Below are 72,089 nucleotides of genomic sequence, written 5' to 3' on the forward strand. Positions count from 1 at the left end.
GTATACTTTTGTATAGTGGATTGTATAGATACATGTTCTAATTTTTTTTGATGGACTTATTAAACAAGTTGAACTCGGATAGTTCTTTAATTTCAAATCTCACTTTTCAACTTGTTTAGTTAATTTCACCAAACTTTTGTAAAAATTGTGTTTTTACTTATCGTTACGTGTTTGTTAATACGTGTTGTTTACGTATTATTGTATATTCTCTTGTTTCGTAATGTTTTTTCGTGTGTGGTTAGGACACTTTCTTTAGGTTCGCGTTGGGGCGAAAGCATTGGCGTGTCATGGAGGAAGTTACTACCGTGCACAATAAAGGCGTCGAGCTTACGACGTAAAACAAGCGCTTGTTGGGAGGGACCCCAACGGTTTTGACTTTTGTAAATTCTGTTAGTTGTGTAAAATAAGATGTGTAGGTGTTAAGTGGAGGCTACACCGGTTGTGTAGTCTTCTGGACTGGTTTTTGCTTTTCTGGTGTAGCGCGCGTCACGCGCAAAGAGGGAGCGTCGCGCGGCCTGGGAGCTGAAAAGCTTGGTTTGGCAGAACATAGGGCGTGTCGCGCGGTCTTGAGGGCGCGTCGCGCGCCCTTTAATTTTTGGCCTGTGAATTCTTTTTAATGGTTCACTTGGCTAGCCTTTTTCCCACTTACACCAAGGCTTTATAGTATAGTATTTTATAGTTTTATTTTTTTAATTCTTTTGTTGTTGTTTAGACTCAAATTTTGGTCCGATTACTTGAAGTCGCATTGGTAATTCTCCAATTTTGATAGATTCAACATGCCGGTTGTGCGGTAATGATTGTTCAAATTTTTACATAGCAAGGTACTCGTTTATCGCATTCTATAGCATAGCATGTTTAGGAGACTTTTCATTTGTACAAATTTCATATTACTCATTCTTTTTGCATAACTTGGTCATGACTTGAATCACAATTAGTTTTCCCTTTTTACCATAAATGTTAGGTGGCTTTCCACTGTGTATATATGCGAGAGACCGACATTTCTTGTTTTAACTGGATATTATTATGTTTAATCTTTCATTTGTATTGATTTTGTGAATGCACGAAAGTGATCAAGGCACTTGTTTGATTTTGAGCACAACTACCATAGCCAAATGTCAATTTACCTTGTGAGTGTGTGACCATTCGTAACCCCTTTGAGCCTTTTTATCATTGTCCATTTTGTTTTTGAACTTGAGACATAGTTCACATTTTTGATGGATTTTGATTATCGTTTTTCTTGAACCTTTCACCTATGATGTCTGGTTGGATTTTTACCTTGCCTTAGAAAGTAGGGAGTATTCATTTGATAATATGGTTGAATTCAAGTTGGGGAGAGAATGTTTACTTACTTTTTGGTTGATTGATTATGAGGTTGTGAAAAGAAAAGAAAAAAATGTGAAAAAGAAAGAAAAGAAAAAGAAAAAGAGAGAAAAAGTTTGAAAAAGAAAATAACAAAAAAGAGTTGGAATAAGAATTGTGTTAATAAGTATTGTGCTTGGTGTGATATTTGTGATAAAGAAGAAGTTTGATCGAGATTTTGGTGCGTGAAACTTTGTGGAAGTAATTACTCCCATAGGTTTAGACAAGTTTTTGTTTCAATTAGCTTTAGGACTTATCACTTGTTTGTTAACCGAGCCACATTACAACCTTGAAAGCCCTTGTGATTTCTGCCGTTGCATTTTCAATACTATTTTTAGATTAACGCATAATTTTGTCTTTTGTTTGCAAGATTGTTGGATGAGTGTTCAAAGTCCTCACCTTTCGGTGTTTTTCATCTACCGATGAGTTTTTGCTAGGCGTGATTCGTGATAGAGCTTGTTTTGTTTTAGAATGTTTTGTATGATTTTTGTACTTAGGATTCGTTTCATTTTCATGTTCGTTGTAGGATTGTGGTAAGTATTTACTTTGTTCGTACGTTTTGTTTGAACCGTACAATTGTTTCGTTTTTCTAAACTTTGTTAATTCTTGATTCTATGGATTTTTACTTTTGCGATTTGAGTGCTTGGCCTTGTTTGAGGACAAACAAATTCAAGTTGGGGAGAGTAAGTTGGATAGTGACTTGGAGAATTATGGTGTGTTTGATGCAATGAGAAATTCCCTCTATTTACAGGACAAAATTAGGGTTTGTGGGTGAAGGAATCAAATCATTTGGAATTCTCATGCCTAAGTTGTGTCACTTTGCTTGTAGTGAAGAAAGGAGAAAGTTATGGTCTCCATGGTAATTCCCTTTGCTTTAAACATGGTGTAGGGTGATTCGTCGGAGTCCTAGAGTGTTTCTTGTTGCTTTTGGTGCAGAACAAACAATGAAGAGGCTCAAGGAGAGTGGAATTTGTGATTAAAGTAGCTTTACAAGAATGGAAGTGTTAACTTTGTACCACAAATGGTGTAATTCAATGGACAATGGTGAAAGCACTTGGTTCATAGCTCAAAAGCACTCAAAATCATTTTTTATGGTGTCTCCAACAAGTTATGGGAGGTGTAACTCGGTGAACTGACTTTTATTTTTTATAAGCAACAATGTTGCGGTGAGCATGAGTCGCCACCGACTTTTATTTTGTCCAATTTTAGGAAAGGTAAAAAGTACAGAAAAAGACCTTTAAAAGAAAACGGGCTCGGGGGGTAAGTTATGAAAAGGGAAGGTGCAAGCACCCTTTTCATCCGTAGTTATCTACGGGCTCTTAACTTGCTTAGCTCATGTTTGTTTGTTTTGAGTTGAAAAGAGGCATAAGGACTTTAGCGTGAATGCGTAGCCTTAGTTTTTCGAAAGAGTGTTGAAAAGATATTTTTGTTGAGCTAGGCAGATTAAGAACACTACCCTAAATAGCTGATCTTTTTCTATACTTTTTACGGTTCCTAGGATTATCCATACTATGTAGAAGTAGGAAATCCTTTATATTGGACGTACGGGTCATCGACGGGTCATCGAGGTCGTTTGAAGGCAACAAGTAGAGATGCCTTAGCATTTTAGCGGGACTATCATCATTTTTCGAGGGACAAGATCATTTACCGAAGGCAACCTTAAGGGACATCGAGGGGCTATGATCTTTTACGATGATTTTACTTGAGGGTCATCGTTTTGCTAAGGTAACTCTACATTCGAGGGACACGACCTTTATAATTATCCGTAAGGCAACCAAGAGGGGCGTACCCTAAGGGTGAGTGCGTGCAAGTGTGTTGGATTCGATTATAATTTATCTTATATTTTTAGTGAGCTAACGATTAATTAAGTTATCTTGCCATACAATCCTAACATACATCTAGCAGGTATATGGTACAGAAAAATAAAAATAGAAAGTAGAGTCCTACGCTATTACAGGGCTTTGGGGAAGATGCATAATAGGAGTGCGGAAAGTAAAACCTAATTAAAGCTATTACAAACCATGAGCAGTTACATTATTTAAGAAAAATGAGAAAATAAGACGGTAAATGTACGAAGATGAAATTTGCGAGCGTCCGTAATAGTCAAAATTCTCAAGTGTGGTACCTCACAAAAACAATAAAGTGTTAGTACGAATATATAAAATGATAATGAGAAATGATAAAATATAAATGTTTATTTAATTTTAAAAAAAAAAACTAAAATAGCTATATTAAATCCTAAAAAAAGAAATATTAAAATTAAAACAAATATTTTTGGTATTTTTTATATGAAAGAAAAAAATTCTAAATTCTAAATTTTTTTGTATATTTTATATCAAGCAAATATTAAAAAACTATATATATAAGAAAAGCAAACATAAATAAACTACAAGAGATAAAAATGGAGGTTCATATAGAAAATGGGGCGCTGGGCCTCTGAAGAAATAGCAGGCCCAAAAGTTGTCTAAAAGATTAAAACAAATCAAATTCTAAAAGTTAACCTAATTTACATTATGCATAAGAATTTAAAAAAAATGAATAGAGAAAACAAAAGAGAGAAAAAGTCAGTACGTGGGGGTGCCCCATTTATTTATCATTATATTTAGTAATTTTAAAAAATAAAAATTAAAAAAAAAAAAAAAAAAAAGTGGTAAGTTACTAGTAAACAAAATTTTGAGAAAAAAGTGGTAAGTTATTAACACACGGCATCAAAATAATAAAAATATAAAAAAATAAATGAGATTAAAATAAAATTGGTAAACCATGTCTTTCCTTTTTCACTTTTCCAGATTCAGTTCTCTCATACTAGTACCAATTTCTCAAACAAAAACAAACACAAAAAAAATAATAATAATACTCACAATGGTACGATCGATTGCGGATCGGAGCTGTCTAACGCCGCGTCGTAGTCGATGCGTGGTGATTTCTCCGGTCATCAGTATGGCTTTGCAGTGGAGCTATGGACGGTGGTTGGCGCTGTTGTCGGGAGCTGATACGCCGTCATTAGCGAATCCACTGAGGGGCTGCGGTGGCTCGTGTTCGAAGCTTCTCGTGGAGATCGTCGGAGGATATCGTGTGTTTCGACAGCGCTGCTGAAGTGGTGATGTTTTCATCGATTCGATTTCGACTTCTTTTTGTCTGATCTGTAACGTCAGAGATGCAATGGTCACGGAAGTGTATTGTCGCATCGATCGATTTCTTTCATCTTGATTTTCCTGTAAAAAAACAAAAAAAACATGTACAAGTTGTTATGAAATCGGTTAGAATTGTTTCAGGTTGGGTGGTGATGAGTTGTTGGAAGTGGGGGTCGGTGTTGTTTTGTGAAGCTTGGCAGGGGATGTGAAAGGAGGGTAATTGGTTTTCTGTGAGTTAAGTTTATTAAGGTTAATATGGTGTGATTAAAATTTGCAGGTTCTTTAACATGAGGTTAGTGGTAAAGAAAAAGTGTGGGAATTGTAAAGAAAATAAGGGTTAGAAAAAATAGGGTTGGTGAAATTGTTGTACCGTGAATGCTGTACAAAATAGGATTTGTTAGTTGTTCTCTAATGTTAAAAAATAGACCTACTTATACTATAAGATTAGGTTAACAAAATAAGGAAAAAATTAATTGGGATTCAAATAATTAATTAGAAAATAATCAAATAAATTGATTCTTTCTAAAAATAATTTATTTGTTCCCTAAGTTGTGAATCATGTTTAAAATGTAAATTAAAACCTTTTTTTTATTTTTTAATATTTTATAATTTTTAGTCATTTTTTGGGTTAAAAAGTACATAAAGTGAAAAAGTCAATTTTTAAAAAATGTCTAATTAAGAAATACGAAAATTAAAAAATTAAATGCTAAAAAGAGTAATTTTTTTGTGATTTTTAGTAACAAGTGAAAATAAAATTAAAACTAAAGTTAGAAAATAAGATAAAAAAAAATGTTAGAAGTAGGATTTGAACCCGTGACCTTGTATTTGCTATCCTTAGCTCCTTATCAATTGTGCTATATTATTTGTCCGAAATAAAAAGCCAACTGAAAGCATATGAAGTATCGGCCAACATTTTCTATTTATTAAAATATAAATAATTTAAGAGTAAACTATGATATTTTAAAATAGACTTTAAATCGAATATTTATAAAATTCAGGGTGCCAATGTAAATGAACCCAAGATTTTATAAAAATCCAATTTTTTGAAACAGTTTTGAAATTTCGAAAAGTGTGGGCAAATTTTGGGGTATGACAGCTGCCCCTGTTCAATCTTCTTAAACCTGAAGATGTAGATTGGCGTATTCGCCAGTCGGGATCTGAAGGTGGAAGAGGATTGAACACTAAAATACCCAAAAATTTGCACTTGCTAGTGCAGGGAATAATGCTATTGATGGTTTGAATGAGCTTAAAGATGCCATTAGTTGGATTGACAGAATGCTGTCAGAGGTGGGCTTAAAGATGCCACTGGTCTTTTGACGATATGAAAGTCAGAGTGTAGTCATACGTTAGACTACATCTGAAGATGATGAGTATATGAGAACATCAAAATGAACCGTTCATTAGGCTGTATCTAACTTGATTATCCTCAATTTCCTCTAAATTGTTTCTGAATTGAATTGTTGGCTCCATTGCCGAAGTATTAAAATTAGATCGTTGACTCCATGGTCTTGACCACCTCTTGTTACTGAGAATCAGGACTATATTGGTGGCTCCATTACCGGTGACTCCATTGTCGTGATCATATTGACTCCATTGTCATGATCAATTATGACTCTATTGTCAGTGGCTCTATTGCCGCGATCATTTTGACTCCATTGTCGTGATTGATTGATGACTCCATTGTCGGTGGCTCTATTGCCGCGATCATTCTGACTCCATTGTCGTGATCGATTGATGACTCCATTGTCGGTGACTCTATTGCCGCGATCATTTTGACTCCATTGTCATGATCAATTTGTGACTCCATTGTCGGTGGCTCTATTGCCGCGATCATTCTGACTTCATTGTCGTGATCGATTGATGACTCCATTGTCGGTGGCTCTATTGCCGTGATCATTTTGACTCCATTGTCATGATCAATTATGACTCCATTGTCAGAGGCTCTATTGCCGCGATCATTTTGACTCCATTGTCATGATCAATTTGTGACTCCATTGTCGGTGGCTCTATTGCCGCGATCATTTTGACTCCATTGTCGTGATCGATTGATGACTCCATTGTCTGAGGCTCCATTGCCATGAATGAGTGCCAGGATTAAGTCCTTGTCTTGATTGTCCCGGTACTATAAATGATATTCGACTGGGAAGTGACCATGATACACCATATGAGGCATGAAGGTAGATGCATGATGTATGGATATGTGTATGTAGATGCTTATTGATAGCCCTGTATGGTAGCTCTTTGTAGGGAAAACAAATCCTTATTTGTCGCTGGAGATGATAACAACACAGTTGTATTGTGGATTCCTGTCTTCTGTGCAAGAATATTCAGTTGGGGATTTTTGATTTATGCTTGGGGCTGAAATTAGCTTGAGTGATTTGATCCTAATGTGCCCTGATTGGGGATAAGAGAGATGGATAACTGACCAAGTTTCCACTGTGAGTGCCAACTTTACTGGGAATAATGAGTTTGAATAAACCATGTTGGAGAAGAAGATTGTATCGGAGAGCCTGTAGTATTGGGGAGCCAAGTCTCTGTTGGGAAGAGATTACGTGAAGGTAACTCCTCGAGGATTACTCTGTGGGGATATTGTTGTGAAAACAACTTTGTGGGTAAGATCCCTTGAGATTTCAATTTTCATTTCCCCCATGTCACTTGATGTTGGAAAACATTTTCTTAACCATATGTGGCCCTTTGCATGGGGAAGTCTATCTGCCCCTGGAGTCGGTAACCTGGTATACTTGATTCTTGAGATTACTGGAATTAAAACTTTGAAGGAGATAATGATCATGCTGCTAGTAGCTAAATAGCTTTTGCTGATATTTGTGACTAATGCAACATGCCCCAAGTGATAGGCTTGCCTCTCTGACTGTTTAGTGCCTTTGAGAGATTCTCTGAATCTTGACTTGACTGCCCCAGATGAATTGGACAATAACATGTCATGCCCCTTGTTCATATTGGCGTTTTAGCCAACTGAGTAAGTCGCGGAAATGTTTCTACTCTTCGGAGCACTTCTGAAGCATGCCTGTCGGTAGGGCTTCCTGAGATTTGTGCTGTTATAAGCAACTTGCCCCAGTATCATGAGTTTAGGAACAATGCTCCTGATTGGTCAACACGTATGAGGGAGTCTTAGAGTCTTGACCTGATTGCCCCAGATATATGAATTCTTACTCAAAAGGGTATTCAACTGTTTTTGTGCTCCCGAGGGTGATCAGTATTTGAGATATTCTCGCTCGAACTCAACGGAGTTCTGAAGACAACTTGTCCCTTGAGAGGATTAGACTTTTTATCTGCAGCTCATGATGGAGGCTTTCCTGGTGTCAAGTACTTGTTCATATGCAAGAATGTTTATTATGAGAAATATAATTGTAATGCAAAGTTCATGTTTGTCTTGAAGTTTAAAGAAGAAATTTTTTGAAAGGATGTCAAAAACATCGATTTTTTTTTTTGAAAGGTGGTGTGATACCAACTCAAGCGTTTTAGCAAAACTCCTAGGAGTCAGTTTACCGCATTCTCGTTAAAGTATGCTTTCGAATTAACCCTGCCTCAATTAGGACTTTTGAGGGTTGTAACGCGGCCAGTTTCACGGTTTTTTTAGAAAAAAAGATTTTTAGGCTCAAAATTTTATTGGTGCCCACCCCCTTCGTGATGTTCTCCAACCTAAGTTCAGTTAACTTGATGCGAGCATTCATCCTTCAAGCGGATTTTGAGACGTACGATTGAGGAATTGATGAGGTGTTTGGACATGGCAGTCACTTACCTTTTATTCATGGTGTCTGATCACACGATCTTGAACTTATAGACACGCAAATTTGCCCCTTTTGTTCAGGATTTTTTGTTTCCCTAACTTTTTTCTGGGCAAATTCTTTTGAATTCCGAGTTTGAAGTCCAGCGGCATGCCCTAACTTTTGCCTAAGTTATTTGTTTTCAAGTTATTGACTTAGCGGGCTTTCTTTTCTTTTCTTTTTTTTGATTTTTTTTAACAAGTCGTATGATCCTGAGACGTCTTCGATTTGTTGGAAAGATTGTGACTGCCTCATTTCTTGGTCGACGAGGGATAGTCGTTGTTGTATCGTCATATTTTAACCTCCTATTGCGAGAGATGACCATTGCGGTCTCGGCTTTCCTCAACCTTTTAAAGGATAACCATTATTGTATCCTCAGATGCGTGCCCCTGATGAATTTTGAATGCTCAATCAGGTTAACTGAACACTACCCTGCCCCTAGGTTAAATGTGAGGGTTTTTCGTGTAGAAAAGAAACTCCTACTTCAAGGCTCAAAGGGGTTGACAAGGGATTAACTTCCTTATATCTCCAGTGTTTGGGGATTTGAAACAATGCCTGTACATCATCAACAAGGTTTTACTCGAAAGCACACCATTTGAGATTATGGGTATTATATGTTCGTCATTCTCGCTTCAGAGTCATCATGCTTTATCACTGAGAGTTTGGTATCACAAGCAAATAAAAACATATTAGAGCGAGAGTGAATGAATTTTTTTCAAGACAAACATATCCAATGCATCATTATTATAGTTCAAAAACAAACAAGTATTGCATATAAACAGTATTGAACAAAAACAAGAAAGATCACACATGAAAATGCATGATAAATTACGAATTGCCAACATTGAGGAGATTTTCTCTGTATGGACTTATTGCTTCAGAAGGTCCATTGAGTCAAAGGAGAACTTCAAATATAACCTTCAGGTGTGAATGATGATAGCCTTTGCATCAATCAGGTTTTGAACATTGTTTCAAAATGGATGACAACCATCAATTGACTGATCAAGTGCCCCGGAGTGGAAAACAAGCCAAGCGTTCGTATTTGAACTGCAGATTACTTCTAGGGAGAAGGGTCCGACGAAGCCACACAGGAGTTGTAAGTATCCAGCTTTAGGGATTTGAGGAAGAAGATGAGAAACTCCTTGTCTAGTTCGCAACATTAGAACTGAATTTGGTTGTGGCTTTGTCTGAAGACCTTTGACTTTCGTCTTCGACCGTCCTTTTATATGAATCAAGCTCACCATATCAAGTGGGTCATAGCCTCTGATTCGGGATACTCGTACTTTTGAATTTGGAGACCTATGGCTAGAGGAAAATAAATCCTCTTGCCCCTTGATAGGAATTTTGTTCTTGATGATGGCACCTGGAATTGCACGCCCTAAATACTTGAGATCCTTGAAAAAGGTTAGTTAGGTGATGAGGACGAGTAAGTCCTACAAATAGTTCAAGTTGTTAGCGTACATACAAATCCTGCAAAGAAACTAAACGGTTAGGGTATAAACAAATGTTGTGAGGAAACCAAACAGTTAGGGTATAAACAAATCCTGCAAGGAAAAGCAAAGGGTTAGTGTATAAACAAAACCTGCAAGGAAACCAAACAGTTAGATAACAATCAAGTCACACAAGTGTCCTTAAGTTTAAAGGCTTGCATGAAGTTCAAAGGTAAGTACCCTCCCCACTGAAGTTTAGCTGGTTCAACCTGTCCTAGATAAAGATCGGGTTATAGAGAGCTCATATCATTGACCTTTCTCGAAGGCGCTTATCTCAGTTCGGCGATCGAATCACCAACCGAAAAGGTCCCGAAAGTCCAGTCCATATGAGTGTAGCTTCGAGTATCAACCAACTTCAGTCGGAACCAAAGCCAGCCATCTCGCTACTTTCTAAAAGGCCAAAGTTTAGTTTAACTAAGGTTCTAGGGGCAAATTAGTGCTTAATGACACCACGCAGTAGCCAAGCATTTCCTCAGGTCGGATCCCAAGGAACACCAGGACAAACCAATGTGTCACACTAACGATGGCCATCAGATCAACCACATCAGTATACGCTGTGCAGTCTCCTTGATCTCATGCCATTTACCTAAGGTACTCAGATCCGGGTGTAGGATCTTTCACACAATAACAAACCCAAGCATTTCCCTTAAAAATAAAGTACACAAACAAACAATTAAAAACATTTATAATGAACTAAGCCCTAAGGTAAACCCCTCTTAAAGACTCCCCAGCAGAGTCGCCAGTTCTGTAACTCGGTGAACTGACTTTTATTTTTTATAAGCAACAATGTTGCGGTGAGCATGAGTCGCCACCGACTTTTATTTTGTCCAATTTTAGGAAAGGTAAAAAGTACAGAAAAAGACCTTTAAAAGAAAACGGGCTCGGGGGGTAAGTTATGAAAAGGGAAGGTGCAAGCACTCTTTTCATCCGTAGTTATCTACGGGCTCTTAACTTGCTTAGCTCATGTTTGTTTGTTTTGAGTTGAAAAGAGGCATAAGGACTTTAGCGTGAATGCGTAGCCTTAGTTTTTCGAAAGAGTGTTGAAAAGATATTTTTGTTGAGCTAGGCAGATTAAGAACACTACCCTAAATAGCTGATCTTTTTCTATACTTTTTACGGTTCCTAGGATTATCCATACTATGTAGAAGTAGGAAATCCTTTATATTGGACGTACGGGTCATCGACGGGTCATCGAGGTCGTTTGAAGGCAACAAGTAGAGATGCCTTAGCATTTTAGCGGGACTATCATCATTTTTCGAGGGACAAGATCATTTACCGAAGGCAACCTTAAGGGACATCGAGGGGCTATGATCTTTTACGATGATTTTACTTGAGGGTCATCGTTTTGCTAAGGAACTCTACATTCGAGGGACACGACCTTTATAATTATCCGTAAGGCAACCAAGAGGGGCGTACCCTAAGGGTGAGTGCGTGCAAGTGTGTTGGATTCGATTATAATTTATCTTATATTTTTAGTGAGCTAACGATTAATTAAGTTATCTTGCCATACAATCCTAACATACATCTAGCAGGTATATGGTACAGAAAAATAAAAATAGAAAGTAGAGTCCTACGCTATTACAGGGCTTTGGGGAAGATACATAATAGGAGTGCGGAAAGTAAAACCTAATTAAAGCTATTACAAACCATGAGCAGTTACATTATTTAAGAAAAATGAGAAAATAAGACGGTAAATGTACGAAGATGAAATTTGCGAGCGTCCGTAATAGTCAAAATTCTCAAGTGTGGTACCTCACAAAAACAATAAAGTGTTAGTACGAATATATAAAATGATAATGAGAAATGATAAAATATAAATGTTTATTTAATTTTAAAAAAAAACTAAAATAGCTATATTAAATCCTAAAAAAAGAAATATTAAAATTAAAACAAATATTTTTGGTATTTTTTATATGAAAGAAAAAAAATCTAAATTCTAAATTTTTTTGTATATTTTATATCAAGCAAATATTAAAAAACTATATATATAAGAAAAGCAAACATAAATAAACTACAAGAGATAAAAATGGAGGTTCATATAGAAAATGGGGCGCTGGGCCTCTGAAGAAATAGCAGGCCCAAAAGTTGTCTAAAAGATTAAAACAAATCAAATTCTAAAAGTTAACCTAATTTACATTATGCATAAGAATTTAAAAAAATTGAATAGAGAAAACAAAAGAGAGAAAAAGTCAGTACGTGGGGGTGCCCCATTTATTTATCATTATATTTAGTAATTTTAAAAAAAAAAGAAAAAAAGAAAAAAAAAGTGGTAAGTTACTAGTAAACAAAATTTTGAGAAAAAAGTGGTAAGTTAGACTATGTATAATGGTTACATTATTCAACACCCTACTTTTTCATTTTTTATCTTCCACATCATCTTCTCTCTCTTCCACCTAATAATTCAACACCTATTCAATTTTTTTTCACTACAATGGTTTTGTTTAATAAAATTCAACACCCTACCCCACATCATATTCTTATTTTCTTTTAAAGTTTTGTTTTTATGATTATATATTAATATCTATTATCAATTAAAATTAAATTAAAATAATTAATATTTAAACTTTTATTTTTTAAATTTAATAATTTATTTATTTTTTCTAATTTTCTATTCTTAATTTTTTTTCTTGCAAGTAATAAATAAGAGATGTAAAAATAGTTATTTTTAAAAAAAATAAAATTATATAAAAACTTAAAAATGCAATAAATACACTAAACACACAACACACTAAAAAAGAAACACAGATCTAGCACGCACGTGATTCTCAAATGCAGGTAGCACCTCGGTCGAGAATGACTCCGGTGTACTAGACTCACTTGCCTCAGGATGTTAAAAGGGTTATTGTTGGGATTCATTTCACTACAAGGATGTTTAGAGCTACAAACAATGATTTTTTTTAAGGCTAAATAGAAAAAAAATTGAGAGAAAAAAGTGAATTTTTTTTTATGAGTCCAAATCAAATGAACCAAGTCTCTATTTATAGAGGAAAAAAAATAATGCATTTTGATAAAAATAAAAATAAATAAAAAATTTATTTACTATGAAATAATTAATTTTAAATGATTAAAAGAAAATAAAATCTAAATAATCACAACAACCAATAAAATTGTGTAAAGTGTTGCATGTGGCCCCACTTTTTTCTCATTCAACATGTTGAATCTTTTCAACACCAATTAATCCACATCACATTAAACACCTCATTCAACAAACCATTGTAGACATTCAACTATTGAATAATTTTTTCAACACCCCATTGTAAATGGTCTTATTAACACACGGCATCAAAATAATAAAAATATAAAAAAATAAATGAGATTAAAATAAAATTGGTAAACCATGTCTTTCCTTTTTCACTTTTCCAGATTCAGTTCTCTCATACTAGTACCAATTTCTCAAACAAAAACAAACACAAAAAAAAAATAATAATACTCACAATGGTACGATCGATTGCGGATCGGAGCTGTCTAACGCCGCCTCGTAGTCGATGCGTGGTGATTTCTCAGGTCATCAGTATGGCTTTGCAGCGGAGCTATGGACGGTGGTTGGCGCTGTTGTCGGGAGCTGATACGCCGTCATTAGCGAATCCACTGAGGGGTTGCGGTGGCTCGTGTTCGAAGCTTCTCGTGGAGATCGTCGGAGGATATCGTGTGTTTCGACAGCGCTGCTGAAGTGGTGATGTTTTCATCGATTCGATTTCGACTTCTTTTTGTCTGATCTGTAACGTCAGAGATGCAATGGTCACGGAAGTGTATTGTCGCATCGATCGATTTCTTTCATCTTGATTTTCCTGTAAAAAAACAAAAAAAAACATGTACAAGTTGTTATGAAATCGGTTAGAATTGTTTCAGGTTGGGTGGTGCTGAGTTGTTGGAAGTGGGGGTCGGTGTTGTTTTGTGAAGCTTGGCAGGGGATGTGAAAGGAGGGTAATTGGTTTTCTGTGAGTTAAGTTTATTAAGGTTAATATGGTGTGATTAAAATTTGCAGGTTCATTAACATGAGGTTAGTGGTAAAGAAAAAGTGTGGGAATTGTAAAGAAAATAAGGGTTAGAAAAAATAGGGTTGGTGAAATTGTTGTACCGTGAATGCTGTAGAAAATAGGATTTGTTAGTTGTCCTCTAATGTTAAAAAATAGACCTACTTATACTATAAGATTAGGTTAACAAAATAAGGAAAAAATTAATTGGGATTCAAATAATTAATTAGAAAATAATCAAATAAATTGATTCTTTCTAAAAATAATTTATTTGTTCCCTAAGTTGTGAATCATGTTTAAAATGTAAATTAAAACCTTTTTTTTATTTTTTAATATTTTATAATTTTTAGTCATTTTTTGGGTTAAAAAGTACATAAAGTGAAAAAGTCAATTTTTAAAAAATGTCTAATTAAGAAATACGAAAATTAAAAAATTAAATGCTAAAAAGAGTAATTTTTTTGTGATTTTTAGTAACAAGTGAAAATAAAATTAAAACTAAAGTTAGAAAATAAGATAAAAAAATGTTAGAAGTAGGATTCCAACCCGTGACCTTGTATTTGCTATCCTTAGCTCCTTATCAATTGTGCTATATTATTTGTCCGAAATAAAAAGCCAACTGAAAGCATATATGAAGTATCGGCCAACATTTTCTATTTATTAAAAGATAAATAATTTAAGAGTAAACTATTATATTTTAAAATAGACTTTAAATCGAATATTTATAAAATTCAGGGTGCCAATGTAAATGAACCCAAGATTTTATAAAAATCCAATTTTTTGAAACAGTTTTGAAATTTCGAAAAGTGTGGGCAAATTTTGGGGTATGACAGGAGGTATAAACAAGATTCTTGCAGATTTGAAGTGGATTTGGAGCTTTGTTCTTCATGTTCATGCTTGAAATTCAAGTGTTATGGTGTCTTGTTCACAAAATCATATCTCATGGCTCATTGATGAAATTTCATGCTAGTGGTTTCTTTGGAAAGCCCTTGCTACATACTTAAATCCACTTGTTAAAAGTTTTCTCAAACTTATTTTGGATCTTGGTGAAAAATGACCACAAAATTGGAAGAAATCTAGGTTAAAACACTTAAAATTTATTCTGTTTTTTGACAAACTTCTTGATTCAATATCTCTCAAATAAATCACTTTTTGAAGAAATGTTATAAGTTGCAAAGTTGTTTGTTTGATCAAGATCTATAACTTTCATGTCGGGAGATTTTTGAGTTTATAGGTGAATTTTGAAGTTCCCAAAATAAGGTCAAGAACACTTAAAATCCTAATTTTGACTTTTTGTTGACTTTTTTTTTCTTGATTAATTTTCTTGATTTTTCTTGATCAAATGACTCTAATAATCATATGTTGATGATTTTGATCTTTAAAAGTTCATAGTTGACCAAATTTCTCAAAAGTCAAAGGTTGATTTGTACAGTTGACTTTTTCCAAATGAATTGTAATCTTGTGGATTCCAATTGAATCATACTTGAATCATAGTTTGAGCCATGGAGCCATGTCCTGATTAAAAGTCAACTTCCTAGATGAATTAGGTCAAAAACCCTAATTTGTGCACCAGTTGAATTTGGAAGTTGTTGATTTTGAATTGAGCCATTCTTGGAATTTGATTTTGATGGGGTAATCACTTGAGGATAGGAAAATTCTTAAACTCCTTTGTGGGTCTCAAAACCCCAATCTTGATTGAACTTAATCACCTGCCTTTGGAAACAAGCAACAAGCAAAACACAATCTCTTTTTGTATATTTTTGCTAGTAAATGGAATATAAATAATAATGATGATGATGACCATGCTATGCACAAAATGGTGTGGGATCTTAGGGTAAAAATTTGTGGTACAACACGAGGGAAGAACTTTTCTACAGGAATTTTCTTTAGTTGATTATCAAAATGATAATTAACTATCGTATCTTCAGCCTCTTTCAAAATACCAGTTCCATTCTTCATCATTATCAAGTAAATTGTCAATTTGTCAAGCTTGGAATTTAAGAGAGTTGCCTCACTTTGTAGATGAGAAATAATACATAGGAGATCCTTCTTCTCACTCTCCAATTCACTATGATATTCCTCTGTCTTAAAAATTTATTTATTCATCTGCCCATCTGCCAGAGAGATTCATCACAAGTTTGGCAGTCTCAATGTTAGATTCATCTTATGACTTATCATCATCATACCAAGACAAATTGTAACCCTTTTGTTGTTTCTTGAAGAATGTGGGATATTCTGGTCTAATATGACCATATCCTTCACACTCATAACATTGAATTCCATTTCCTTGACTTGAATTCTCTTCAGTTCTTGTTTTCTTCCTAGGATCAAGATTATTAGTGATGTCATATGAGATGTTCTTGACATGTGGTCTCCCTTTCCTATCTAATTTCTTGACATTGTGATTCCCAAGAAGCATAGTGGTATTAGAGAATCCCTCATCAGTATTCAGTTCAGCTTGACCTTCTTAATCTTCAGCATTAGATACAAAAGCTATGCTCTTGTTCTTTTTCTCATACTTGTCACTATTAGTCAATTCAAAAGTTTGAAGTGACCCAACAAGCTTATCAACTCTCATGTTGTTGATGTCCTACGCATCTTCAATAGTTATATCAAATTTTCTAGGTGACGGCCTAAAAAATATTTCTAACAAGCTTTGCTTCTGACATCTTTTCTCCCAAGGAACTTGATGCATTTGAAATTTCAAGAACCTTCATCAAATATTCCTGGATGGTTTCATCATCATTCATCCTTAAATTATCAAATTTAGCAGCGAGAAGCTGAAGTCTTAACTCCTTCATTTTGGATGTACCTTCATGAGTTATCCTGAGAATTTCCCAAGCATCCTTGGCTACAGTACATGTATTAATTAACCTTGGAATTTCAAAAACATTCTTGTCCACTTCATTGAATAGAGCACTCAAATCCTTGGAATTACTAATAGTTAATTTATCATCCTCATCAGACCAATCTTCCTCTGGATTCAAAGACATTTTCCCATCTTTGTCCTTCACAACCAGATGATCCCCTCCTTTTAAAATAGTCTTCCAAGCTTTGCTGTCCATGGATTTCAGAAAAGCCATCATTATGACCTTCCACCGGTCTTAATTTGAACCATCTAATAGAGGTGATCTATTGTTGTATCCTCCTTCCTTATCCATAGTATTAGAAAATATTCTCTCTAGAGCTCACCCAATAAATAGAACAGGGTGCCTGCTCTGATGCCAATTTAAATTCTAGTACTTATAATACAAATGTCAAGACTGATGTCCCAACACCAACACAATATCAAGACAGATGTTATGACATCATTTGCTAACAGAAAACACTTCCCAAAACAAGAGATTGTGCATAAGGAAAATTGTAGAAAAAAACAACACAATCAATGGTTAACCTAGTTTGGTGTAACGTCACCTACTCTGGGGGCTACCAAGCCAGGAATGAAATCCACTATGATAATATAAGTTCAAAGCCTAAACAATCCCAATTTACAACTTCTCTCCTAGTTACTAACTTGTGCAACTTCTACCTAGAATCCTATATATATATAAGCTCGTTTTCAGCTAAAATAGATATTTGATATCTTCCCGTGGTACAGGTCATAATTTGGGCTACGGGATGCCGTATTACGCATTCTAATAAGTGTTGGAAAGCTGAGAAGATAAGCTACAAATTTTATGTTGAAGCCAAATTCCAATTCGGAGTGAAAAAAGGTCGAATAATTCAGTTTATTTCTAGACTTAAGAAAATACTTGGTTTTTGGGCAGGTTTTTGTAATTTTCGGGTCGGTTTTCATTAGGGCCCGAATTCCCTTGTAATACTTAAACCAAAAAAGAAGCTTATTTCATTATTTATGAATTTTCACGCAAAACCTACAACTTTGTACGTATTTTAGGGAGAACTAATTCCAAAGGTTGATCTATTGATTCTTGTCCACCGATTCTTTGAGGTTTTATAAATTCCAATCCAATCTCTTTTCCCTTTCAATATTCATTCTATATATCTTGTATGCTTAATTAAATTTATATAGAATGCATGTTGATTTATTTTGATTACTTGACATTCCTTGATCTTTATCGTGTTTTAGCATAGCTTTATTATTAACTTGCATATGTTAAAATCATGTTTTCTTAATTCGTGATTGCTTTAATCTGTTTGCTTTATTTGGAAAATAGGAGTGTTACCACATAGTGTCAATTTCACTTGTTAATTGATGATGTGAACGAAAAGGTAATAGAATTTGCTTAGGATTTTTGGATTTATAATTACGGATGATAAGTTAGGAACCCGAACAGTAGATTAACTTGTTTATCTTAATCATAATCAAATTTTGATTTATCGTTATCTTAATCGAAAACATAAACTCCCCTATTGGTCTTGCAAAGTGCTTGTGTGGAGATGGTCCTTTGTTGGGAAAATTAAACATCTCAATTACAACTTCTATGAGTTTTGCAACAACCCATTGTATTACTTAAGTTAGTTTCAATTTGGTGTTTAATTTTTGTCTTCGGCGTTTTCTTTCGCCTTTTGTAACCGAGTTTGTAGAACTTTTGTTCTCTTTTATATAACTTGCTTACAAAAAAAAAATAAACTCCCCTATTGTTCCAATCAGTTGGTTAATTTAAATCAAGAGTCATTGTGATACGATTCGAGTGTCACCTCCCTAACTATATTTTTAATTACTCACTTTGACACGTGTGCGACAGTGTATCATATATATATATATATATATATATATATATATATATATATATATATATATATATATATATATATATATATATATATATATATATATATATATATATATAACTACGGTTGATAATAAGAACCGTGATGAAATGTTAACACCTTATACCACAATTGATGATATGAATAGTGATGAAATATTATCGACAAACCCTTTTTGTAACGAATAAATAGAAAATTATTGGTGCTGAGATTCGAACCCTTACACTTTAGGTACATTTTACTACGGTTGTTAATATTGACTGTAGTAAAAAAAAATAGTAAATAGAAAAAAAACCTAAAAAATGAGTTATTATTACAGTTAAAAAAAGGATTGTAATAATATAATGATTCAAATGATATATTTTATAGTAGTGATAAAAATAAAGAGAAATATTGATAAATGAGCAAATATAAGAGGTAAGCTAGTCTCTTTTGCTATTCTCTATTAACACAAATCACAAATAAAATTAGAGGTAATCACATTATTAGCTTTAGGTTAATAACTTGTGCACATGACATATCAAGTTCATGACATATGATCTCTAAGTGTGTTGGACATATTACTACTTCATTGGTTTATATCAACATTTTAAATTAAATATATTAAATGGTAAACGGACTAGTTGATTAAAATGGCTTAATTTGACAAGTTTGGAACTAAATTTCTTGAAAGAGTTTTTTATTTTTTGACCTGAAATTCCATAAAGAGATACTGAGTCATGTTTGAACATCACTATTTCAACACCTTATTAAACACGGTATACAATTAGAATGCAAACTTAATTTTGCACAGATGTTCAAATAAGGTGTTGAAGGTCTTGATTTCAGTAAAAGTCTTGAAAATTTATTGGCATGATTATAATAAAAGTCTTGAATAGATGTTCACACAGATGTGATAATAATAGGGCACACATGTCTTTTTTTAAAATTGTTTTACGTAGCTTATTTGCATGAGATGGGTTAAAACAAATAACCATGCTGGTTTACCAAAACGAAGTAGACGTCAGTTATCAATTGAAAATTATTATTACGTCTGGAAAAGAAAGAGCCTCTAATACCTTTCATTCAATCCAACAAGTCATGCACGTGTTACTAACCCATGCACCTAACACTGTTGCCCCTTAAATCCAAATGTTACGTGCCCATCACTCGTCACATATCCAAAACTTCTCTCCCTCTTTGTATGTATAGAAATGATAACCATATACTAGCAATTTTCATTAATCATCACAACATGACTTTTCATTGTGGTGACGAATGTCCGTTACGCAAAAGTTCAAAAAAAATATCTGAAAATAAGATAGAGTAGGACGGACTTAGTTAAAGGTACGGATTCAAAATTTTAGTTTGTCTCAGAAAAAAAGTAAGGATGGAGCAGAGAATGTCTAAAAATATAAAATTTCATATAAATGTTTGTACCCGTCAAAGCTCGAAAATAGGGAACAGGACAAGACATACATATTAGAGGTTGCGATTCTAAAACTTTAACCTATCATACAGAAAAATGTGAGCAAAACGGACATGCGCAACATATCAAACTCGTTTTGTCACCCTTACTTTAGATGTGTTTCTCTGTATGTAAGTAAAAAAAGAACCTAAATAAAAAAATATAATTAAAAATTAAAAATATCGCATTAAAAGTATAATCACATATTAAAAAAATTAATTTAATTATAGTTGATTTGGCTTTTAATTAATTCATATATATATATATATATATATATATATATATATATATATATATATATATATATATATATATATATATATATTTATTTATCATATATTTTTAAAATATAATATTTTTTATGTTTATTAAGATTTTTTTTTTGAAACAACTAAAATTTATGGCTGTGTGTTGTCGAAATTCTTACTCTTGCACATAACCGAGTATGACATAACCCTAAAAAATTTAGACAATTTCTCAATACACCACATAGATCTCTTAGCCACCGGAACAAAATTTCAATTTAACCCTCTGTTTTTGTAGATGGACATCCGAAAGCATTTTTTTTTTCAAAAAAATTGTTTTTTCTTTAGATGCATCTACGGAATCGTTAAAACTCTTTTTAACTCATTCCGTAGATATATCTACGGAAGATTTTCATCAATTTACTATGTTTTACGACTTTCGTAAATGTATGTACGGAAGAAAAAAATTTACTTCTTGAGATGTATCTACGGAAGCACGAGGACATTTTTATCAATTCGGTAATACGTGAGAGACCTATGAAATCTATTGAGAAATCATCAAAATTTAAGTAGACCTTGACTATTATTATTATGCTAGATATCTTTTAAATAGACGAATATAAGAATCAAACTTAAATATTTATTTGTTTGGAAAAAAAATCATATTGTCAACTTTTACTTAAATATTTATCTGTTTGAAAAAAAAGGCTTAAATACACTTTTCGTCCCCGTAAGTTAGCGTGTTTTTGATTTTCGTCCCTGTAAGTTTTTTTTTTGGGTTTTAGTCCCTATATCTTACTTTTTGCTTGAGGTTTAGTCCCTAAAGCCAAAATCCGCAGGAAAATCTGCAGGTTACCTGCGGATTTTCTTGTGAAATTTCCTGCGGATTTTGTTTTTAGGGACTAAAACGAACGCAAAACTGAAATATAGGGACTAAAACCCAAAAAAAAAACTTACAGGGACGAAAACCACAAACACGCTAACTTACAGGGACGAAAAGTGTATTTAAGCCAAAAAAAAAAATCATATTGTGAACTTTTCAAAACGATGTTGGTAGACAATTAAGGTTTTAGCATGTCAAACATACAAATTGAAAAACTAAACTGTCTTGATTTTCTTCCAACGGCATCTATTTATAGGCACAGGAGATAATATGACTTCAAATATACAACTTGAGAAACTAAGAGCTCGTTTAAATCAATTTTGCTTTTTACTTTTTAAATTATATTTTATAAAATTGTTTTTGAATTGTGTTTTTAAGGAGAGAGCTACTAAAAAATTTCTTTCGTAACATGGCCTTTCAAAAATATTTTAAAAATAAGAAAATAAAAATAGTCATTTGGTAAATTTTCTAAAAACTGTTTTAAAGATGAGAAAATAAAAGCTTGTTGAAATTATTTTTTAACTAATATAAAATATTTAAGATTTTTATTAATTAATAATTAAATTTTAATAATTTATATTTAAATATACAATTGTTAGATTTTATTACTAAATAAGTCGAGATAGAAACTTCTTATAATTAAATATAAATTTGATTCTTTTTTAGAATTGAATTAATAACTTGTTGACACAAAATATTTTTTATTATCAAAGTACGTACTATAGCATATATCAATATCCAAAGCATAAATATCAAACCAAACAAACATAAGTACAGATATGTGTATGGCAGCATGAGACGCGTATGGTAAGCAGGTAGGCATGAGACTAGGCCTGTTCAAAAAATCCATAAAACTGTACTTGAACTGTATAACCGAACCGTTCTCTATGATTTCTAAAACAAATCACAATTTATCAAACAATTTAATAAGTGAACCGAATCGTTAGCTGAACCAAACATACCGTAATGAACCACAATTTGAAGGAGTGAAAAAAACTTAGAAGGGGGGATTGAATAAGGGTTGTTTCTTTTTGGCAAATAAAAATAATGAACACAATTATTTTTATCCTGGTTCGTTTGAACTCAAACTACCTCCAGTCCACCCTCACAGGTGATTTACCTCCACTGAGGATTTAATCCACTAATCAAAAACTGATTACAATGGTTCTCCACTTAGATCAACCTCTAAGTCTTCTTGAGTCAACAGATCACAACTTGATCACTCAAGATATTTCTTTTACAAAGATATAATCAACAATACAGAGATAATAATGCTTCTAAAAAGCTGTAATCACTAAGTGATTTTTCTCTTAAGTTTATGATCTAAAACTCACTAAATATACAAAAGTATGTGAGCTTGAAGATGAAGATTGCTTGCTTTGCTCAAGAGCTTTTGCGTGAGGAAAATTCAGAGTATGTTGTAAGTTGTAACGTAAGCTCTAGCATTTTTCTTGGGCTGACAAGTTCCTTTTATAGGCGTGAGAATGTGACCGTTGAACAGTTCTGCATTTAATGCTTTGCTCGTACAGTACATGCTGCATTTAATGTTACATGCTTTTGTCAACTACCTCGAGCCTTGCTTCAACTTCTTTTTCTGACTTTGCCTTTTGCAGCCATGCTTCTAACGTTCCTTTTGTCAGACACACAGACTAGCCTTTATAGCTTTTCATCATTTGCTTTCTTCTGGAATCAGAGTTTGTGATTTGCTTTGTTCATCAGAGTTTCCAGCGTTTGGTGCAAGTTAGAACTTCAATAATTCAGACTATGGAAGTTCCTTAGAGCGTGATACCTTTAGAGCTTCAGAGCTTGCTTCTAATAGTCATGATCTGATAACTTCAAGACCATGTTCTGATGTCTTAAAGATCATGTTCTGATGTAGCCATCCAGAAAATCTGGGTCAGAGCATCTGAAAGATAAGATATTGCATACTCTTTTACACTTTTCTTGAAATGGAAAAAGTAACTTATTAGAGTACCACATTGTCTTATACAAAATTCATTTCTAATGTTATCATCAAAACTAGAAAATATGATCAGAACATTTCATGTTCTAACAATCTCACCCTTTTTGATGATGACAAAAACATATAGAATTGATATGAATTTGTATCCATAATAAAGATGAAAGTGACAGCAAACAGATATAGCAATGCAAACTAATCAGAATGTATAGAATAATCTCCCCCTGAGATTAACACTCTCCCCCTGAAATTAATACCAGATGAATTTAATATAAAAGGACTTCCCTGAGTATTTTCCATTTCAGAAGAGACTTTAAAGTTGAGCTTTATCTGAAGATGATTCGGAGCTTTCTTTCAAAGCTTCCTTTGGACATCATCAAGGCTTTGAATTTTCTTTAGAGAGCTAGCGTATCAGAGCATCAAATTTTGTTTGCTTCAGATCTTTGAAATTTCATTCATAGATTTTAAGATCTTCAGAGCATCAAAATACGTTTCTCACTTAAGCAAAATAAAATATGTTTCTCCTCTAATTGAGATCTTCAGAGCATTACATTCCTGCAAAAAACTTTCAAATGCAGAACTTTGCAATTTTTGTTAGAACAAAAATGTTTGAGACTTAAGCCTGACAATTGATATAATAAAATCAATTCAGTAATACGTTTCTCCCCCTTTTTGTCAGACATCAAAAAGAATAATAAAGATTCAGATGAAAACAAATAATGAAAGGGAAAGAAGAAATATTTCATTAATGATCAGAGAGAAAAAGAACAAAACATATGCAGAAACAACAAAATCCTAAAAACATAAAGACTAGGAAAGCTTGGAGGCTAAGAGGGATAGCATTTGCTTGATCTCAGATGTATCTTCGGCTTGCTTCTTAGAAGTCTCTTTAGACTTCTACATCCAAGTTCTGATCTCTTGATTGGTGTTTTCTTGTTTTGCCAGACGATCAAACACAACTTCCTGATTCCTCTGGAGTTCCTTCAGAGTATTCCACACTTCAGAACTTGAAGGAACTTCAGGTGATGAATGGGCTGAGGCTGATAGAGCAGCTGGTGGAGCAACAGGATTAGACTCAAACCAAGATAAGAGAGTTTCCATGTCTCCTGTCAAAAGAACAAAATCCTTAGGAGCAAAAGGATATTGTTTTGGTCTCCACACCACCATAGGCAGAGGCTGATCAATCTCCATCTCATCAGATTCAAAATTCATCTCATCAGCTTCAGAGGATTCTGCCTGCACAGGCTTCCAATTCCAAACATTCTGAAGTTCCTTCAAATTTCCAAAGTCTAGAGCCAGGCCAGCAGGAGCAGGAGCTTCAGAAACACAGACATTTTGAAGATCCAGAATATCAGCTTGCAGATCCTTGGAGAAAGCGTTCCAGAGCTTTCCAGCAGCCACATGATCTAGCTTATGATCATAGGCAGCCTTCAGATTTTCCAACCAATTCCGTACCCTGTAGTTAAGCAACTGAAAACCTGAATCAACAGAGGGTGGGGTTGAGTTGGGTTTGATGATGGTAATGGGGTATTGGGGGTTAGAAATAAGGTAAGGTGCAGAAGGTCTGTCAGGAAGGAGAAGTGGAGTGGGTGAGATGGGAGAAGATTCTTCTTCATGATCAGAGTCTAATACAATGTCTGTTGGATCATATGAAGGTGTTGGGTTGCGAGGGTTGTGAAAGAGAGAATCAGAGGATGATGGAGAGGATGGGTCAGAAAAATCACAGAAGACAGGAATGTCTACTGCTGGTTGGGTTTCAGGTGTTTGAGATATTGGTTGCGGTTGGGGTGCAGAAGATTGAGGTTCAGAGGATGGAGGTTGTGTAGTGGAGAAAATGTTTTCAGAGAGTAAGGTTGGGAATATGATAGTTAGAGGTGGAGGGTTGAGAATGATGGGTTCAGAAGGTTGAGCATAATGTTTTCCTTTGGAAGAGGTGGAGGTAAATGATGGAAATTTAGAAGATTGTTTTTGTTTTGGGGGAAGTTCTAGTTCAAGTTCATATTCTAGAATAGAGTCATTTATTGAATCTATATCATCTATCAGTTTCCTAATGGATTGAGATGACCTAGGTAGTTTCAGGGTGTCGCACCCTAATTTTTGACCTACGCATTTCATCCATTCTTGGTCGTGTCGCATCTGTATTTCATTTAATTTAGTTTTAGCATATTTTGCATATTTTTCAAATGAAATAGACTTTTAATAAAGTCAACAAAAATAGTTTTCGTTTTGCTTTTTTTTCATCTTTGCATATTCTTATCCTAGTTACCATTTATCTGGGTTTTTACGACTTTTGTTTCTTTTATTATTATTATTATTATTATTATTATCTTGATTATTATTATTAGATTCTTTTTTAGAAAAAGTATATAACACAAAAAATGATTTTTACAATTTAGGCCCAATTTATAAAAGCCCCATTTCTTTTTTTGATTTCTTTAACTTTAGTACAAGTCAAACAAAAAGATATAAACAAAAAAAGATTTGTCTTTCACGTTTGTTCTCTGCACATCACCATGTTACTTCACTATCCCAAGCCAGCTAGCTACCCATAACCAAACAAAAAGCCTGCATTTTCTGAACATAAAACGCCAACATTTGCACCAATTTGTTCAACACAAGACCTGCACAGAAAAGAAGCAAATTCAGCTTCCATAAAAGTTCAAATCTCATCCCAATTTTCCCCCCAAAACCATTCCAATCCTTCTATATAACAGAGACGAAAAAAGAGAACAAGGAAGAAAAATGACAAAAAAAACTCTGCATTCTGCGTTGAAATTCATACTCTTCCTCCAAACACAACAAAAGCACCATAACATACCACAACTTCATCATATAATACCTCCAATCTTCCACTTTCATACCTCACCACGATCTGCATAACCTGCAGACTCATCACAAACAGATCACACAATACAAAGACAAATCCCATGAACATCATCTTCATTGTCGCAACTGTATTACAATTTAACACCATCCTCAACACTTCACCACACACATCTCTATCATAGCTTTAGCGAGTTTTCGATTCCACTTGTAATCAAGACACGGTTCAACTCAACACACTTCACCCACACCGCAACTGTATTCCACAAATCACGTAACCACCAGTTCCGCGCACAACAACAACTGCAGAACCAAATCACAAAGGAATCGCACCTTCATAGTCGAGCAGCACGCAGCGAACAACAGCTTCATCTCCGACGGAAACTCTTTGATCGAAGGAAGAGAAAGTTGCGCGCCTGAGTACGCCGGATTCGTCATCGGAAAATCTCCTCCGATTTGGTATGGTTCTGAACCTTTCATTTTCATTTACCTTGTGTTGTTGTTGAAGCGTGAGCAGAGAAGAGATGTTGTTGTTGTTTCGTGTGAGAGAAGAGAGTGGGGCCGAGTAAAAGAAAAATAACATGGGCGGCCGTTTTCTTTTTTTCTTTTTAGAATTATTAGGGTTTGTTGTTGTTTGAGGTGGCCGAGTGGGCCAAACCATGAGGCCCAACTATGACTTTGAACATCCTCCGATCCAGTGCACCTCCTAGGGGTTTGTTTCAGATTATTTTTGGGCCTCCCTTTTGAGCCCAATACCTTCTCTAGTTAATTGCACCTCTTTGTTAATTTTATTGTTACTTTTAAATTACTCTAAAATTTTTTTAGTCTTTTCTCATTCATATAAAAAAAATACAAAAAAATATATTTTATGTTTAGATTTTATTATTATAATTAAAAATCCAAAAATATAGTTTATTTCTAGATTTTAGTATTATTATTAAAATACCAAAAATATTTTCCTATATTAGGTTAATCTTAATCCAAAAGTTAATAAATCTTGGTTCAACGCCAAGTCGTCTCAATAATTTTTTGGTCCAACGCCGAGTAGATTTAAGTAATTTCTCGATCCAACGTCGAGTTCCTTCTTTTAAACTTTCTTTAAATCAAACCGAAAGATCTTGTGACAAGAAGTGCACACCTCTTGAATACCTTGATCTCTCGAATCAAAATACCATAATCAAACCGAAAGACCTTGTGACAAGAAGTGCACACCTCTTGAATACCTTGATCTTTTAAACTAAAACACATTAATAAAATCAAAGTGATTAAGTGACAAGGGGTGAACACCTCTTGAATACCTTCGATCCTTGGAATCAAACAATAAAATGCTTTCTTAAATAAATCGAGAAATCAAGTGACAAGAAGTGCACACCTCTTGAATACCTTGATTTTCTTGAACCAAAACTCTTTAATTAATCAAAGTGATCCTGTGACAAGAAGTGCACACCTCTTGAATACCTTGATCCTTTGAATCAAAATACATTAATCAAACCGAAAGATCCTGTGACAAGGGGTGAACACCTCTTGAATACCTTGATCTTTCGAATCTTTTTTAATCAAATCAAAATGATTAAGTGACAAGGGGTGCACACCTCTTGAATACCTTGATCTTTTGAAACTAAAACACATTAATCAAACCGAAAGATCTTGTGACAAGAAGTGCACACCTCTTGAATACCTTGATCTCTCGAATCAAAATACCATAATCAAACCGAAAGACCTTGTGACAAGAAGTGCACACCTCTTGAATACCTTGATCTTTTGAATTAAAATACATTAATTTTCAAGGACAACAAGTGACAATGGGGCTCGCTCCTGTTCAATACCTTGGGTAAAGACGCGCTAGGTGAACACCTATGCTCAATCCTTTGCTAAATGTCCCCTTTAAAAACACAACCTCAATTTCATTCAACCTTTTTGCCTTATGGCTTTTAAAACTCTTCTCATAAACGAGACACTTATTCAATTTCAATACGAACATGCTTCCACATGTGAAGATCGAACATCTTCCACTCGAATGCGATGATGGCCAAAATCATGTCTTATCTTGATTTAGTCATCCATTCTTGTAGTGATATCATATCCATGTACGCGTAGTATTTCCATTTGAAAGCGATCGAGTACCTCTCGCTAAAATCAACCAACAAACTTTTCATGGTTCCTCGCCCGAACTACGATTGCTCTGACTTTCCCATTGCACTAGGGAATATGTAGGCACAAGATACAAACGTCTTGGCGAGCATAATAATAAAAAATCTTTTCTTTTTTCTTTATAATAATAAAAACGCTAAAAAACATTTCTTTCATCTTTTCTCGATTAATAAGCTAAAGAACACAAACATCATGTAAACACTCAAACACGAAACTAACTAAATGGGTCCCATCGAATACGATGGAAGTGAGGGGTGCTAATACCTTCCCCTTGCTTAACCGACTCCCGAACCCTAATTTGGTTACGAACGACCATCTTATCTGTTTCTTTTTATTTCGTGGGTTTTATCGATATTTTCCCTTTCCTTCTTGGAATAAATAAAGTTCGGTGGCGACTCTGTTGACACTTCGAGCGCGCGATTCCGCTCGAGTCACATTTTTACCGCTACACAGGGGGTCTGGGTTATCTGTTGCTACAGCTTCAGAAATATTAACAGGTACAGAATTAGAAATAGAAATACCTGAAGTTTTCTTCTTCTTCTTAGTCTTTGTGGAAGGACCTTCTCCTATTGTCTTTCTCTTCTTATGAGCTTTCTGAACATCCAGAGAAGGAAGATTTCTGCTATGCAACCATGCTGGATCAAACTCTGTATCATCCTTCAAGCAAGACTCCAGATAATAGAGAATGAATTTAGGATGCTCTTCCTTGAAAAGCATCTGGAAGTCATCAACAGGAATTCTTCTATTCATAATTTCATTTACCACTCTGGGCTGAGAGGTAACACTGGTAATCAACTTCATCTTCTTCAGAGTGTGAGCAGTCAGAGTACTCCCACACGTAGCTGCCAGATCCTGAACTGCTCCAGCTTCTCTCAGAGAATCTATCAACGCAGATTCTGTCAGAATATCTGAGATGAGCCTTCCCAGAGGGATGATGTTCCTCTTGATCTTCTGATTTTTCAACTTTACTTGTTCTCGAGAATCCTTCACATGATTCCGCATATACATGAACAGAAGATAAGGTAGATCAATCCTCTGGCCCTTGCCTATGCAGTACAGAAGGTACTGTTGATCCTGGTTGATGTAGGTGGGAGAAACTGTAGCCTTTCTGTGATGAATACACCCCAGAAGAATCTTATCCCAGATTCTGTAGGGGGCCTTCAGATCCTTAGTGTTGTTTGAACCTTGCCCTGTTGTAAACACTTCAGAGTAAACTGCATCCCAGTCAGTTCTACCAGCAACTGCTCCTGTAGCACCACTCAAACCTTCAAGATTGAGTAACTTCCTTATAAGGTTTTCAGTAATGGAGACTTCTTGACCTAGAACTAAATAGATGATTTCTCTAGGTGTAAGAGTTGCGTGAATCCAGAATTCCTTCACCAAATCTGGGTAGACTGGCCCAATGAGACGATCAAAGAAGACCTCCCAACCTTGAATCAGCATGTTTGATTTCAAATTAAACTCATGTTCCCGGAGATGATCAAAATCCACCATGAGTTCACATAGAACTTCCAGTTCTGCAGTAGGGATGGGACATGTTCTTGCAGGAGGAGTGAACTTGAGTGGTTGTTATCACTACAACATTTTAACCCTATGGCAACGCCTGATTTTAGGATGGTAAAAATGTCGTTCTCGTAGAGAGTAATAGGCAACAAATTTTATACTTCCGTTGTGGTAAGATATTTATTTCTTTTAAATTTTATGCAACGGCTTGAAAACGTTCTAGTAGACCATAAAGAGAACGGTCTTAGCTAAAAACGGGTTGAAACCGTGTACTACTATAGTTTTATAGTATTTAATAAAATATTTATTATATGCAAAATGTGGAATCGAACAGAGGTCTTTAATCTTACTGAAAGCTAAAAGCAAAGTAGAGCGCGAAAACAAAATTCCAGCCGTTCCTTTTCCAAAAATTGAGCGCTAAAAACAAAATCATCCCTCCCCGGTTCCTAACCCTTTCGCGACTATTCTACTTCTTGATAACAATCATTCCTAATCAAAACTGTCACAAACCCTTTTCTCCTTCAAGCTAAACAAACAAAGCAATCTCCCACAAACCCTAACCCTTTTTTTCTTTAAGCAAATCAATCAGAACACATGATTCCCTCTCGTTTGTGCTTACCAATTGGATCTCCTGTGTATGCGAAGGTTAACGAAGAAAGAAGGTTAACGAAGAACACTACGCTCACTCGCGAACGAGGGTTTTCGAAGCTCACACAATTAACTCACTCTTGGTTCTTCTCATACCAGAGTCCCTCTCGCCAGTCTCTCTCAAGTCGGTCTCGTCACTTGTTAGTTCAACCTGTTTATCTTTCCTTATCCAGGTAATCTTTAATTTGTACCCTTTTCTCATCTCTCTTGCCTGATTTCTTGCTAGGGTTTAACTAATAAAATGATTGGTGGAATCACTTCATAAATCGAAACTATGTTATTTTGAATTGTTGATTTTTTAGGGTTTAAGATTTTTAGAAATTGGTGTTGTGGGAGTCACAGTTGGGCTTTTGACTCAACTTTAGGGTTTGTTGTTTAACATAGCGAGATGCATGAAATATGAATCACAAATACATTATTATTTGTGTAAATCATGAAGGAAATATATCTTTTCTTATTATCTTATGAGAACTCGGGATAACAGGGGCAGCTTTTTTTTCTTCTAATTGAATGATCACTGTTATAAGTCACCTACTGGCATACTGTGACTGTTTTTTAGAAAATGGTAAATGTTCAACTCAGGGAACTAGTTCAAATACTAAAAGAGATCATGTAGGAAAGGTTTCCTAGTGGAAATGGTTACAAAAATCAACTCTGAATGAAGTTATAATATAATTTTCTGCATGTATCAGGCATTTTACTCCTACTGATTTTCATAGGTATCTTTAACTTTAATCTATGGCACAATGGAGTTATGTGTACATTTTAATTATGAAATTTGAGTTTTGTTAATGCAAAATGTTCTTTGGGCATCGATCAATGGATGTTGGCTGATTTACTTAGTGAAGCATGATTTGTATTCATTAATAAGTTAATTTGGGTGGAAATTAATAAGAGTTGTGTGCTGATGGGTTGTTCGGAGTTTTTGCTAATCGAAAATTTCTTTGCTGGTTTGCTTGTTTGAGCTGTTATAATGCTGCCAGGCAGCTGTCTTTTGTTTACTTTGTCTGGTTTTTTTTGGTATAGTTTCTATAATTGCATATTTTTTATTTTGTTATTTATTATGTTGTCTGATTTTTATGTTATAGTTTCTATATCATTGTGATTTTAGCAGTAGTTTGGCTTCTTGTTTTGCAGCACGGTAAGAAAAGAAACTTGAAGCTACACCTGACGGGGCTGAGTTTCAAGAAAAGCTAACTCGTGTTGCCGCAATAAGTACCCACAAAATTTTCTCATAAGCTCCGGTTTGCTTTACAATTTTAGTAGGTATTATTTAACTGTATTTAATACTTCATTTGAGTAACCAATCACCACTGTCCTCAATGAGCTTAAAAATTCTTCTGTTTGCTCAGTTTCCAATTAGGATATACTTGGAACAATTTATTCGTGCGGTAAACCATCCTCCAGTGCAGGAACATATCAAAGAAATGCAATAAAGATACAAAGGAAGAAAGGTATATCTATTGCTTCTTAGTAAAGTGTTTAAATCATATAAGTTATTCTACTCCTTGGTCATATTTATTTTGAAATATATCCTGATAACATAACTGGACAGAATAACATAATGATAAAAAATACCAATACAAAGCTTAGTGTGAAAGCTAACTATGAACATATTCTACTAAGTGTCTTCTTTGGTATCATGGGCCAAAAAATTCAAAAGAAAAGATGGTTTATTGTTCATTATAGCAATGTCTTTATAGGCTAACTACTATACTAATACTAACATCTTTGTGGGTATCGAAGGTCTCATGAATGTATTGTGGAATTTGAAAGCGTGTAGAACATTACTGAGGACTAGTGTAGAACACGGTGAAGGTACCATTTCGAGCCTAGATGGCATAGGACAAAGAACTGCTTTACAAAACTCTGGTGGAGCTAAGATGTTTGAAATTGATGGAGAGCCTCTATTTGAGACTAAATCACTGCACGACATGATTCAGTTGTTTCACATAGCTCAGGTATGACTTGATAGGAACTAGGTACAATTCCTTAAAATTAAGCAGACATTTATTGTTTGTTATTTGCTTTTGAGCCTCTTGAAACAACCTCTTTATTTGACGAGCATAGCCCATCTTAAACAGGTGATGATTTGGTTTTATTGGTATCTTTATTGAAGTGGAGGGACGTGTAAATACAAATTCTGTTATGGATTTATTTGGGCTATTTTAGATGTTCAGGAATGCTATTTACATTGTAGTTTAAATTAAATATATAAAACTACACGTTCTAACAGTGTCTGTTGACATGTTTGCCAAAGTATTGATGAGAATAATAGTGGAACAGTAAACAAGACATGGACACATACTAAATCTATGAGCTCTTTGTTTTGCAAGCACCAAAAATAACTTATGGATTCATTTTATGTTTATATGCTGTCATTGATGCCCATATCTAACACTAAGGTGAAACTGTACCTCTATTGTTACTCTGGTTGGTGATTTATTGTTAGACAAATGTAAATATTTCTAATTGCGTACAATTACATCTTATAAACTAGGTAGTTTTTTTTAGTGTACATGTATTATCTTGAAAGTGCAGGCAAAATCGAGCATGTTGATTGTGCTATTAGAGTTTGAACTCATGTTAGGTGTGAAAGAGATGTGTTCATTTTTAAAATGTTGAATAATTGTTTATTTTTTTGTTGAACCTGTTGAGGTAAGCATTTATAAGTTTATAATTATAGTAAAGCGATATATAATTCACAGCCACTGGTAAAATATGTGGTTGATAATTGATACTTTTGACTTAAACTTTTGCTTTCTATTACCATTCGACATGTAATTTCTTTGGTCTGGTCCATGTTGGTATGAGGAATACTAGAGTCATCTCTTTATGCTAGTGGAAGATGTGTATTCTACAAGGAGTCTCTCTGCTGCTTCTGGTATGATCAAGAATTATTACGAGCTGTAGGGAAGATTCTGTTCATGAATGAAATTGATAATTCTCAATCATATTAGTCATTTTGGTTAAGTCAATTGACCTTGAGAAATGATCTCAAAATGAGTAACAAGCTTGAGAATTTTCATATTCAGAAATCATTTTGGAATTTTATTAGATTTAGGGACCAATGGCAATGGAAACGATCATTTCTAAATTACAAGATTTTCAAATATAGGGACCAATGGCAATGATAGTGTTACTTTGACGAGAATTTTCACATTCAACTAATTAACCTTAAATCATTAGCTAATATATATTTTCTTAATTTCAAGTTATTACTTTAGTCTAATGTTGATGATTATTTTGCCTTTTTTGTCACACAGATGAGGAGCAGTTTTGTGCTAGAATCAAGATTTGTAGTTCATTGTTGGATTTGTAGTTCTTGGACTTTTATTAATCATTCAGTAGGTTTCAATAGCAATGATGCTACAATCTTGTCAACTTAATAGCGTTGGAATTGATTGAGCTTTGCAATGTAGAGACTTGACTTGTAATGTTCCTAACACATGTAAGGATTTGACTTGTAATTTCTTTTTATTTGAAGATGAAGAGACTTAAATGAGATGTAGATGTTTAAGTTTTTTATTTTAATAGATGTTAATGGTCTTTTTAAAGATGTTAATTTGATTATGGATAATGTTGACATAAGGATATATATATATATATACATATATATATATATATATATATATTATGTTATGTTATTTTTAAAATTTATATCTTGTTAAAACTATTGTTATTTAAGTCTAACAATAATTATTTATGAAGTTAATAAAAAAATTGATTTTTTAATTTTGTAAAATTGAAAGAATTTCATTCATTGCAACGGGGATAAACTGCTGTTGTAGCTCCCAAAACTGTCGCTATAGGGGCTGAAGAAGTGATGGATATATATCCTCTTGGAACGGCTTGAAAACTAGCAACGTTTATTAACCGTTGTGCTGGTTTCTAGCGAAAAATTTATGTAAAATATACCAATAGCAACGGTTGTAACATGAGAACGAAAAGAAACCGTTGCTTTTGAAAACCGTTCTAAAAAGATATAAAAAACAACGGTATCTACATGGCGTTGCGGTTGGTGCAAAAAACCGTTCCCAAAAGCTAAGACAACGCCTCAGTTCGGCACGGCCTAGAAACCGTTCTCGTAGACTATGGCAACGGTTTATTAAGGTTTCGCAACAGTTTTCAGCCGTTTTCGTAGGATCAAAATGTTGTAGTGTATTGCTCTTGCTGAGAAGAAGGTTGCTTTGATGATGAGGAAGCCATTGAAGAGGAAGAACTGAGATGTCTTTTAGGTTTAAGGTTTTGGTAGAGACGAAAGAGAGAAGAAAAATGCATAAACGGAGAAGGAGAGAAAAGAGGGAAAATGAAATTGAAACGAAAATATAAAGAGACGGATTTGAAAGAAAATTCAATAGAATTCTGAATGAGGGACAGTTACAGAATATGAATCAATTTCATTAATGATGAATGAAATTAATGGGGAGTAACATAAGATTTGAAAAGATTTTGCACAGTTACCTAGGGCGGTGTCTCATCAACTGCACGCATGCTTGTCCCTTCAGATTAGATGAACACGTGGTCATCATCTTGGGGTAATTGGTGACACCTGTTTTGCTTTAACAGAAGTTTTGAGTCATACTAGGCACAATAAACGTTAGTGATAATAATTTCAGAGTGTCCTTATGAACAAACACAATCAGAACATCTGATAAGAAGAAAAAATAAATAAGAACATATTCTTCAAACTGAAAACATATCAGAGCTTCACAAGCACTTCATTCTGGGCAAAAATCCATGCCAATATTCTTCAGAATGAATTTAAATCTATCTTCAGCAATGGGTTTTGTAAATATATCATCCCATTGATGGTATGTATCTATAAAGTTTAAAGAGAGAACACCCTTCTGAATATAGTCCCTAATAAAATGATGCTTAATCTCTACATGCTTAGCTTTAGAATGTAAAATAGGATTTTTAGAAAGACAGATAGCAGAAGTATTATCACAGAATATAGGAATGCTACTCTCATATATTTGATAGTCTTCTAGCTGACTTTTCATCCAGAGCATTTGTGTACTACATCTAGCAGCAGCTACATATTCTGCTTTAGTTGTAGACAATGCAATTGTGGCTTGTTTCTTGCTGTACCAGGAGATTAGATTTCTTCCCAGAAACTGACAGCTTCCAGAAGTACTTTTCCTTTCAACTCTATCTCCAGCGTAGTCAGCATCACAATAACCTACTAAGTCGAATTCTTCAGATCTTCTGTAAGACAAACCAACGTTAGTAGTACCTTTCAGATACCTAAGAATTCTCTTAACAGCAGTTAAGTGAGATTCTATGGGATCTGATTGGAATCTAGCACACAAACAGACACTAAATAAGATGTCAGGCCTAGAAGCAGTCAGATAGAGAAGAGATCCTATCATACCTTTGTAGGTCTTCTGATCTACTTTCTTACTTACCTCATCCTTACCTAAATTTCTAGTTGGATGCATTGGAGTTTTAGCTTCCTTACAGTTTGATAATTTAAACTTCTTCAGAAGTTCCTTGACATACTTCTTCTGATGTATGTAAGACCCTTCAGAGGTTTGGTTTATTTGAATGCCTAGAAAGTATTTTAGCTCTCCCATCATGCTCATTTCAAATTCTGCCTGCATAGACTTAGCGAAATTCTTTCCAAGAGAGGCATTAGATGTACCAAAAATAATATCATCAACATAAATTTGAAAAATTAAAATATCCTTTTTAAATGTTTTACATAAGAGAGTTGTGTCTACTTTTCCTCTTGTGAAACCATTATCTAGAAGGAAAGAACTTAATCTTTCATACCAAGCTCTGGGAGCTTGCTTCAGACCATATAATGATTTTTTAAGTTTGAAAACATGTTATGGAGACTTAGAGTCTCCAAAACCAGGAGGTTGGTGAACATAAATTTCTTCATCTATATAAGCATTTAAAAATGCACTCTTAACATCCATCTGATAAAGAGTGATGTTATTTTGAGTGGAAAATGAAATTAATAATCTTATAGACTCTAACCTGGAAACTGGTGCAAAGGTTTCATTATAATCAATACCTTCTTGTTGACTATAACCTTGAGCAACCAGTCTGGCTTTGTTTCTGATTACTTCACCTTTTTCATTTAGCTTGTTTCTGAAAACTTACTTTGTTCCAATAATGTTAAATCCTTTAGGTCTTGGAACCAGATCCCACACATCATTTCTTGTAAACTGATTTAACTCTTCTTGCATTGCAATAATCCAATCAGCATCTTCCAGAGCTTCATCAACAGATGTTGGCTCAATCAAAGACACTAATCCAAACAGAGACTATGTGTTGTTCTTTAGAAATGATCTTGTTCTGATGGGATCATCTTTCTTTCCAATAATGACATCCTCTGGATGAGCTGAGTTGATTCTTGAAGATCTTCTAACTGCTGGTTCTTCAAATATTCTTAGATTCTCTAAAGAAGCAGCAACTTGATCTTCTGAATCATTCTTTCCTCTGGGCTCTTCATGATCTGGATCAAATATGTCTATATCTGCAAAGCTTACCATCAAATCTGACATTGATTGATTCCTCAACTATCAGAGTTTCAGTATTGTATACTCTGTAGCCCTTAGAGCGTTCAGAATATCCAAGAAGAAAACACTTCTGAGCTTTGGAATCAAACTTGTTCAGATGATCCTTAGTATTCAGAATATAACAAATACATCCAAAAGGATGGAAATATGAAATGTTGGGTTTTTTGTTCTTCCACAATTCATAAGGAGTCTTATTTAGAAAAGGTCTTATGGAGATTCTATTCTGAATATAACATGCTGTGTTAATTGCTTCTGCCCATAAATGTTTAGCCATATTAGTCTCATTCATCATGGTTCTGGCCATTTCTTAAAGAGTCCAATTCTTTTGTTCTACAACTCCATTTTGTTGTGGAGTTCTAGGACAAGAGAAATCATGGGAAATACCATTTTCTTCGAAATAAATTTCAAAGAATCTGTTCTCAAATTCGCCACCATGATCACTTCTGACTTTTATGATTTTACACTCTTTTTCAGATTGAATCTGTTTGCAGAAATCAAAGAACACAGAATGTGACTCATCCTTATGTTTTAAGAACTTTACCCATGTCCATCTACTGTAATCATCTACAATGACCAATCCATATTTTTTGCCTCTGATTGATGCTGTTTTGATTGGACCAAACAGATCAATATACAGAAGTTCTAAAGGCCTTGAAGAAGAAACAACATTTTTAGATTTAAAAGCAGATTTTGAAAACTTCCCTTTCTGACATGCTTCACAAAGAGCATCTGATTTATATTTCTGATTAGGGAGACCTCTGATCAGATTGAGTTTGTTAATCTGAGAAATTTTTCTCATGCTAACATGACCCAATCTTCTATGCCAGACCCACTGCTCTCCGTTAACAGAAAGAAGGCAAGTAACCTGCTGGTTTTTAAGATCTGAAAGATCAATCTTATAAATGTTGTTCTTTCTTTTTCCTGTAAATAGGATTGAACCATCCTTTTAACTAACAGCTCTACAGGACTCTTGATTAAAGATTATGTCATAACCATTGTCACTTAATTTATTTATGGACAATAAATTATGAGCTAATCCATCAACTAGCAAAACATTAGTTATAAAGGGAGAATTACCAATACCAATGGTTCCAGAGCCTATGATCTTTCCCTTCTGGTTCCCTCCAAACTTTACGTCTCCTCCAGATCTAACTTCCAGACTTTGGAACATAGACCTTTTTCCTGTCATGTGTCGTGAGCATCCAGAGTCCAGGTACCATGACATGTTTGTCCTTTGTGCTGTTAAGGAGATCTGCAAAATGAATTATTTTATCCTTAGGTACCCACATTCTCTTGGGTCCTTTGGGGTTAGTTTTTCTCACGTTCTGATTGAACTGAGGTTTTGCATAAGAAGTATCATAATGTGCAACAGAATATTTCCTAGTGTGCGTGACATGGAAATTCCTAGGATGTGATGTGTATTTAATATCATGTGAATGTCCATACTGAAATTGTTAATACAACGGTTTGTATTCAATAACCATCTTGTCAACAGGTTCCAGTTTATGTGGAACATTGCCCTCATATTCTATACCTATTCTTTTATTTCCACTAACACCATATATCATAGAGGCCATCTGACTTCTATCTATACTTCTAGATAGAAATTCCCTGAAACTCAAATCATATTCTTTAAGAATATTGTCAGTGCTTGGAATAGAAGTATCTGGACTAGAAGATGTTTTTAGAGTTTCAACATCTTTTGTTAGTTTTAAAACTTTTTCGTTGAGTCCAGAATTTTCTATCTCAAGTTTCTTAGTTTCAGATGCAAAAGCCTTTTTGAGACTTTTGTATTTGATACTAAGTTTACTTTTCATTTCAAGAAGTTCTGAAAGACTAGAAACAAGTTCTTCTCTAGTTAGATCAGAAAATACCTCTTCAGAATCTGAGTCAGAGGCAGATTCTTCTTCACCATCTACAGTTGCCATGAATGCTATATTTGCTTGATCATCTTCAGAGTCAGACTCTTGATCAGAGGAATCTGAGTCATCCCAAGTAGCCATCATACCTTTCTTCTTCTCAAATCTTTTTCTGGGTTTTTCTCTTTGAAGCTTAGGACATTCATTCTTGAAGTGTCCTGGTTCTTTGCATTCATAACATACTATGCTTTTCTTTCCATATCTTTTGTGTCCAGAAGATTCTCCCTTTTCAGGTTTCTTGAAGCTTTTAAATCTTCTTTGCTTGTTTTTCCAGAGTTGATTTACTCTTTTAGAAAGAAGAGATAACTCATCTTCTTCTTCAGACTCTGAGTCGTCAGATCTTTCTTCTTTAGCCTGAAAAGCGTTAGTACAATTTTTATTGTTAGATTTTAAAGCAATAGATTTACCTTTCCTTTGAGGTTCATTTGCGTCAAGTTCAATTTCATGACTCCTTAGAGCGCTTATTAGCTCTTCAAGGGATACTTTGTTCAGATTCTTAGCTATCTTGAAAGCTGTAACCATTGGTCCCCATCTTCTGGGCAAACTTCTGATTATCTTCTTGACATGATCAGCTTTAGTGTATCCGTTGTCTAGAACTCTCAGTCCAGCTATCAGATTATGGAATCTAGAAAACATTGCTTCAATATTTTCATCATCTTCCATCTTGAAAGCCTCATATTTCTAGATGAGAGCCAGAGCAGTTTCTCTTGGGCTGACAAGTTCCTTTCATAGGCGCGAGAATGTGACCATTGAACAGCTCTGCATTTAATGCTTTGCGTGTACAGTACATGTTGCATTTAATGTTACATGCTTTTGTCAACTACCTTGAGCCTTGCTTCAACTTTTTTTTCTGACTTTGCCTTTTGTAGCCATGCTTGTAACATTCCTTTTGTCAGACACACAGACTAGCCTGTCTAGCTTTTCATCATTTTCTTTCTTCTGGAATCAGACTTTGTGATTTGCTTTGTTCATCAGAGTTTCCAGCGATTGGTGCAAGTTATAACTTCAGCGCTTCAGACTATGGAAGTTCCTTAGAGCGTGATAATTTTAGAGCTTCAGAGCTTGCTTCTAATAATCATGATCTGATAACTTCAAGACCATGTTCTGATGTCTTCAAGACCATGTTCTGATGTAGCCATCCAGAACATCTGGGTCAGAGCATCTGAGAGATAAGATATTGCATACTCTTTTACACTTTTCCTGAAATGGAAAAAGTAACTTATTAGAGTACCACATTGTCTTATACAAAATTCATTTCTAATGTTATCATCAAAACTAGAAAATATGATCAGAACATTTCATGTTCTAACACTATTAGCTAACCATATTTATTTTTGTGTAAGCAAGATATTATATAAGGGAGAACTAAGGGTTCTCCAACCTGTTTACACGAGGAACGGGCAAAACCCGACAAAAAAGAAAATTACCATCCAATTAAAACTACGAGTGAAATAATAATGGATCTTTACTAAACTCGTAAAAGGAATAATTAGAATGAGTAATTTTCCCGCAAAAAAGAAATAATAGCTAATCATATTTATGATGTGGTATTCCTTGGTTATGGTTGAATTTTAATTCAAAGATTTTTTTCAAAATTGACTTTTTAATATTAAAAGTTAATTTTTTTAAAAAATAATTTTTTGAGACTAATAATATTTAATATTAATTTTTTTTATGTGTGATAAGTTTGGTAAAATATAAATTGATCGTAAAAAAAATTACTTTTAACGTGAATATTATTGTTGAATAAATCATCATGTTATCAAAATTACTTTTTAACGTGAATATTACTGTCGAATAGATCATCATGTTATGTTTAGAAAAACATCACAACGATTTGTTTTTATAATCATTAAAAATAATAAAACAAAAGGAGTACTTTAGCAAGTTTGCCAAGTGTCACTCCCTTATGCTTTCTAACAATTTCTTTCCATTCTATTTATAGTAACTTCTAATTACTTCTTTATATTTTAAATTTTTATTTTTTATATTATTTAGTTATATTTATTTGTATGATTATTCTGTTTTGGGAATCTAAACTTTAGTTATTATGATACACGAGAAGTATTTACTGCTTGGACAATTGGGAAGCTCAAACGTCAGTTTCATCTCCCCTTCACCCAGAAAACAAACTTTCTGTTGGAATCTTTTGTTTCTTTTTATACACAAAATTAATTCAGACCTTTGTTTCTTTTTATACACAAAATTAATGTAATTGCTACTCAAGTATATTACCAAGGCTACTACTATCATTAATAATTTACCATCAACTTTTCATATTCTAAAATCTACAAATAGTGTGAAACCTCTAAATCAAAACTAATCTCCCATCGATCTCCAAGCGACTCTCTCTCTCTCTCTCTCTCTCTCTCTCACTCTTTCATTTCCTTTTTCTCTGCTTCACTTTTGCAACAAAAAAAAAACAAAACAAAAAACAGAACCATCGATCTCCCATCCCTCTCTCTCAATTTAGTTTTTCAAAGACACATTAACACAATCAAACACCAACAAACACACATACAAAACCAATACCCTCACCCCCACAAACCCAATAATCCCCCATTTCTCATTGTTTTTCAGAGGCTTTACAGAGTACAAGATTTCGAAATGGAAATTGTGAAATATTTGATTACTACATCACCAATGCGAGACGAAATAAGCCTAGGTATGTTTACTTCTGATTCTGCTTCTTCCTCTTCTTATGATCTTCTGCGTTGTAGGTCAGTTGTGTTTTGTGTTGGTGTATGCGTGAGATGTAGGATTCAAATGGCGTGGTTGTATGAATCTGTGCGGTAGTGAGGGTGAAATGTGAGGGGCTTCGTAAAATATGTTGGCTTGAAGTTGTCTTGTGGTTTGTGAGATTTTGTTTTTTTTTTTTTATTTTTCACCCGAGGTTTGTATGTATATAAGTATGATAATGCGAGAGGCTTTGAATTGTACGGTGGCTACAAGTTATTTTATGGTTTGTGAGATTTTCATTTTTGTATTTTTCACCTGAAATTTGTATATATTTATTAGTTACAGATTCAAATTTAGCTTCTTTTATTTGGAGTTGTTACTCTTTTATATGATTGAGTTGAATTCACATCGTGTAGCATACGGAGATTTAATTGAAATGCTATTAGGACATAAAGTAACTCATTTGGCTTTGAGAGCACTTGGAATCAATCAAGTGGTTTAATCTATTTTGCTTGAAGATGACTTGATCTATAATATTTATTTATGAATTTTTTTTCCAGCACAAAAGTATGTACAATGTGATGGCTATTAATGTGGTTTGTATTGATTTAGTTGTATTTATTTTATTGATTGAGTTTAAGTGGTTGATTGGTTAAGAAAGGAAGCTTATTGTGTTTAGTTGGTTTATTAAAGATTTGATTTTTCTTAGAAAAATCAAGAATTGTAATGTTTATGGCTGATTGTCTCGATGGATTTCATATAATGGATTCCAAAACAAATGTCTTTGTTGTAATTTATTTTTTTCTCATGCCATATCATATAATTCAATTCATTAAATTTAATCAATTATTATCAATTTTAGTTTTGTTCTTAAATCATTTACATTTAATGTAATTATAGTATGTTATATTTTCTAATTTTTGTTAATAAATTAAACAATTAATTTTAATTTCAATATTATATGATTTTTGTAAATTTATTAATTTTACAAAACTGTGATTTTAATAATTGTCACCTTAACAATTCTTATTTAGAAGTGATTATTTAATTGAAATATTAGGTATACAATTATTTTTTTTGTATTTATAACAAATGTTTTGTTTTAAATTTTAAATTTAGATCAATTCTAATTTTTTTATAACTCATTACAATACATCATATATCTAAGTCATATATTTTTTTAATTTCAACATAAAGAAAAACCCAAAGACACGTGCATACATATCAAAATTTATTAACATTTTACAAAAGAAAATATTAACATTAAAACAAAAAAATAATAACAAAAATATAATTTTTCAAGATCTTGCAAAGAAAATTTATTAATTTTAAAAACTATTGTGTATTTCTCATTTTAATTATGGTGTATTTCATGTTGTCTGAATTAGAAGAACTCAAATATTTCAAATATGTTGTTTGTGTTGTTTTTTATTTTCTCTTTTTTCTGATTTTTTCTATTAAATCCTCTTGGAATAAGAGGAAATAATTTAAATAAATGAATTAGAAAGTATTTTTTTAACATACAAAATTTTAACTCGTGCCACGCACGGGTATACACACTAGTGCTATCATACAATAGAAAAAGTAAGATGAGTACTTTGGCAAGTTTGCCACTTGGCATTCTCTCATGCTTTCTTCTATATTTTATTATTTTTATAAAAGGAAAGTTTGAATTAATTAAATATTATTATTTAATTAATTATTTTACTATTTTGTTAATACTAATAATAACCAGATTCACCTAGGACAATTCAATAGTCATATTTGAGAGATTTTTATATCGAGAAGCAAATTAACTTGGGAGAAGCAAATAAAAACCGAATAATTAACGTGGGAGAAGCAAATAAATGGTTCAGTTTTTTTTTGTTATCTATACAATTACAATGGATCAAGACCATTCATGCTTCAGACCATTCATTTCTTCATGCCTCTTCTCTCTTATTTCTTCAGACCACACAATTTTAGAACTCTTTATCTTCCTTAAAACCCTTTCATAATAAGATTTGTGTATTTTGATTACTCGATCTCGCTAGGGAATATGGTGATTTTTTACCTTCTTCTTCCCCCTCCACCAACAACCGCGACACTCCTTCCGCTGTCGTAGAAGTAAAGTAGATGACAAAAGGGTTTCTACACCGGTGAGATTGTTTCCCGCAGATTCCGAGAAAATCATTTGCAATCTAACATCGTGATGACATTCAATGGTTTCTGATCTAAAATGATTTTCGGCAATATCTCTTTTTTATTTAATTTTTTTTCAGATTATGATGTAATTGAATATAATACTGAATGGAAAAAACTTGACAGGTAAAAAATTTCTCCTAATTTGTTTGTTTAAACGTCAAACAATGGTTTTATATTTTGTAATTTTGTTTCTCTGGTATTTGAGATTTAGGGCCTTTGTATACACGATCCGGTTTCAGTTTTGGATTTTTACTCTTACGAGTTCCAATAGCCAAGGAATACAACTTTCCTCTTTGTTAATCAAATCAAATTCATCCTCCTCGTTGATCCTTGAGTTGTCATTTACTATTTTTTTATAGGAGTTTTTAGAATGCTTTTGAAAATATACTTGGTGAAATAACTAATGTATATTTTGTGATAAGCTGCAGATGGTGTGCGTGTAGGATTCAAGGCAATTGGTATATGATGTGTGGTTGTCTACTGTAAATAGTAATTTCTTATATCCTTAACAATTTCTATCCTGTTTTGAAATGTTTTTGTCTATTTTTAATGTTGCAAATTTCACATATGGTTGTAGTTCGTATGATTGCTGTTGCAGTTGTTGCATTACAACCATTGCGGTTACAGCATTATAAGCATTGTGGTTACGACATTAGAATTGTGATTGCTTATGTTGCAGTGTTTCAATTGGCTCATTTCACTTCTGCAGTAACATCAAAAGCAATTCTATTTGTACATCATAGTTTATTTGATGTTATTTGTACAAATTCGGTTTCATTCTCACTTCATGTTATGCCTAATATTATGTTTTGTTTTTATCATTTTTTTTGTCAACATATAGACTATAGTTCTTAACTGCTTAATATGATCTCTTTGTACGGGTGTTTTTTTCTTCGAATAATATTTGATCTCTTTGTACAGGTGCTTTTTTGAATGCACATCCAAAGTCACGCAACCTATAAATTTCAAAGATGATGAATTGCGCCTAGATCTCTATAGCGGGTTGTCATTAGTGTCGATTACGCAAGTTTGGTGAATTAATCGGTTTGGGTTGTTGTGGAGTTTCACCATCAACTGCTGTAATTTTGTTACTGGTTATATGTTTCAACCGCTATTTGTTTCAAGGATGTTTGTCAAATATATATGATGCAATACTGCTACTGAGAGTAATCGATGGGTTTTGCAAGTCCGATAAGGTCGGTAAAGCATACAAACTCTTAGAGGAAATGAAGACAAAGAGTCTACAACCCACTGTTGTAAATTATGGTTCTATTGTTGTTGGACTAGCTAAAATTGAAAGGTTGAGGAAGAATACATGTTGTTTGAAGAAGCAAGATTAATAGGTGTTGATTTAATTGTAGTTCTCTACACTAGTCTTATTAATGGAAAATTTAGACAATTACAACAAATAAAATGTTTGTGTCATAAATTTGCTTCTACATCCCTAGAATATGGTCTTTGTCCATAGCAAATATAGTTCAAGCAATACATAAAGCAATAAAGTTGTGATATGCTTTCTAATTTTGACAAATGAATTGTTTGTGCAAGGCTGGTTATGTATATATGTATATATATATATATATATATATATATATATATATATATATATATATATATATATATATATATATATGGGGACGACTCAAGTGAGAACACTTGGTTATTATGAGAAATGAGAACAATGAATCACAACCATTAAATTTAGATTTGTTGATTTTAATGGACATGATTTGTTTCTCTTTCTATGATTCTTATTATTTATTTTAAATCAACATAGAAAGAGAAACGTATCATGTCCATTAAAATCAACAAATCTAAATCTAATGGTTGTGATTCATTGTTCTCATTTCTCATAATAACCAAGTGTTCTCACTTGAGTCGTCCCCTATATATATATATATATATATATATATATATATATATATATATATATATATATATATATATATATATATATATATATATATATATATATGGGGACAAGGACTTAACAGAGAAAAGGTATTGATTTTTCATTTTATAAGCAATTTGCAGGTAATTAAATGACCTCTTTCTTATCATCTTTTTGGTCCAGCAAACCATTTTTACTTCCTTGATTTTGTAAATGATACTATAAAAATTATATTGATATTTTTATAATTTTTGACTTTGTGTTTGTTTGGTAGTATTAATTTAAGTTTTGTAGATGTCAGATAATGAATGTATAACAAATAATAAACATTGTGAAGAATAACTCTGGGGAAACATAAAACTTTTATTTTGGTGTTCATGCACTTAACATGTGTGTCTTACAAATTCTACAGCAAGTAAGTGGGATTTTCAGCAGAAATAAATTGACTCATACTCTTCGTGCCAACATAGAATCATTCTAATTATAATGTTCTTACAAACTACTCCTATTAGCAATGTTTGTTTTCATTCCACATTGTATAAATATTATATTTTAAAGATTCATTTGCATAACTTTGTATTCAATACATTTTATTATGTATTAAAGATATATAAATATGAGCTTGAAACTTGAAACTCTAAAAGTGAGTCAAATATTAAAACTTGAAACTTTAAAGTTAATTTTAAAATTTCTCTTTTTTATCTGAACCACTTATTCTCTTTCTCTTTTCAATAAATGATTTCATTATTAATTATAATTATAAATTATAATTAATGGTGAACCATTCTCAAGGAATCATTTTATATTCCCTTCTTTATCTCAACCACTTATACTCTTTTTCTTTTAAATAAATGTGATTTAATATATTTTTTGAAATATTTTTTCAACTCAATCAATATTTGTTTTCTTTAACCCACATTCACTTTTTCCTTGGTTGCCTAAAAAATTGGCATATCAATTCATTATTATTTAATTGATTAATTGATTAGTAAATAAATTATAAATCTCATTAAATTATAAAAATATATTTAATCAATTTAATTTATCTATTTATCATATTATTATTTTTTATTATTCCCTTTTGAGATTAATTACTATGCACTGTCAGTGTAAAATTCTTTACACAGTCAGTGCATCATAACTATTCATAAATATTATTTTATAAATAATTAAAATAAAGTTTAAATTTCAATAAATATTTAACAGCCATGATTCACTGACGGTGTAAAACTGTTTTACACTGTAAGTGCATACCAATTAAATTCTTCCCTTTTTTATCACAACCACTTATACTCTTTCTCTTTCCAAAAAATATGATTTAATTATTATTTTTTAAATATTTTTTCAACTCAATCAATTTTTTTCTTCTTTAACCCATGTTCAAATCAAGAGTGGTTTTCCTTTGTTGTCTAAAAAATTGTTACTAATTCATTATTATTAACTGGTTATTAAAAAAATTATTCATCCAATTAAATTATAACAATTAAAATTCTATTTCATCAATTTAATTTATATATTTATTGTATTATTATTGATTGTGTATCTATTATCATTATTTTAATGATTCCACGCGAAATTAAGATATTCTATAATTTTATAATTATATTGTGTTTCTTTTTATTTTATAAACTATATGATTATATGAAATTATAATATATGGGGATTGTTGTACCCCAAATTTTGACCACTGAGATCCCACAATATTCCCAAATTGTAGGATCATTATCATTGTCATCATGCATACATCATTTGCTAATCAAATAATACAAAAAAATTGTTGTTTGTTGCTTGTGTCCTAAGACAGGAGACTGATCAAGAGGAGACTGAACAAATTAGGGTTTTGAAGCCCACAAAGAAGTTCAAACATTCTCCAATGTTCAAAGGGTTCTCTCATCAAAATCGAAGCCCAAGGATGGCCTAATTCAAAATCAACAACTTTCAAACTCACCTGATGCCCAAATTAGGATTTTGACCTCATTCATCTAGAGGGTTGACTTTTAATCAGGACATGGTTCCATGGCTCAACCTATGATTCAAGGGCCTCCAAATCAACATTACAATCCATTAATATCATTCATTTGAAGAGGATAGCTTGATTCATGTAGAATCCACAAAATTGTAGTTCAGTTGGAAAAAGTCAACTGTGTGAGTCAACCTTTGACTTTTGAGAAAATTAGTCAACCATGAAAATTTGAGGATCAAAATCATCAACATATTATTAATGAATTCATTTTACCAAAGAAAATAAAAAAAATTCATCAAGTATCAAAAAGTCAACAAAAGTCAAAATTAGGGTTTTTAAGTGATTTGAGCTTATTTTGGTAAATTTAAATTTCACCTACAAACTCAAAAATCTCCCAACATGAAAGTTGTAGATCTTAATAAAATAAACAACTTTGTCACTTATAACATTTCATCAAAAAATGATTAATTTGAGAGATATTGAATTAAGAAGTTTATGTACAAACAACAGAGAAATTTTAAGTGTTTTCACTTGAATTTCTTCTAACTTTGTGGCCATTTTTCACGATGATCCAACAAGACTTTGAGAAAACTTTTAACAAGAGGATTTAATTATGCAGCAAGGGATTTCTAAAGAGACTATTAGCATGGAATTTCATTACTTGAGCTAGGAGATATGATTTTGAAATGAGAGCTCCATGGCACTTGAAATTGAAGTATGGACATGAAGAACAAGGTTTGAATTTGATTCAAATATGAAGGAATCTTCAAAAAACAAGCCCTATAACTTGTTCAAAACACCAAACTCAGTTGATTTCACTAACTTTTGAGCTATGATCCAATTGATTTAAGCATTGTTCGAGTTAGAATTCCATTAATGGCACAATGTGTCATACCCCAAAATTTGCCCTATCATTTTAGACATTTGATTATTCTAGTTAAAGCATGTTACGGCTTTTTCTATTTTATTATTATTGTTTTATTACAATTTCTTTTTAATGCGTAGTGGGGTCGTACTAAAAAGGGGTGTTTGGAAAATAAACATATGAGCTTAACATACAAATTGTTTAGCCCATTCTTAAAAACCCCATTAATTCATAAGTGGGGGTGTACCTTCCTTTAGAAAATCATGTTGGGTTCAATTAAACTATGGCCCATTAAAAACCTTAAAGCTTTGTCTATTAGAAATAGTTAGAAATTTTATAGTCTAATTAAAATTATTTAGTTGGTTAAAATTTTAATTGGTTAGTACATTTATGTGTAATATATATTTGAGTTATATTTAACTAATTTTTTATTTCATTGGTGTCTCTATTTCCTTGTTAATTGTTATTAAAAATACATAAATATCTAAAAAAATAGGGAAAGTTGAGAGAATAAAGGGGCAACCCTCATGCTAGCTTTTTAAATTGGTCTATTAATCATAAAATTATAGTAGGATAATATTGTTAGTTTTAATTAATAATATTGTCTAATTAGGATAGTGTTTTAATTTTTATGTTTTTATATCATCTTAGTTTATTCAGTTTTTTTTTTTATGTAAAAAAACCAAACACATGTTCCATTTATTTAATTAGCTTAGTTATTATAAAAAATATATATTTTATTTAATTAGCCTATTTATTTAATATAATATATATTTTTTGTTTTATCACGTTTTTTTGTTACATATATGTTTCTACTAAAGAAAAACAGAATATATATTTTACATGAAAATGCTAGATACACCCCCAAATACCAAATACAATAGGATGCCCATTGCACAAGGACCAAAACCGGCCCACCTGCATTTGGCATTGGCCGCGCCCGCGGTGACGCAACGGTCACCCAACGGCTAGCTGCTCGAAAATCCCCCCATTTATCACCTTTTTCAACCTTCAACCACATTTTCTTCCATTCTTAACCCCCATAACTCCCATTACAATCCATAACTCACCCACTACATTAATTCTCACCATTAATACTCATCAACCACTGAAACAACTGTTTTGAAATCATCAAGATGAAATCAATGAAGTCGCCATCGATTGTTTATTTATCCTGAAAATGGGAATGGAAAACATCGAGTAAAATCCTAAAGGGAAACAAGCAAAGGTCTTAAGACCTAGAGAAATAGGTAAGGGTGTCGGTTACGCAAGGAGAAGGGGTTAGCACTCCTCACGTCCGTCGTACTCGACGGGACCCGCTCTTGTTAGTCTAAATCTAAGGGTGTTATCTAAAAACTAAACCTAAAAGCTAAAGGAAAACGCACGAAGAAAGAAGGGAAAAGAAACACAGGGAAAAGAAAGAAAATATATACAATATTGTGCTCGTTCAGGCTGTCATACCCCAAAATTTGCTCGCCTTTAAATTCTTTCTAATTATGGTTTTATAAGTTTTTATTCAATTTTACTAATATTTTAACAGTAATTTTTATTTATATATATATATATATATATATATATATATATATATATATATATATATATATTCTAAATAAATATTCTTTAACACCTCACATATTTTCAAATGCATATTATGTTGAATAAATTAAATAGTATAATTGGCAAGAGAGTATGTTTAAGGATTTACTAGTGTCCAAGGTCTTGAGTTCAAACCCCACTGTTGACATTTTCTTTTATTAAGTGTTTTTGTTTTCCTTTTTTTACTTACAATATTAAAAAAAAAAATCACAAAATTACTTTTTTAATAATTTAATATTAATTTTTTGTATTTTAATTTAATCATTTATTAAAAAATATTATTATTTTCATTTTTCACATTTTTATTCAAAAAAATAACCCAAAAAAAAAACATAAAAAATTATTATGGTAAGTTTTCATTCTTGCTTTGCCTATAAGTTACTTTTATGATATTATTTTGATTGGATTTCTCTATTTTTAATTAAAAAAAATCAAAACAAATTAATATCTAATTTTAATCATGTTAATGACCATAATATCAAATTACTTATTTCTATATATGTTAACCTAATGTTTCTAATATAAATAGATAGTATTTTCTAATACTGCGGAGGCAATTTTTACGAACACGGTAAATACATTCACTTTGAGTCTGTTTTACAGATAAAGGAAAGAAGAAGAGCAAGAACGGAAAATCAACACCCAGCAGTACCGGTCTCGATCTCTCTCTTTAATCTGTTACAGGTACTTTTCATTTTTTTCCTCTGATATTATCTTGTTAATACTTTGTGGAGTAGCCGCCTATTTATCGTTTCAATTTTAAGAGCTACTGTGTGGTTTTTATACCTATTTTATTAGCTAAGTCATAGCCTGTTTCACACCTCTATGTAGAGGCCACATGATAGTTTTAATTTTCTATATCAGGTTTATTATTAATTCGTTCTGGTAAAAGTGTATATGTGTATGTAAACAATATTTTGACAAAGTATTTTCGATTCGGCCATATAATTAATATGCTGTATTTCAATTAGGAACTTGACTAACCTATATATTTCAAAGACATCACGTTACCATAAGTTACATGGGCTAGTTTTTTTTGTTGAATTTATTACTAAAAAATGGGGTTAACATTATACCAAAGTGTTAAAAAAATAATAGTGTTAATTTTATTCTATTTGAAAATTACAAAGAATATATTATAAAGAAACCCTAGAGATAGGTTTATCAATGCATTAGGGTTTGCCCAATCCCACTGGTCCCGGTTTGCCCAATCCCACTGGTCCCTTGACCAAAGTTTTAGGATTTAATTTATTCTAGATCTATTGGTCGCAATGGTTAATAATCAATCAATTAATTAATTAAATCCAAAATACATTTATTTTGCTAAATGGTTTTAACCAAATCTATTGGTTACGATGATTAGCATACTCAATTCGTTATCATGTAATAATCAAATCTAATGACTATGAGAGGTAACGATAAAATCAATAATTTTAATTATATAAAACTAAAATACACTTTATTTGCTGTTCGTGATGATTGAATCTATCGGTCAGAACGGTCAGCAATCCCTATCTAATCCGTTAACTATGGTGATCAAACCTATTGATCATCACAGCTAACGGTTACATATTAAAACCAAGATTGTACGCCAAACTTAAAACACTCAAAATTCGTCTCTTCAATACTGCGTTTTTCAAAACTACTATAAGGTAATTCAAAATACCTTGCGAACTTCGCATTTCAAAACTACGATAAGGTAACTTAAAATACCTTCAAACACCTTCATAGCATATTCTAAGGCGTACAACCCTGTGCCCCGAACTACGTTGACTCTGATTCTCCCTAAGGAGATACGTAGGCACTTGGTAACAAGGCGAGTCCCCTTCCTCAAAATTCTAATCAGGTTCAAATCTTACCGTTCACCCTTTTTATTTCTTTAGCTATTAACCTTTATAATTCTAGCCATAAAACCTTTGCCTTAAACACAAAACCTTAGGAAAGGGTTAAGGGTGCCTAACACCTTCCCTTGACCTGAATATAATATCTTACCCGAATCTCTTAACTGCGTAGGGTTTCCTATTCGCCCTGGTAGAATAGGTGGCGACTCTAAATTTAATTTTTAGGGCAGGTTGCTACAGCTGGCGACTCTGCTGGGGACCACTATAATTGTTAATTATTATGCTCCTATAGGTTTTGGCAGGGTTTAGGTTTTTGGCGAATTTTTTTTTAGGGTTTTGCTAATTTGCCAAAATTAGGGTTTAGGATTTATTTTTATAAATATTTAATTTTTTTTATTTTTTTATTTATTTATTTACAATCTCATTTGTACAGCAAATTAAATAAATACTTGTTTATTTAAATATTTGTTTTTTTCGAATATTTGATTATTTGAATATTTGGGGTTAGGTTTTATTTAAATATTTAAATATTTATTTATTTATTTATCTACATCTTTATTTATTTACAGTAATTTTTTTACAGTAATTTAAATAAATATTGCTTTAAATTGCTTAGTTATTTTTATTGCTTTTTGATATAAATTGCTGCTTTTATATTTTCGGGATATTATACATTGCGTTAAAACATAAGTGTGGGAATTATCCTCAAGACCAGGGGGACTTGAATCACCTATGAGTCTTATTGATAATTCTACTCAGAGTGGGTTGAATATCCGGAAATTTCCGATACGAGGCTTGACTTTGTTGAGGGCAGGACTTGGTATTTGGCTGATCTCTCTGGGAACCTACCCCAAAAACTCGAACCTCATGGATAAATGAGTTGTTCTAAAATCCAAAGAGACAAAAAGTCTCGGAGGCTATGAACGACCCCATGAGACCTTCTAGAACACACCAATGGGAATGGTAGACACCCTAAGCCGATACGTCGAACCTATGAACCTAGGGCTTATGTGCTTATGTGTTTATTATACGTGTGCAATTTATATACTGCGAATGTCTTGCGTTTTAATTTTGCAGATATCCATACGTATTCCCTGGCCTGCAGGGACTCTATTTCCAAGATCATGTCCTTCCCACGAAGGACATCTCACGTCGATTGGCCTCTCGATGGCCATGAGATCTGGTGAGTGTCTTGAACGGTCGCCATGTGTCCGCTCCTACGCATTCCCTAGTCTGTAGGGATTTCCTATATTGTGTCGTAGTCCCTAGTCTGTAGGGATTTCCATCTATCTATCATTATCCGCAGCCCTTAAGGGGTTTCCTTGTGTTCATCCCTTAAAAGGTGTGGGGCATCCTTATGGTAGTCCTGTGGTTGTCGTTTTCTTTACCTCCCCGTTTCACTTGGGAGGACGGCACGCTAGACCCTTCACGCGAAATTTGGAAGGAGAATGCGCCCGTGGTGGGATGAATTTTGTTTCAGTTCTTCCTACGATATCACACGAACTTTCTTATTGGTCCTACGAGTAGGAAAGGGAAAAAAAGATCTCAACTAAACCCTAGGAGTTTGCTAAGTGTGGGGATTTCACCTAGACTAGAAATTCTGGAGTCCGGGGGGTCGGTTATACATAGGGAAGTGTTTAAACACCCTACATATCTGTAGTACTCTACAGGAACCTTCTCTGTGTCTAAAATGTGTTTGTGCTGCTAATGATTATTGGGAAAGTTTCTCCTTTGTGTTAGGAGAGAGAATTGAATTGAATAAAAGAAAGACAGACAGACAGACTGACTATTTTTGGTATTTTATTAGCTCGCTGAGATTCCTTGTGAACCTCATGCCTACATATCCCTAGTGGAAGTCAGAGCTTAATGTAGTTCGGGGAACTAACTAGGGAAATTACTTGTTTTTGGTGCCTTGCTTGAAGCTCAAGGTTGAAGCTTTGAAATAAATCTCTGTCTACAGTAAAGAGACACGAAGTCATCTTTACAGAGAGGTATTTGTACTATTCTACCACAAACATTTAAAAGTGACAGAATAACTGAATTCATTTCATTCAAGAGGGGGACCTTACTTGTGTATGTGCAAGTATACCAGTCAAATGCCTCTTAAATGAAAGAAAGTTGCTCATCCAAATTAGGGAAAGTTACCACATGTCTGGGTTTTACTGCCAGCTCATGCCTTTCAAAATCCTAAATGGGAGACTTGATTAAAATGAAATGTAATGTTTGTTTGTTTGAATGTGGTAGAGTAGTAAAAATATCTCTCTATAGAGATAAGCTATGTCTATCTACTGTATAAAAGATTTGACTTTAGCTGGCTTGTATGAGGCCCAAGCTTGAGGCTTTTTGATTGATTTATTAATTATTATTGACTCTGGGAGATGACTCCATTGGGGATTAATTACAGGATATTTTGGTGTTCTGTACAAAGCCCAGAATTGAGGCTGACTCTATTTGGAGAGTGTTTATTTTGATGGATTTTTATTTGGTGTTCTGTACAAAGCCCAGAATTGAGGCTGACTCTAGCTAGGAAAAAAACATTATTTTCTGCCTTGTACAAAGCCCAAGGTTGTGGCTGACTCTTTAAATAAACTGAGTATGGATGACTCTATGGGGAAAAGATCCTAGGTGTTAGGAATCTTTGACACATAAAAATATGGTTTAATCTGCCTTGTACAAAGCCCAAGGTTGTGGCTATTAGATGATGAAGAACTCACTGGGGAGACTCTATTATCTGCCTTGTACAATGCCCAAGGTTGAGGCTGACTCTTGACAGGGGAGTTTTATTGTTTGGTGCCTTGTATGAAGCCCAAGGTTGAGGCTAACTGTTTTTGTTGGTTTTGACTCTACTGAGGAGATTTTATTTATTAAAAGACTGTTTTTCTTTGGAAGCTAACCCTTTCCAGGGATTTTGACTCAGCTGGTGAATTTGTCTGTTAAAAGACTGACTTTATCATGTTTTTGGAGGCTGACCCTTTCCAGGGGTTTTGACTCTTTTGGGGAAATTATCTCCTAAGAGAATGAATATTTGGTTTTGAAAGACTGATATTGGAGGCTAACCCTTTCCAGGGGTTTTGACATTTTAAACAGATTTTTATTAATTGACTTTGGAGGCTAACCCTTTCCAGGGATTTTTATTAAAATGAAGGAACGATTTTGGAGGCTAACCCTTTCCAGGGGATTTTATTAAAATGAAGGAATGATTTTGGAGGCTAACCCTTTCCAAGGGAATTTGTTAAGATGATAGCAGAAATATTATCTATTGGAGACTTCTTGTTTAAAGCCCAAGATGAAGGCTGACACTTTGAGGATAAGCACACATAGATCCTAGACTCTACTAAGGAAGATTGATGAAGATAAGGGTGACAGAGACTGTCCATGTCTCTCATTCCAAAAGGTGTACTCAATGTGAAATTGAGACAAACTTAGCTTGTTTAAAGTCTGGTTTAAATTGGAAGAAACTCACCAGGGTATGTTAAAAGGTGACTAAAGACCTGTTCCTATGTTTATAAGAAACCTGATGGGTCCTTGTATACAAGCTCAAGAGGAAGCTGGAAATGCTTTTAAGAAGCCTGTGGGTCCTTGTACAAAGCCCAAGAGGAGGCTAATCGAGGGTCCTTGTTATAGCACAAGAGAAAGCTATGTAGTTTTGAACTTATTTTGGCTCTAAGCAAATGGGTAAGAGGTTTCACCGGGAATAATTCCTCTTTGGGTGGATGTGTCCTATTTTTTTGGATTCTAAGGTTTTTGCCAAGATGTTTCACCGGGAATAATTCATCTTGGGGGTTTGAACTACAGATCTCTAATTAGGAAAGAGCCTTCACCGGGAAGACATTCTCAATCCTAGGTCATATTCCTATAATATATATATAGTTTAACTGTCCTAAGGTTTATACTCAAACGTAGTTCTAAACTAATATATATGCACAGTTTATATTTGACAGTAATTTAAATAAAGACTGTAAATTGAAAGCTTGTAAAGCCTAACCTGGATGGAGTGGAGGCCTTTGAAGAAGTATGTACAGAGCCTCAACAGTATTTTTGTTGTTTTGTTGATAATAGTTGAATATTTATGATAAACAGTTAATGGTTTTTGAAAACAGAAGAAGTGAAGATGGACAAAGGTCACATAGGTATCTGAAGAGTTTCACCGGGAATAATGCCCTTCAAATACCAGAAGAATGTTTTGAAAACAGAAAGAAGATTTTGAAAATACAGTTTTGAATACAAGCTAAGAAGAGAAGGTGTTTGGGACTTACACTCTATTAGAGGCCCAGTACTTTATAGTACTGGTGTAAAATTAGTTTTGAAAATGATTTGAAATAATATAAGATTTTGTTGTTTGAAAACCTTAATTATTCGATTTATTCGGAGATTGAAAACAGTTTTGAAAATTGACAGAAAGTCAACTTAATTAAGGTAAAGAAAAAAGATCTATGCCTAATTAAGACCTAAATAATTAGGGTTTTATCATAAACTTTATCCACAAAAATAATTAGGTTAAAACAAAATGAATATATGCATTTAAAGTATTTAAGAAAACACTTTAAACATACTATTTTAAACCTAATAAAAATATATGAAATAAATAATATTTTTTATGATTTTTTTGATTATTCATAAAATAGATATATTAAATGACAAGTGTGTGAAAAATGAAGTGAAAATAAATTAATTTGATAGGTTAAATAATTGGTTGAAGTTGTGAAGAAATCAAATGGAAAAAAGTGGTAAAAAAATAGGGTTTTGTCACCAACCAGGTTTGAACCCACGCCCTTTATGTTACCAGCCCAAAACAACACCACTGAGCCAATGCGCGCTTAGTGACAATGACACACACCCATTTGGTTATGTTTCAAAACAAGTGGTAAATCATTGAAAAATAAAAGAATCAAAAAGTCTGGGGCGAGGGGGATTCGAACCCCAGACTTGAGGCATGAGAAGACTAAGGGCGTATGTGAGGCCACTAGGGCAAACGATGAATTTGTTTGTAAAACGCATACTACTCAAAATAAAATAAACCCTGCCCTTGGATTTGAATTTTGCGCGCCACAGCCATGGTCGTCTTCTTCCTCAAGCTCTCAAATTCTAAAATTTCTAACTCTCTGGTTTCTCAACTAAATGACATGATGTAAACATCAATTTTGCTCTAAATTTCCTCACGAACTCAGATATGTAACTAACATTTATTTATATTAGCTATAACTACCTAATTTCTCAGAGAACTCTAAGAACACATGAACCCTAAATTTGAAATTAAATGACAAACAAGATGAATAAATGAATGATGATAGAGGGTTTTCAATCCTCTGATGATGCTGAACAAGATAGAATCGAGCTATATCATAAAGAGTGCTTAAATTAAAGAGGTGGAGTTCAGAAACTTACCTCTGAAAATGGAGGTCGTGAGGATGATAGAGAACAACTGGGCTTGTATGAATGATCCCAAAAGCTTCCTTGGGACTCAGTGATGCTAACTGAATGCTTGTTGTAACCTCAATCTTTCTGAATTGTTCTATGGACCTCCCTCAATTTGAGCTTCAAGTGAACATGGAGAGTGATGATTCTTGAGTTACAGATGAGCTGCAGCCATCTGAACAGCTTCACTACCTCCTATGGAACGTGCCTGGATGCTTGGCTCGATTGGAAACCTTCTGAATTGCACTATGGACCTTCAACTGCAACAGCTTCAAAGTGAGAGCAACAATGGTGTTCCTCCACTTACAGAAATGATCCAGGTGCTTGGATCACCTCAAATGACCTCCCTTGAGATGTTAGAATGCTTACTTTCCAAAGATAAGCTCTGGTTTGAAGAAAACGATTCTTCTTGCCAAAGAACTTTGAAAAACAATAAGCATGAGAAGAGAAAGAGAAAGCAAGGAATATGGTTGCTTTGGTGTTTTTTTCTACTGAAGTATGCCCTCCTATTTATAGGCAAATGAATGCAGATCAATTGGCTGTGGTGAGCTTGCTTAATGAAAGAAGTTTGGTTTCTTAGCCGAGAAGAAATTTTGAAAAGATCCTAAATGCAATGATGCATTTTCGGGCTAGCTTCCCCTATCCATTGATTCTATCTGATCTTGGGGAACATTTCAGATGCAAAGTAAGCTCTAATTGGTTGGTGAGAAGATTCCTTGGGTGATTCATCAATTTGCCATAAATTCACAAATGTAATCATTACATAATCACATGTTCTTGTTTTAGGAATCTTCTTCAATTATCATGGCATGGTAAAAATGAATGCATGGTATGTTTTAAGATGGGTTATGGGTCGTGTAGCATCCTTATTTGAGGTCATGTGCACAAAATTTCAAAGTTCCAAAATGATGCATGACCTATAATTTCACTTCATGAGGCCAACTTTGAACAAGCATAACTCTTAGCTCAAAATGAATTTGGAGAAGGTTAAACACAATTTGGAAAGCCCTAAACATCTACTTCAAATCATTAGTTTGGAGTTTCTTCAGAATCCTTTGGCAAATTTGTGAAAAATGAGGCCAAAGTTGGAAGAAAACTAGGTTAAAACACTTAGAAAAATTTCTAAGTGTTTATGACCTAAAACTCCAAAATTTCCAAAACTCTTAAATGATTGATCTTTTGAAAAAAGTTCCTTTGTAAGATGTTGTTTTATTTTGCAAGATCTACAACTTTCATGTTGGAAGTTTTTTGAGTTGTGTAGGTGAAATTTTGAGTTCCCACAGTGCCCTCAAAAACCCTAATTCCCGACTTTTTGCTCCTTAGTGAATCTCTTTGAATTTCTTTGGTCAAATGACTTTAATATCCATATATTGATGATATTGATCTTTGAAAGTCATGGTTTGACCAAAAATCTTAAAAGTCAAAGGTGAACCCATATAGTTGACTTTTTCCTGATAAAGTGAAAATTTGGACTTTTGTGTAGAATCAAGATCTTCTCCTCAAATGAATGATGTAAATGGATTATATTGAGGTAGTAGAGGTTCTTGAATCATGTCTTGAGTTTTAGATCCATGCCCTGATTAAAAGTCAACCATCCTGGTGAATTAGGTCAAAAACCCTAATTGTCGACCATATGAAAATAATGACTGTAGACTTTGAATTGAGGTGTGATGTCCAGTGGATCTTGTCATATGAGCTATTTGAAGATGATTGATGTCTTTGAATGATCCCCTGGGGCTTTTTAGGGTTTCCCAAAGGTGATCCCTGATTTTAGTCCTTGATAGGCTAAAAAACCCTAGTCTGGTGACCTGAGTAAACCTGTACTCAGATGACTGGGTGTCTAATCAATCATAGGTGAAATAATGAAGCTCTTGAGTCTTATGATTGCATTAGAGACTAATCCTTCTATTGATTGATCCTTTGCCTGAGTTTTCTTGTTTTTGAGCATCCTCAATTAAATGCCAGATGAAGAAGTGACTGCTCGGGGTACTTGCTTTGACCTGATGAAAATCCTAAAGATATGTCATCTCAGGGGGGTCAAAAATTAGGGTATGACAGATGCCCCTATTTAAGTTTCTTTTATCTGGAGGGAGAGAGATTGAGATCTCGATCTCTCCTGCGTAAAAGAGACTTAAATATCAAAGAATGCCCGAATTTTGGGCGCTCCTGAGATGATAAAATCTTTGCATGATTTGATCCCGTTGTCGCACTTGGCGAGGGATGAGGAGACAAACTCCTGCAGAAATACTTGATGTGGATTCTGGTGAATGGATGGCAATGTAGGATGCGCAATCCATCTTCTTTAACTAAGTGTTGATACTTAGAAAAAGGTAAACAACCTCCTCTTGTTCCGGATGTCCAAATCTCGAAACTGGTCTCAGTTGCGTTTGGACAATATCTCAGATAAAGAGAAAATCTCCAAAGGTTTGTTTCCTCATCAAACTTCTTACCAGCACTTGGAGGTAAGATACCATTTGACGGTAAATAAAGAAACTTCAAGGGTTTGTTTCCTCATCAAACTTCTTACTAACACTTGGAGGTAAGATACCATTTGACGGTAAATAAAGAAACTTCAAAGGTTTGTTTCCTCATCAAACTTCTTACCAGCACTTGGAGGTAAGATACCATTTGACGGTAAATAAAGAAACTTCAAAGGTTTGTTTCCTCATCAAACTTCTTACCAGCACTTGGAGGTAAGATACCATTTGACGGTAAATAAAGAAACTTCAAAGGTTTGTTTCCTCATCAAACTTCTTACCTGCACTTGGAGGTAAGATACCATTTGACGGTAAATAAAGAAACTTCAAAGGTTTGTTTCCTCATCAAACTTCTTACCAGCACTTGGAGGTAAGATACCATTTGACGGTAAATAAAGAAACTTCAAGGGTTTGTTTCCTCATCAAACTTCTTACCAGCACTTGGAGGTAAGATACCATTTGACGGTAAATAAAGAAACTTCAAAGGTTTGTTTCCTCATCAAACTTCTTACCAGCACTTGGAGGTAAGATACCATTTGACGGTAAATAAAGAAACTTCACCATCTTCCCTTTTGACTTGGCATCTTTGAAAGATTGTCATATGGGCCCGCGCTCTTTTGAGGGGCTAATGACTTTGTTTGAAGGCGGACGAACTGTTTTCGGGGTGAAAACTGCCATTCGTCAACTGATGCCTGGGGAATCAACGAACTGTTTTCCTAAGAGGAACACTGCCATTCATCGACTCTGTGGGGAGTTAAACATCCCAGAAACAGACAAACTGTTCGAAGAAACTGCCATTTGTCGATCTCTTGAGTATTTAACAGACAAACTGTCTTTTCTTGGGAAAAGACTGCCATTTGCCAATTGCTAGGGGAGCAAACTGTCTTCTACTGGGAGAGACTGCCATTTGTCGACCCTGTCATGAAAGAAAGTGAGCAAACTGTCTTCTGCTGAAAGAGACTGCCATTTGCTGACTTTGTTATGATAGAAAGTGAGCAAACTGTCTTCTGCTGAAAGAGACTGCCATTTGCTGACTCTGTTGGGGAATCTGAACTATCTTCTGGACGAAGACTATCATTCGCTGACTCCGCTGGGGAATCATTTGTCGATCTGCTGGGAGATTATGAATTTTTCTTTAACAAGAAGTGGCACCTCTTGACCCTGCTGGGGAAATACCAAACCTGTAGGGAATTCCAAAATGTGAAGCAGACTATCTTATCTGAAGAAGACTGTCGAATGTCGCTCTGCAGGAGATTCTCGGCTGAGGAATTCCAAAAGTGAACAAACTATCTCTTTGAGGGAGACTACCATCTGTTGACTTGCTTGGTGAGATCCTTGTGTATGAACTGTTGTTTCGAAGGAAAAAGTTTCTCCGGAACTTGCAGGGGAAACTTGAGTTCATGCCTCAATGACTTAGGCATTCACAGGATCAAAGCCTGATTCGGCTATGCAATTATGATGTAATGTATGCATGAATATTATGACAATGATAAAATGTAAAGTGAATGTGAATAGAATTGTCGCGGATGGAAAATCCTAAGATACGACTTGAATTCTTGTTGATCAGAAGATGTCCTCTTCTTGTAGTTCGAACTCTGTTGGGAATATCTGGTTATCAGTTGTCCGCTATCCGAAGTGAGTAATACGAATTGAAGTGAAGATCCGTCATCGGGAGATGTTCGCAAAGCGACCTCATGGGGAAATATTGGTTCCCGGAGTCTCAACCGTTCTCGGAGCAACTGTTTGCATTCTTCCTATTGTTTGTAAACCTTAGAAAGAAATTTCACCTTTATTTTTGCAAGTAAATTCATTTTTATTTTATGAAAACATTTGTTTCAAGAAATTGACTGTTTAAACTTAAAATGCATTCCAAGAAACTGAATAAGACTAGATTGCAAAGGAAAAGCACAAGGCTCAAATTATTATATATGGAATGGTAATCAGCCAAATGCTTGATTCCATGGAGTATTTACAAAGTTGGAAATTGGTAATTTTCGGGAAAAGGGCTACGATGAAACGTGACGACCGTTATCTTTCCCTTCCACTCTGAGTTGCGCTGTATTCGTGCTTCGTAGAAGATGACCTACTGCTGATGAATACTCCGCTATGGATTTTGAATGATCAAGTTTGTCCTGGACACAGTTACTTGCCATATATCCCTAACTTTTGCGTAAACTACCCCTTTCGGGTTTTAAGTCTACCGGGATTGAAATTTTTTTTTTTATGTCTCTAACTTTTGCCTGAATCGCCCTTTCGGGTTTTCGATTCACCGAGACGCTCTTTTTTGCCTAAGCCGCTCTTTGCGAGTTTTCAACTTAGCGAGCTGTTCTTTTAATTATTTAGGCGAAGTATTTCTTGACTGCGTCGACGTTCACAGGACGGGTGAATTCTTCTCCATCCATAGTCGTGAGTATTAAGGCTCCTCCTGAGAAAGCTCTCTTGACCACGTAGGGGCCGTCATAATTGGGAGTCCATTTCCCTCTCGAATCTGTGAGAAAAGATTGAATCTTTTTGAGTACAAGGTCGCCTTCTTTGATTGTGCGAGGTCGAACCTTTTTGTCGAAAGCTTTCTTCATTCTTTGTTGATATAGCTGTCCGTGGCATAAAGCTGTCATGCGCTTTTCTTCGATTAAGTTCAATTCATCGAATCTGCTTTGACACCACTCGGCTTCTGTTAATTTTGCCTCCATCAAAACTCTCATTGATGGAATCTCAACCTCTATAGGTAGGACTGCCTCCATGCCATATACAAGGGAGAAAGGAGTTGCTCCAGTCGAAGTACGTACTGATGTACGGTAACCATGAAGAGCATACGGGAGCATTTCATGCCAATCTTTGTAAGTGATGACCATCTTCTGAATGATTTTCTTGATGTTTTTGTTAGCTGCTTCTACAGCTCCATTCATCTTTGGTCTGTAAGGAGATGAGTTGTGATGTTCGATCTTGAATTCTTCACAAAGCTCCTTCATCATTTTGTTATTCAAATTTGACCCATTGTCAGTGATTATCTTGCTAGGAACGCCGTAGCGACAGATGATGTGATTCTTGATAAACCTGACGACAACTTGTCTTGTAACGTTTGCATATGAAGCTGCTTCAACCCATTTGGTGAAATAGTCTATGGCTACCAAGATGAAGCGATGTCCGTTGGACGCTTTTGGTTCGATCATTCCAATCATGTCGATTCCCCACATGGAGAAAGGCCAAGGGGAAGAGAGTATGTTGAGAAGAGATGGTGGCACATGAATTCTATCGGCGTAGATCTGGCATTTGTGACACCTCTTTGCGTACTGGTAGCAATCTGACTCCATCGTCAGCCAATAATATCCTGCTCTCAGTATTTTCCTTGTCATGGTGTGTCCATTGGTGTGAGTACCAAAGGAACCTTCATGTATTTCTCTCATGAGTATTTCTGCTTCTTTTCTGTCAACGCATCTGAGCAGAACCATGTCGAAGTTTCTCTTGTACAGAACATCTTCATTCAAGAAGAATCTACAAGCTAACTTTCTCAAAGTCTTTCTATCTTTCTTTGATGCCCCAAGAGGGTACTCTTGCTTTTGAAGAAAGTTCTTGATGTCGTGATACCACGGTTTGTCGTCGATGATTGCTTCTACTGTGAACACATGAGCGGGCCTATCCAGGCGCATAACATCGATCCGAGGAATGTCATTCCAATGATTTATCCTAATCATGGAAGAGAGTGTGGCTAATGCATCAGCCAAATTGTTTTCTTCACGAGGAATGTGATGAAAATCTACCCTGTCGAAGAATGGTAACAATCTTCTCGCGTAGTCTTTGTAAGGAATTAGCCCTGGTTGGCGTGTTTCCCATTCTCCTTTGATTTGATTGATGACCAAAGCAGAATCTCCGTATACATCCAAGTGTTTGATTCTTAGATCCATGGCTTCTTCGAGACCCATGATGCAAGCTTCATATTCGGCCTCATTGTTTGTGCATTTGAAAGTTAATCTGGCAGTAAATGGAATATGGGTACCCTGAGGTGTAACAATGATTGCCCCAATTCCTCGTCCATAAGCATTGACAGCTCCGTCAAAGATTAAGCCCCACTGGGATCCTATCTCAGGTCCTTCGTCTGGTAGTGGCTCGTCGTAATCTTTCATCTTGAGGTACATGACGTCCTCGTCCGGAAAGTCGAAACTGGTTGATTCATGACCATTGAGTGGGTGGTGAGCCAGGTGCTCAGCTAGAATGCTTCCTTTCACGGCTTTCTGTGCGTGATACTCAATGTCATATTCTGATAACAACATCTGCCAACGGGCAATTCTCCCGGTTAAAGCAGGCTTCTCAAAGATGTACTTGATTGGATCCATATGAGAGATCAAACAAGTAGTATGTCGAATCATGTACTGGCGGAGACGCTTGGCAGCCCAGGCCAAAGCACAACACGTCTTCTCGAGCATGGAGTAGCGGGATTCACAGTCAGTGAATTTCTTGCTCAGGTAGTAGATGGCATGCTCTTTTCTCTTTGTCTCGTCTTGCTGTCCAAGGACACAACCCATGGAGTCTTCTAAGACGGTTAAGTACATTATCAAAGGTCTTCCTTCCACTGGAGGAGACAAGATGGGTGGTTCGAGCAGATATTCCTTAATGTTGTCGAACGCTTTCTGACAATCGTCTGTCCAGACGCAACTTTGATTTTTCCGTAGAAGTTTGAAAATAGGAGCGCAAGTTGCAGTCATGAGATATATGAATCTCGAGATGTAATTCAGACGTCCAAGAAATCCTCTAACTTGTTTCTCGGTTCTGGGCGAAGGCATTTCTTGAATTGCCTTGACTTTGTCTGGATCTACTTCAATTCCTCGTTTGCTGACAATGAAACCAAGGAGTTTTCCTGAATAGACACCAAAGGTGCACTTGTTGGGGTTCAGGCGAAGCTGAAACTTCCGTAAGCGTTGAAATAACTTTGTCAGATTCTGTATGTGATCTTCTTCATTTTCTGATTTGGCAATCATGTCGTCCACATAGACTTCCACTTCCTTATGCATCATGTCGTGGAAAAGCGTAGTCATGGCCCTTTGATAAGTTGCCCCTGCGTTCTTTAGTCCAAAAGGCATAACACGGTAGCAGAACGTGCCCCAGGGGGTGATGAAAGCTGTTTTTTCCATGTCTTCAGGTGCCATTTTGATTTGGTTGTATCCTGAAAATCCGTCCATGAACGAGAAAACTTTGGATTTTGCTGTACTGTCTACCAACATATCAATATGTGGTAAAGGAAAATCATCCTTAGGGCTAGCTTTGTTCAAATCTCTGTAGTCGACGCACATGCGGACTTTTCCGTCTTTCTTAGGAACGGGAACAATGTTAGCTAACCACTGAGGGTATTCTGAAGTGACGAGGAAACCTGCGTTGATCTGCTTTTGAACTTCCTCTTTGATTTTCATGGCCATCTCCGGATGAGTTCTTCTTAATTTTTGCTTGACCGGAGGGCATTCTGCTTTTAATGGCAAGTGATGCTCCACTATACTGGTATCCAACCCTGGCATATCTTGATAAGACCAAGCGAAGACATCTGAGAATTCTTTGAGCAGCTGTATCAAACTCTCTCTGATCTCTGAACTGAGCGAAGCTCCAATCTTAACCTCTTTTCTGTTTCCATCGGAACCAAGGTTAATGATCTCTAGAGGCTCATTGTATGGCTGAATGGCCTCTTCCTTTTGTTGAAGTAACCGTGAAATTTCCTTTGATATTTCTTCGTCTTCTTCTTCCTCTGCCTCGAATACAGGAAACTCAAAGCTTGGAGAAGTCATACGGTCGCACGTTTCAACGGGGTATTTTATGATTAATCTGCATATGTGTGATAAGTTTTATTTAGACAACGAGGGAAGACTCGGTGTATGCAGTTAATGGAATATTTGATGTTTTTTAAGGGTGTTTTTTAGGATTACCAATTTCCGAAAAAAGAAAAGGGAAAACTAAACGAAGGAACAGAATGACATTTTTATTTATTGACAGTCATTTCTTGAAACAAAGACCCTATAAAACAAAACTCTATTGCTTTGGGCGAAGCAAAGAGGGACATTTTCCTAAGAAATAGTAAAATGCAAAGCCCTATGAAACATCTCTTCACCCTGGGCTATGGTGAGAGGACAAAATAACGGTGAAAGTTCCTACTTAGGAGTGCGAACAACAGTTGAAACTTCAACAGCTGTCCAGTAGTGGCGAACCCCATTGTGCACTAAGTAATCTGGAACCTTAGGCTTAAGCTGGCCTGTGGTAGGTCTTGATTTACCAACCACTGTCTTTGCAACACTCAGACGATCTTCTTCTACTTCAGCAGACTGAGCGGTGTGAGCATACCCATTTCCGAGTGGAGTATGTCGGTTTTTCTTTTGAGGAAACTTCCAATCTTCTGAATGGAGAGACTCGTTGTCGGAGACACTTTCGAGATCGTCCTCTTCTGTATTTTGGTCTTGCTCTTCTCCCAAGATGGCATTGACTAGATATGTGAACTCTAGATCCGTAGCCTCGGAAGGTGACTTGGGGATATAATCCTCAATGATGATTTCACCAGTAGATGATGATGAATAGCAAGGGTTATACATCTCTTTTGGCTGAGAGAGGTACTCATAATCAATGTTCCATCCAGTTGGAACAATATCTTCAAGAGAGATTCTTGAACTTTCAGGAGCGGAGTATTTCACCATGTAGTCGAATTTTCCGCTTGGTTCTCCTAATGTATCCCAAGTCTCTTCGGGGATAGGAGGAACTTCTTCTGATGAACCATGACTTCTGGTGGTGAAGCTGTCAGTAACTTCATCCCTGCTTGGTTGAGTCTTACTTTCAGATCCTTTAGTCGGATAACAGCAAGGTGATCAGACTCTGGTAGGGAGATGTATCCTGCTTTGTTAAGATAGGATAACCATTCCTCTTCATCGGTGTTTTCCGTACCGATGGTATTGACTGTTTGTTGAACAGGTTGAAGAAAACCTCCACTGCAGAAAGTTTCTTGAATAGGGAGAACTACCTCAATCCCTGGGATAGCTTTTGATGATGTCGGAAAGAATCCAATTCCTGTTCTGTTCTTGTTGTTGGTAGGAATATTAATGTGCCCCCAACCACTGGTAGTGCCATCCTTTACAACTTGGATTGCATCTTTGTATGAAGAGATAGACGCTGCTTTCTCCTTTCCTTTGTCCAAGGAAAGTGCTTGGAATTTAGTTCCAACAACTTCTTTTGGTTCTATGTCGGAGAATGATGACAGGTTGCTGACGATCAGAGCTCGTTCTCCACATACGGTTACCAATTTGTCATTTCTTATGAACTTCAGTTTCTGATGAAGTGTTGAAGTAATTGCCCCAGCCTCATGAATCCATGGGCGACCTAGCAAACAACTGTATTGTGCTGGAATGTCCATAACCTGGAAAGTGATTTTGAACGTCTGAGGTCCAATAGTTATGGGAAGATCTACTTCTCCGAAAACTGACTTTCTTGATCCATCAAATGCTTTGACGATGACATGACTTTTTCTTAGAGGGTAATCTTCGAAAGATAATCTTGATAATGTTGATTTAGGCATGACGTTGAGAGAGGATCCATTGTCTATTAGGACTCCTGTGAGTGTATTACCCATGCAGCCAACTGAGATGTGAAGTGGAAGATTGTGGTCCACTCCTTCTTCAGGAAGATCTTCGTCACAGAAACTTAGGTTAGTTCCGGCGGAGATGTTGGCAATGATGTTGTTGAATTGGCTTATTGTGACACTTGGTTCTACGAAAGCTTGTTCCAAAACTTTCTGTAGAGCTTCCCTATGAGCTTCAGAACTCAATAGCAGGGAAAGAACAGAAATCCTAGATGGAGTATGTAGTAATTGGTCTACAATGTTGTATTCACTCCTCTGGATTAACTTCAAGATCTCATCATTTTCTTTCGCTTGAACAGCATTGGTCGGATGATTGTCTTGCCTATGTGGTACTTCCTCCGAAGGTTTCTCCACATTTTCTGTTGTTCTGTTGAAGACTCGTCCACTTCTGGTGACTCGACTAACATCAGCAATGTTGACAACAGACGGTAATGGTATTTCCTTACCATTTTCAATGAATGTAGCGTTGTACTTGTATGGTATAGCCTTGCTGGACTCATACGGTACAGGACCTGGTAAGTAGATGACTAGTGGTGCAACTGCTGTCTTCCTGCTATCATACTTAACTTGCATAGGTTCATCTTGATTAATTTGAGGAGATACGGTAAAGACTTCATCATCTTCTCTGTTGGCAAGAACAGTAATGGTATTGTCATCCATCAGCTTTTGAATGTCGTTGCGAACACGCAAACATCCTCGTGAATTTCTTCGACAGATTTCGCATCTACTGTAAGCGTGGAAATCTGTTCCAAAGTAGGCAAGTCCATTTAAAGTTTTGTGGAACCTGACTACCGATCCTTCAAGGTCTTCAACTTTGTAGATTTTGTATTCTCCTGGACATCCTTGAACCATGTTGATGTCATGTTCAGTTCTGACTCGGATATGTTGAATCCATCCCAAGTCCATTTGTTCTTGTAATGCAGCTTGAACTATGGCACATCCTTGATTATTCTTTGGACAAATTTCACATGTGAAGTAGTTGTGAGGTGGTACATGACCGTACCCAGCTTGTTTAGCGTGCATCCTGACAAGATTTTCCCCTATCTGACGAATGTCGTAGATTTGAATGACGTTGGGGTGTTGATCTATCAGATTTACTGAAGCTTCTTTGTGCTGCGGCAAAGGATTTGCTTGGACGTTTGGATTAGTATCTTTGAAGGATAGCATTCCGCTTTTCACTAATCGTTGGACGTCAATCTTGAAAGGGAAACAGTTCTCAATATTGTGACCTGGTGCCCCCTGATGATAGGGACAAGATTGGTCAGCCTTATACCATGGTGAGGAACTATTTGTAGGATTTGGAGGACTCCTTGTCTGAATGAGTCCTTTTGCCAGTAATGTTGGAAACAATTCTGCATACGGCATTGGTACGGGGTCAAAGGCAGGATACCTTGGAGCCCGATTGTTGTAATTTGGAGGTCGAACCTGCTGCTGAGGTTGCTGCGACCTTTGTTGAATTTGTTGTTGCGAGACCTGAGGTTGATAAGCTGGCGCTGAGTTAACAACCGGAGTTATTGTTGCAACTTGAGGTTGGAATTTCTTCTTGATTTTGTGCAAGACATTGCTGACATCTTGATCCTTTTTCTTCTGGAAAGAACTTCCATACTTCCTTGGACCAACAGAAGATTCTGGTTCTTTGTTCAAGCGTCCTTCTCGAACTGCTTCTTCTAAACGCACACCCATGTTTACCATCTCGGTAAAGTCACTTGGTGCACTTGCAACCATTCGTCCGTAGTAAAATGGACTCAAAGTTTTGAGATAGATTTTTGTCATTTCTTTCTCTTCAAGTGGTGGACAAATTTGAGCAGCAACTTCACGCCATCTCTGAGCGTATTCCTTGAAGCTTTCTCTATCCTTTTGAGTCATGGCCCGGAGTTGATCTCTGTCGGGAGCCATATCCAGATTGTACTTATACTGTTTGACGAAGGCCTCTCCAAGGTCTCGAAAAGTACGAATCTCTGAACTGTCCAAGTTCATGTACCATTTGAGTGCAGCACCAGTCAGGCTGTCTTGAAAATAATGAATGAGCAATTGTTGATTATCAGTCTGAGTTGACATTCTTCGAGCGTACATCACGAGATGACTTTTTGGGCATGAATTCCCTTTGTACTTCTCGAAATCTGGTACTTTGAATTTGTGAGGAATCTTAACATTTGGAACCAGACAGAGGTCTGCAGCATTCTTTCCAAATAGATCTTGTCCTCGGAGAGTCTTGTGTTCCTTCTGCATTTGCAGAAACTGTTCTTGGAACTCGTCCAATCTTTCATACACGCCAGCATCCTCACTCGGGGCGTGATGATATACTTGTCCGCCTTGCGGGGGAAAAGTATGCATAATGGGTCGTGGAGAAGCCATGACAGCAGATCTTGGAATCTCAGCATTCTGTTGTGTGAAACCCATTGCCGTTGCTCTTGGAACTTCAATTTCCAGAGGTTTGTAACCCTCCGGTGGATGCATATCCATGGTGACTTTTGGAGCTTCAGAAGCTGGAGGTATGTACCCTTCTGGAGTAAAGTTATACGGCATGCCCCAAGGTCGATCAGGCGGCATGGTATACTGAGGAACAGGAGTAGAAACAATCTCGGAAACCACAGTCCTTTGTGGTTCTTCTGGCGTTGGTCGATTCTGCGCAACTACCAGGGCTTCTACCATACTATTGAGCCTTTCAATAGCATCTTTGAGAGTATTAATCTCTTCTCTGAGTTCTTCATTCTCTTGCTCAAAGTCTTCCATTCTTTTCTTGCGACTTGAACGAGTGTTGTATGGATGAGACAGCTTGAAAGTCTTGGTTCACCTCCTTCTCCTCCTCTCTTTCTGGAGAAAGGAAAGTAACTCTTAGATCCACGACAATTCTCGTGTCAGTGCGTACGACTAAAGCGATGCATGATATGCAATTAAGTTATTATTTTTCAAGGAAACACCATAATTACGTTATGAAACATCAAACTTTTATTAATTAAGCGAAAACGCCGTTTTTACACACTTTGAAAATGGAAATACAGAGAAACTGAGAGAAAGGACTCTAAAACTTTGATGATGAGCCGACTTCACGTTCTAACATCTTCTTCTGTTTCTTGAGCTGAGCGTTCTCTGACGTGAGCTGATCGATGATCCAGGAAGCAGGAGGGATATGATGAGAAAGTGACGTTTGTGTCACTTGTCGATCGAGTACTTCAAGTAACTCATCCTTCCTTCTTAGGATGTTTTGAATCTCAACATTTTCCATGTTGACAATTCGATACTTGTTCCTCCAAGCATTCCTTTCTTGGCATACCTTGTTTAATGCCGCTTGTAATTTTTCAACATCGGTGGAGAAAAGGTAAATTGGTTCCCTTAGGGGAATAGGTTCTTGATGTTGATATGGCATCCTGAGCTTGAATGCTCTGACGCGTACCCATTGAAGGTAAGGATCTAGGGAGATGCAAAGATGTTTTCCTAACAATCTTCTCCCTTTGCTGTGTACAAGACGCCAGGCTTGGACAATTTCCTTCTTCAGCATGTTGCCATGATCGTCGATGTTCTTGAAGAACAGACCCTCCAATTGGATGTTACTTGGTATATTTTTCATGGGATAGCCGTATTGACGACGGGCTAAAGCTGGATTGTAACTGATCCCTCCCTTAGTTCCAATAAGGGGTATGTTGGGAAAACTTCCGCAACTGAAGATGATCTTGGTTTCGTCGTTGTCAGGACTACACCACTCAATGTCCGTATGAGTGAGAGATATGATTTTCTGTGACCAGTAAAGGCCATCCCTCATGTTCCAGAAAGTGCTAGACTTTGGCAGGTGCGAAACGAACCATTCGTATAACAACGGTACGCAGCATGTGATTAATCCTCCTCGCTGCAGGTTTCTTGAATGCACAGAGTGATAAGCATCCGCAAGCAAGGTTGGAACTGGATTTCCAATTAAGAAGATCTTAATTGCGTTGATGTCGACGAAATCATTAATGTTAGGGAACAAGAACAATCCGCAGATAAGCAAAGCCAAGATTTCCTCAAAAGCGCTCATATCTTGGATGCTGACGAAGTACCGAGCTTGATCAAACAGGAATTTGGAGGGCAATCCTTGAATTCCTCCTCTACTCACCATATGAGTTCTAATGTCAACTACGTTCAAAGGAGTAGTTGCAGCAATGATAATGTCGTCAGGATTCTTTTCCAAACCGGAGTACGGATCTTGCGCGTACACGGGTATTCCAATCAGACGAGAGTACTCCTCTAACGTAGGCATGAGCTGATAATCTGGAAAGGTGAAGCAGTGATACGTTGGATCGTAAAACTGTACCAAGGTGGGAAGGATCCCATCCACCATGTTGGTATTGAGCAAAGGCAGAAGTTTTCCATACTTCTCCTTGAAAGCCTGGGGGTTGACCACCAGTTTTCCGAGCTTTCCCAGTTCCTCGACCTGGGGAATCTTGAAGGTGTATTTCCTAGCTTTCTTTCTTCCGTAATCCATAATATAGATCCTTAAGTCCTTTCTCCGTTTCTCTCTTTCTATGAAGTTCAAAACGTTCGTTATTTAGTTTCCTTGAAAAACGACTCGAAAAAGACTCTTTTTGTTTTTAGTTGTTTATTAATGAATGATGCATGAATGCATGAATGCGCACACAAGAGTTTTAAACAAACATGGCGTTGAAGGGTATAGTGGTCATGAAGTCAAAACGCAAACTCCGCCCCAATGGTAAATGAACCGCTGTCGCGCGCGGGTCAAAAACGAGTTAAATTGCAAAACTGTAGTAACGACGGTAACGGTAACTCGAGTATCGTCTCTCAAGGACTCTTAGTTATTACTAACTGAAATCGAATTGGGGGGGGGGGTTGGTTTGGTGTTCGAATTATAAAAAGTGCTTAAAATAATTGATTCTACAAATAAGCTAAACGACTAATCTACTGTTTCGGTTTCCCAACTTATCATTGATTCATATAATTTCCATGTCCTAAGCGGATTCTATTCCCTTTTCGATAATAGTATCAATTTACAAGCGAAACTGAC

The 72,089-nt window shown here is 35.0% G+C and overlaps 3 protein-coding genes across 6 annotated transcripts; 1 reads left to right on the forward strand and 2 right to left on the reverse strand.

Annotated features, from left to right (window-relative positions):
* Positions 1-25,423: 25,423 nt before the first annotated feature.
* LOC131623460 (uncharacterized) lies at positions 25,424-26,411 on the reverse strand. The gene is made up of 2 exons (XM_058894470.1): positions 26,162-26,411; positions 25,424-25,626 (listed from the first exon to the last, which is right to left on the reverse strand). Exons 1-2 carry the CDS (start codon positions 26,409-26,411, stop codon positions 25,544-25,546), a joined length of 333 nt encoding a protein of 110 aa, XP_058750453.1. The 3' UTR covers positions 25,424-25,543.
* Positions 26,412-26,633: 222 nt separating this feature from the next.
* On the reverse strand, positions 26,634-29,473 carry LOC131623463 (uncharacterized). Its single transcript, XM_058894472.1, has 2 exons — positions 28,501-29,473; positions 26,634-26,638 (listed from the first exon to the last, which is right to left on the reverse strand). Exons 1-2 carry the CDS (start codon positions 29,471-29,473, stop codon positions 26,634-26,636), a joined length of 978 nt encoding a protein of 325 aa, XP_058750455.1.
* A 395-nt stretch (positions 29,474-29,868) lies between these two features.
* LOC131623461 (uncharacterized) lies at positions 29,869-33,734 on the forward strand. Of its 4 annotated transcripts, none has more exons than XR_009290234.1 (5): positions 29,869-30,303; positions 31,268-31,396; positions 31,483-31,584; positions 31,877-33,014; positions 33,397-33,725. XR_009290234.1 is itself a non-coding variant. In XM_058894471.1 (2 exons), exons 1-2 carry the CDS (start codon positions 31,882-31,884, stop codon positions 33,517-33,519), a joined length of 333 nt encoding a protein of 110 aa, XP_058750454.1. In that variant the 5' UTR covers positions 31,600-31,881; the 3' UTR covers positions 33,520-33,734. The 4 variants fall into 4 exon arrangements, 1 of the variants encoding a protein (XP_058750454.1); XR_009290236.1 differs by lacking the exon at positions 33,397-33,725 and having other exon boundaries at positions 31,877-32,091; positions 32,215-33,389; XR_009290235.1 differs by lacking the exon at positions 33,397-33,725 and having other exon boundaries at positions 31,268-31,392; positions 31,877-33,389.
* Positions 33,735-72,089: the final 38,355 nt, after the last annotated feature.

Source organism: Vicia villosa, unplaced genomic scaffold, assembly GCF_029867415.1.
Source record: "Vicia villosa cultivar HV-30 ecotype Madison, WI unplaced genomic scaffold, Vvil1.0 ctg.000068F_1_1_2_unsc, whole genome shotgun sequence".
Classification (NCBI taxonomy): domain Eukaryota; kingdom Viridiplantae; phylum Streptophyta; class Magnoliopsida; order Fabales; family Fabaceae; genus Vicia; species Vicia villosa.

Excerpts from the sequence above, each read along its gene's own strand:
- LOC131623460 (XM_058894470.1), bottom strand. The coding sequence starts at position 26,411 with ATGTTATTTTTCTTTTACTCGGCCCCACTCTCTTCTCTCACACGAAAC. Across the intron at positions 25,627-26,161 it reads CGTGCTGCTCGACTATGAAG|GTCTTGTGTTGAACAAATTG; the intron begins GTGCGATTCCTT and ends TTTTCTGTGCAG.
- LOC131623463 (XM_058894472.1), bottom strand. The coding sequence starts at position 29,473 with ATGGTGGATTTTGATCATCTCCGGGAACATGAGTTTAATTTGAAATCA.
- LOC131623461 (XM_058894471.1), top strand. The coding sequence starts at position 31,882 with ATGAATGTATTGTGGAATTTGAAAGCGTGTAGAACATTACTGAGGACT. Across the intron at positions 32,092-33,396 it reads AGTTGTTTCACATAGCTCAG|ATGAGGAGCAGTTTTGTGCT; the intron begins GTATGACTTGAT and ends TTTGTCACACAG.